This window comes from Talpa europaea (genome assembly GCF_964194135.1).
Source record: "Talpa europaea genome assembly, chromosome: 14".
Classification (NCBI taxonomy): domain Eukaryota; kingdom Metazoa; phylum Chordata; class Mammalia; order Eulipotyphla; family Talpidae; genus Talpa; species Talpa europaea.
In genome coordinates, this window is record NC_140082.1 from 87403407 (window position 1) to 87475495 (window position 72089).

Below are 72089 nucleotides of genomic sequence, written 5' to 3' on the forward strand. Positions count from 1 at the left end.
GCTCATTTAAACAAAAGATTTGTAAAATGTTTTTTTTTTTTTTTTTTACAAATCCTGATGGTTTGTCAATCTCTCCAAATTTTAGAAATGAACAAGCAGAAGGCTTGGGAGGTCCAGGCTCCATAGGCAATGCAGGCATCTACAGGCACCCCAGAAAGAAAACTACACAAGTGGTTATAGATTTACTTTCATGCCAGATGTCGTACAGCCTTCACCCCAGTTACACACCATTTTTCTGAAGACGTTCTCTTCTCCAGTCAGGGGTGCCCCTCCCATCTGATTAATGACTCCCAAACTGTCAGCCAAGAAAGGAATGTCAAACTAGTTCATCTAAAAATACAAATTGTTATTGAAAACAATATGCCTTAGATTTTGGATTTGTATATTACATACAGTTGTATGCCCTTTTATATATGAAGATAATTTTATACTTCATATCCTATATGATTATATTATGCATATATGTCCTTATCAGAGATAAAAACTATACAGGGCCTCCCTGGTGGTGCAAGGGGTTAAGCACAGCGCTATGAAGCTGTCCACAGCCACTGCAGCTTGAGTTCGATCCCCAGCCAGGGAGCAACCCACATGGTGCAGCAGACCTCTCCTGGCTCCCCACTGCACCCCTCAGCAGTGTATTTCAGTCAATCTGCCTGTTCTGTTCCCCATTCTGTCTCTGGTGAATCCGCTTACCCCCAGCACCTCTGGCCTGCACCCCAGTTCTTGTATGCATAAATAAATGCATACTAAAAAAGTATACAAATCCAAAATATAAATATACTTATGCCCTTTATATTGTACATCATATGTACTCAAATACATACATGTATAAACATATATGTAATTTATACGCAGGCGACTGTATACGTGTGTGTCCATACAAGCAGAGCTGAGGCTGGGCCGGGGTGCCCTCTGCCTGAGTTTGCTGTCCCTCCTGGAGTCTATTCGGAGGCAGGACCCCACTCCCCACTGTGCCCCAGGAGCCCCTCCCTGCACCTCTGTGAAAGTGTTCAGGTCTACCCTCCTGAGACTGCTGCAGGTCTGCATTGCCTGCTGTTTGTGCTCTTGCTCAAAATACTATTTTCTGCTGTTTTTGCCAAGAAACGGCAGTTTCTCTGATTTGAGGGAAAAAAAAAAAAGTAAAAAAGACTTTGCCCCAGATGATACCTTAAACAGGTATCTCCAGCATGGAAAGTTCTCACTTCCTTCATGTTTATGTGGGACATAGAGCACTCCCTTTGAAGGAAAAAAGAGAGAAATTGGAGTTGTTTAATAACCAAATATTGCTTAACTGATCTGTCACATTTTTATTTAAATGTCTTGTTTAAAGAATGACCCTGGAGCTCACTGGTCTCCCAAGGGTGCAGGGTCGCTCACATCGGGGCAGGCTGGCTCCCTGTGGGTAAGCCGCACACTCTGGGCAATGCCCAGGGTCTGGACCAGGGTAACCTAGAGTCGCTGCCCACCTGACAGTGCGGATGGGCACCCTCGGGTCAGCCTCTCCCCTCCAGCCGCAGGCGACTGTGCCTGTTAGGACTACATAGGCGGACACTCAGCAGTGGTCACACGGTCCTGCACATGTGCGGGTGACTTCCATGAATTTCAGAGGTAGGCGTGAGTCTACTTGCAGGTGTAAGCGCCGACTGCATCGAAAAGACCTTGAGACCTGAGGACACCCAGCAGCTTGGCCTGGCCTCTGGCAATGACCTCTCATGCCCCCCGCGCGCCGGCACACCGCTCTCCACATTGATTCACCAGCCTGATGGGCTGCGGTGCAGACAGACTTGAAGATGCATTAAAAATAATCATCAAAGAGGCCGATTTTTCAGGCAAATGCATAATGGAGCCTTTGACTGTCTCAAATGATTTGTCCCTGGGATTGATTATTCATCAAGGCTGGTGAATTTTTTTTGTTGTTGTAGAGCTGGATATTTTGGCAAAAGATGTAAGATCTGTGGTTTTTATAATTACTTAGAGAAAAATTCAACAGGGGAACTGGGGGTTGATGGTAGAGTAACTGAATTTCTTAAATTGTGCACAGTTGTTTATAAGGCCGTCTCTTCAGAGCCGCTTTCATAAACTGGATAATCAATCAAGTCCTTTTATCCTTTCTTTATTTTCTCTATTAATTGGACAGAGAGAAACTTTTCTTTGGCCTATGACTGAATGTTCCCACATGGAAAGCACCGGGAAGTTCTGTCAAACACCCTGACTCGGTGGCAATCTAATGCCTTGGTCTGGTTCCCGTGCTTTCTCAAAGCTATTTTGTGATCCTTTTAGAGCTACAGAAAAGCTGCACTTACTCCACATTATTCTCATATAACTTTTGCCCAGTTTTTCCTAAAGGGAGCATCGTACACCATCAATCCATCCGCATGTGTCAAAACAAAGAAACTCACATTGATCCAGCCCTTCTAACTAAACCAGACTATTCTGCCAGTTTTGCTACAAACGTCTATTTTTGTTCCAGGACCCAGTCCAGGCTAACACACCACATTTAATTGTTATGTTCCCATAGCTCCCACAATCTGGGAGCTCACTTAATTCTTTGCTTCTCAGGACCTTGACAATTTTGAAGAACGCCAGTAGAATATTTTGTGGGTGCCCCTCAGTTGGGGTTTGCTTGATGTTTTCTCATAGTAAGATGGGGGGGCAGGATATGTTGGGAAAACAGCAGCTCCCACTGCACCCTGTCTGGACTGCCGGAGGATGAGGCGACCCATTCCTGGCTTGGAAGCCAGGCCACTCCCTTTCCATCAGCCACTTTCCTCAACTCCAGCCTAACTCAGAAGGAGGGAGTTGAGCTCCACCTCTTCAGAGGGAGGATTTACCTATATTGTTTAGAATTCTTCTGTAAGAAAGACTTATCCCAGGGCCTCCTTGGTGGCACAAGGGGTTAAGCACTGCACTATGAAGCAATCTACAGCCACTGAAGCACAAGTTCGGTCCCCGGCCTAGGAGCAACCCACATGGCGAGGCAGACCTCTCCTGTCTCACCCACTGCTCCCCTCAGCAGTGTGTTTCGTCAGTCTGCCTGTTCTGCTCCCCACTCTCTCTGGTGAATCCTCTCACCCCCTGCATCTCTGGCCTGTACCCCAGCTCTTGTGTGCATAAATAAATAAATCTTTAAAAAAAAAGAGATTTATACTTTCCCTCCATATATTTATTTATTCAATCAATTACTTCTAACAGTCTGGCCTCGTGGCTATTTGTTTTATTCTTTGGGTTACCGTCATTGGCTTTATCGCTCCAATTTTTTCGACTCTGGCCACCGACAGCTTTCTTAGCTTGGTTCCTGTCCTTTCGCTTCCTGTCTCTCTCCCTCCCTTACTTTCTGGAGTATAAGATGTTTCTGAGTCATCCTGTATTTCCCCTCCCCAACTCTGGAATCAGTCATTTTTCTAAATACATATAATTTTTTTTTTAAACACAGTAATTTTTTAAATTCCTTTTGGCCAGAGTCTGGACTTTAGTCCAAGTCATGCCACAAGCTCGCTGACCCACCAGGGCAAGTTTCTTAAACCCCCAAGTCTCGGTGTCCGTAGCCAAAAAGGTAGATAATGACAGCGCCTTATCAAGGGCTTGCGATGTGGACTCATCAATGCTGAGAAGCAAATGCAGCCTCCTGAGAGCCAGTTCTCATCACTTTGCTTCCTTGCTGGAAGAGGGAGAAAACCCCCTGGATCCCCTGAATGGCAGGCCTGGCAGGGCTGGTGCGGGAGGAGGCAAGTCTGCACTCAGGATAGAAGCCTACGACTGTGGTGACGACAACTATGCTCGCAATGACCGAAGGGCCCTGGTCTACCCAGGGCAAAGTCCCACATCCCACCTTAATGCTGGTTTCTCCCAGGGAGAAGCTGGAGGCTCGGTAAAGGCTCTAGCAGGAGGAGACAGAGTACGGGCAGGTCCAGGCTTTTGAGCCCCGTCAGGGCCACTGTGTTCACGGGCTCCTCTGAGCAGACACTAGATGGGAGAGGCGCCAGGCTGATGCTTACAGGACACAGGGAACTCTGATCAGGGACAGCCGTGCCAGGACAGGTGCCCTCGGGGACAATCACCTGGATGCTAACATGCCCACACTGTGCTCCCAGTGGACTGGGGGTCCCCCAAAGGAACAGCGCCCTGTGGGCAGCCTCACTCCCAAGCCCTAGGCCCGTACAGTGATTCTCCTCCTGGGGTTACCCAGGACTTCCCTAATGCATCTCTGTCTAGCCCAGACACGTGGATTTCTATGGATTTGCTGGATCATAAGGGCTAAGGAGAGAACAGTTACTAGGGAACCAGAATTTGTGTGGATGGGGCAAAAAGAACACATAGCAAAGAGGCTGGCCTTACCCTACCTAAAGGAGCTCTCCCAGCCCTCACAGTCACTGTCAGACACCTAGTTTATTTCCATCACACCACTGTAATTATCAGACTACCTTACATATTTACTTGTTGATCACCTGTCTGCCCTTCTAGAATGTAAAATCCACAAGGGCAAATAATCTCTTTCATTCACTTACATGAAATAGAAGGCATGGAATAATGCATGGAATGTAGTAGATGATCTATAAATAATGGCTGAATCCATGATTCATCATAAGGTCTCTTCTAGCCCCAACACCCCACCTTTCCCGGTGTCCGTCAGCCTTCATCAGCCATGAGGAATTCTTATGATGGTATTTTTATTTGAACCCATCCATAGCCTGCATAGCCAAGAGGTTCTAGAAGGCCATATTTTCTGTCAGTCTAGGAGAGGGACAGCCAGCTGTGGGCAGAACAGCCATACTCTCTGGATCAGGCAGCACTTCTAAGCAACTGTCACCCAGCAAGGCCAGAGAGCATTTTGCGAATGTCCACCATGTATGTGCAAACACACCCACATGCCAGCATGGCATCTGAATTCCAGGCGGCACATGTACGCCGCCTTTGGCCCTCGTGAGAATGGGCCTTTGTAAGCAGGGAAGGACCTGGTCTCAGTCCAATGCATCACTGGTGGATTCCTCAGTTAAAGAACAAGAACAGGGGCGTATTGTTCTGTGAGCCCCTGTGTCTGGGTTATCTTAACTCCACAGTTCCCATGCCCACTTGACTCTACTCAGTGTCTCAGCCAATCTCCATCTGCTGGGCACACAGAGGTCCAGTCAACAGCAGACATTCCCAGTGTTCCATGTGGGTTAGCAGTGGAAGCCGCTGGGCTCAAGACTGGTGGGTCAAAGTGTCACTGCGGCCATTTTAAGGGGACAATTTTCAGAGTGTTTTTTAGCCATAAAATGACACTAATAAAGAAATTACAGGATTTGTACAGACAAGAGACTATTGCTATGGGCCTCCCCGGTGGTGCAAGGGGTTGAGCACCGCACTGTGAAGCAATCTGCAGCCTCTGCAGCATGAGTTTGATCCCTGGCCACGCAGGGAGCAACCCACATAGCGCAGCAGACCTCTCCTGACTTGCCCACTGTTCCCCTCAGCAGTGTACTGCCTGTTCTGTTCCCGAGTCTATCTCTGATGAATCGTCTCACCCCCCCTCCCCCACAACTCTGGTCTGTACCCCAGCTCTTATATGCATAAATAAATAAATCTTTTTTTTTTTTTTTTTTTTTAAAAAGAGAGACTATTGCTCTGTTTCTTTTCTTCCATGCTGGCTGGCACCAGATGCTGAGCTCCTGAGTTCCTTGACTGAACTATTCGGGCCAAGGGCAGATGGAGGCCAGGTGTGTGGGATGTGATGAAGACAGGGCTCGCTTGAAGACAACTCTCAAATCTACTACATGCTCAGAACCCTGCTTAGCAGAGAGGTGAGACCCTCCTATGCTCCCTCTGGGACCCGCCTCTATGGGCAACTCCATCAAAGTCATTCCCTGCTGACAACATGGTGATGGGCTGAAGTTCCCTCTCACCTGGGACTGGGAGTCATAGGGAGAAAAGCCCCCCAATCCCTTCCTACTCTATTCCCTCCATCTTCACAACACTAGCAAGCATAAAGATTTTTGCTGAACCAAAGGGGACATTTTCAGAAGGGAAATACAAAGTAAGAAAAGACAGCAACAGGTCAAGTTCTAGCTACTTTAAGACTCTTCTGCTCTGCCCAGGGGAGGACACATCAGGATGTGGGTGAAGGTGGGTGCCCTGGCAAGATGTACTTTCCAAGAAACTAACCAAGCCTTAGCCTCAGGGTCTGTCACTTGCATGGCCCCTTTGCAAAGCCCTGGGAGAGGACTAAAGACGTGCTGCATGCTTTGGGCTGTTGCACACTGGCAGAAGTGTGAGATTTTAACTGCAAGTGGTTAAGAACCACCTCTAACAGCCACGCGCTACTCCTCTCTGGAGGTGCTGTAGGTGCTCTGGACATTCTTGTTCAGTGTGAAGCATTTCTGTGGGTGCTGCCCCTGTCAGTGTGGAGGGTTACGAGAAACTCTTCTGTCCTGAAGGGCTTCTAGGACTCCGGTGAGCACTGCCTGGTGCTGACTCATGAGCATCCTCATACCAAGGAGCACGGTCCAGGAGGTAATGCAAAGAACAATAAATGCTCATTCAGTGAGCGTGAGCCCCGAGCATTGCCACCACACTTGAGGCGCCAGAGCTCCCAGCAGAAACATCCATCAGCCCCCTGCTCTTCACTGTTAAACAAAGACTTCTCCGTTAGAACTCAGGACACTCCAAGGCCAGATGCCCACAGCTCAGAAGCTACATTTCCTTGCCCTGTTTTGAGGACTTAGTTGCCTTTGAGAGGCTCTTCTTAAAGAAAACAAGATCATTTGCAAAAGTTGCAGAGACTGGCAAGGGCACATCATTGGGAATGGGCCAAGATTGCCCCTGGGACCTTGAAGAGGCTTATCTTGTTCCTTTCCAAAGTCAACGACAGTCATTCTTCCTGCCCACAAATCAAGGATATGTGCAGATAAAAATCCCTCTTAATATTGGTCAGTCTCGTTTTAATTTTCAAAGGGGAGCAGCATGGAGGGCGACGCTGCAGTTCCAAAACTAGCATGTGGAGATAACAGCAATGGCTTTGTTGGTGATATTCTTGATTAGAAGCCGCTCCTTCACGTAATGTGTGTAAAAAGTCTCTTTATCAGACAGCAAAAAAAAAAAAAAAAAAAAAAATGGGGTCTTCAGATAGGGTGGCAAGTGGTCCTCTTCTTTTTTTAAGATTTATTTATTTATACAAGAACTGGGGTACAGTCAGAGGTGCGGGAGGGTGAGAGAATTCATCAGAGACAGAGCGGGGAACAGAACAGGCAGACTGACGAAATACACGGCTGAGGGGAACAGCGGGCTTGGCAGGAGAGGTCTTCATGCCATGTGGGACCCTCGCCGGTGGCTGGGGATTGAACTGGCATTGTGGAGGCTGCGGACAGCTTCGCAGGGCAGCGCTTAACCCCCTGCACCACCGGGAAGGCCCTCTTCTCTTTCTTATTTCCAGGAATTTTCGTTGACAGCAATGGGTAACGTGGCTGGTGCCTAGAAGGCTTCTTTTGACCTTCCTTCCTGGTGGTAAATCATTGTCCTTTCAGCCTGGCCTTGGCGGGAAACAGCCTGAAGTCGCTTGGAATAGATCTGGTAGGAAATAGGGGGGGCAGTTGTGCATGAGGTGGTGAGGGTGGCTTCTCAGCTCCTGCTTCCTTTCATCCTGTGGGCTTGAGGGACGAGTCTGAAAAGCGCCCAGGACAGGCCAGCGCAGGAGGTGTCTAGACGGGGCACATGACTGAGAACCCACAAAATCCAGGCTCACTGGACAGAGATAAGATCCCGCCTGGAAAGAACACCTGCTTAGCATAGGCCAGCCTGGACTGAAATCTCGGCAATGCTGTGACCCTAGAGAAATCATTTAAACTCTCTGAATTTCAGGTTCTCCGTGTGTAAAATGGGGAGTTTTAATAAAACCTGTCTCGACAAGTATTGTGAATGTGGAAGTGAGATTGTATATTGAAGGGGCCTGGCTTAGGAGCCGCCAAAAGGCAGACTTTGTTTTTTGTTTTTTAAAGATTTATTTATTTGTTTATACAAGAACTGGGTTAGAGTCCAGAGGTGTGGGAGGGTGAGAGGTCACCAGAGACAGAGCGGGGAACAGAACAGGCAGATTGACGAAATACACTGCTGAGGGGAGCAGCGGGCGCGAGAAGAGAGGTCTGCCTTGCCATGAGGAACACTTGCCGGCCGACCAGGATCAAACTGGTGCTGCAGAGGCTGCGGACAGTTTTACAGGGCTGCACTCAACCACCTGCGCCACCAGGGGAGACCCCACAAGGCAGACTTGGACTCACAGCAGCAATGGCTACTCCTCAGCCTCCAAATCCCCATCAGTCATTCTGTCCTCTGCTGCGTCAGCGCCTCACCCTCGCTGCGACGCACTTACACAGAACTGATCACCCTTTGTCAGAATTTTCTGTGCATTTTTCAGTCTCCCTTCTCAGGTAGTGATATTCCCTGAGAGTAGTAACTTGGGTTTTTTTCCCACTTTTATCTCCTAGATCTAGCTGAGCACCGAGGTCACTGCTGATGATAGATGCTTGAATAAATGAAAGAATAAGTGAATGAAACACAGAGAACATAGTTAAGGGCCTAAGCTGAAGTAGGGGCCAAAGACTCAACCGCACAATAAGATAAAGAATGTGCATCTCTTGGGCCTCCCTAATGGTGCAGAGGTTGAGTGCTGGGTTGCGAAGCTGCCCGCAGCCTCTGCAGCACCGGTTCAATCCCTGGCCGCCGGGTGAGGGTCCCACGTGGTGCCAGACCTCTCCTGCCTCCCGCTGCTCCCCTCAGCAGTGTATCTCATCAATCTGCCTGTTCTGTTCCCCGCTCTGGCTCTGGTGAATTCTCTCATCCTCTTGCGCTTCTGGCTATACCTAGTGCTTGTATAAATAAATAAAATAATAAATAAATAAATAAATAAACAAATAAATAAATATTAAAAAAAAAAAAAAAGAATGTGCATCTCTCTCTCTTGTGCCTGCTTCAGGAGAGTGGACCACAATAGCAGGGCAGCTCTGCTCCACCTGGTCACTCAGCGAACAGGCCACTCCCTGCCATCGGGCAGTGCCACTGCCTGCTCGTCAACTAATTCCACATCCCCTCCCAGGCGTGGATGAGTGGAAAGTCCCAAGGGGGAGGCATGCCCACTAACCTAGGCCCAGCCATGGAAAGAGGACCCCTGGTTTCTGCTCCAGGCCTCAAAGGAGATAATTGAATCGTGTGCCCAGCTGACCACCCAGCTAGGAGATGCAGGCTAGTCTCATGCCAAGATGCCTGGCTCGTGCCACCCCCCAAGCTTCCTTGTGTCTTGCTTGGATGAAGTCTGCGCTGGTGGGAGGCTGGAGGGCAGGGTGATTTCCTTCTCATTCAGGCGTGTTTCCTCCGTTGATCTGCTTGCTGCCAGAGGTCCTGACTCTCCAAGACACAGCCAGCGAGCTTCTGGCTCCGGTCTCCTTCCTTTCTCCCTTTACCTCAGAGGTGAGGGCAGTTTTTGGATGCTCCTAATTTCTGGGTTACCTCACCTTCCCACTTGTCTTCTCAGCTCTTTCATTTCTCATGAACCAATCCCCTGTGTTAGAACACCTCTTTCGAAATACCTGGGAAGGGTATAGTTCCCTGATTGCAATGCACAAGATGAGGAGAATGGATTTGCATGAATAACACTCTGTCTCCAACACTGCCCAACTCTCTGACCCCCGACTTGCACTTGTGTTCTTTCCACACTGAACAGTCACAGCTCCCAAGGAAGACGATTCTAGGCACAACCCGGTTTCTGAATTAAGCTCCAAGGTATGAGCCTCGGGCCCGACTTAGGCCCTTCACAGCTCAGCAGCCTGTACACCAGAAGACAACATACCCACACCTGCCTGCCACACTGCACCCATGTGCAGAATGTAACCACGAGCAAGAACAGGGCAACCACAGTGGAAACTGAATGGAAAAAGGGGGGGTTGGGAAGCACCCCACAGGGAAATGGTGAAGACTCACCTCCTGGGCGGGAGCGGCCCCCTGCTTGGTCTCCACGTCTGTTCTTGCAGAGAAATCTTCCTATCCAGTTTCCTCTGCCTTTCCCTGCCCCTGCAGATTTTTCCTGGTGGCCTATTAGTTTCTGGACCCACATCTGGAGGCTTCCCAGGGAGTAAGGCCTCCCTGGTAGTGGCCTCACTTCACAGCCCATCCATCTCCACTTGTAAGAACTTGGGGGGTCGAAGTCGCTTTGAGATCAGTGCCAAACAAGTGAATCATCCCTTTGGCAACACAATTGCATTCGCCTCCCCTGAGTTTCATCTGCCAGACACCACGCCCAAGTTCTTTCCTAGATATTATCTTAAACCTGCCTTTTTTATTAGGACCGCCCTTCTTCCTCCGTCTGATGATAGCTGCACACCCTGAAGACTTCTGAAACAACAGGCTGGGGTAGAAGGAGACAGTTTTAATTTGATCCTTGGTCAGCACTGGATTCTTCCTTCAATTTACTGTTTGATGAAGAAGTCTTAACAAGCCTTTGGGGAAGGCTTTGAGCACTAGCCCACACTCGCCGTGTGGGCAGACATGGATGGCCCAAGATCTCTCGTCGCTGAGAAACACGTGGACAAGGATGCAGGACCTTGTCAAGGGCGGGCTTGAGAGACCAGGCCGATGGGCAGTTGTCTTTTCCAACCAGCAAAGACCTTGACCCCTGCACCCTGACCCCTCCCAGCTCTGCTTGCACTCTGACTGGTCCTTGCTGGAGCTCATTTTTTTCTTTTTTTCTTAAAAGATTTATTTATTTATACAAGAGCTGGGGTACAGGCCAGATGCACAGGAGGGATGAGAGGATTCACCAGAGACAGAATGGGAACAGAACAGGCAGACTGACAAAATACACTGCTGAGGGGAGCAGCGGGCGAGACAGGAGAGGTCTGCTGTGCCATGTGGGATTCTCGTCATCCTCCTGAGATGGCCCAAGCTTAGGCCTTGCATGGTCTGCTACATTCCACATTGCCCCCATTTCACAAGCAAGGGTGAGGAGCTGCTGCTCGGCTTTAAATTCCTGCACGGCAGTGGTGACCTGGCTTCCCTGCCGCTGCCACCGCCATGTACACGCAGCACAAGGCCACCAAGATGGAGCATCTGCTTGACATTGAAGCCACCTCGCTGGAGCCCAGCCGTCAGTGACCCCACCACCGAGGGATTACGGCCTCCCTTCCTTTCTGCTTTCAAATCTCTGGCAAGAACTTCTCAGAGGCAGAACCTGATTAACATCAAGAGCCCTCAAGGTGCAGAGTATGAGAAATAAACAAGGTGGTGTCAGTTAGGGCCCATCAAGGGGCAAACACCAAGATGGGGTTAGATGTGCAAGATATTAGTTGGGGGTATTGTCTCTGAACAGATAAGGGCGGGGGGATCCAATGTGGATCTGATACCTGGACACGGAGATGGGGTGGACACTGAGTAGGACAAGCCTGGGACTACAGATGTGAGAGCGCCTTAGCCAGGCCGAGGGGAGTCCGCCGGCAGCCGTCATCTGGTAAGGAGCCCCACACTGACCTGCTGTACTTCGTCACCAGCTGCCAACCTTACCAGGGAAGTGTGGTCTTGGTATACGTGTGGTGGGTGCGAATGGGGGCACCCGGAGCTATTCCTAAAGCAGGTTCTCCTGGAAACCTGAAGCCTCCACAGCTACCTCACGAGGGGGTTAAAGGTCAAAAACAAGTACTGAGCTCGATAATAGCTAGCACAGCTTCCTTTCCATCCTCCTTCTCCAGCTGTCCCTCTGAAATAACTTGTGTTACTTCAAAGAACCAGTTTGTCCTTGTGTTTGTCTTATCAGAAATTTTAGGGGGGAAATCCATCAAAAAGCATAATGTGAAAATAAAATAAAACCATTTTAATGAAAAGCGCTTTAATCTGGTTAAAGAAGGCACAAAAGATCGGCTTAGAGTAATACACCGGGTAACCTTTTATTCCTTGGGAAATTCTTGGAATACCGATACCAAGTGGAGCTGCCTTGTTTACTGAGTTGCGAGGCACTGCCATGCCCTTTGCAGAGCAGGAATTCTCATACACTCACCAAGTGCTTTACACATATTAGCTGAAATAGGTAGTACCACGGCCATCACCCTCATTTCACGGCGGGGAAAACCGCGAGAGGTTATGTCCCTCACCCAAGGCCACAAAGGAAATGGAATGGGATTCATACCCGGGGATTCTGGTGCCGAGTCTGGGGCCTAGTGCCCTGGTAACACTCACTGAGCCCTTCCACACGCTGGACTCTGTCACAGCTGTCCCTCAGCCCCACCCCTCACAGTGAGTTCTACTTGCAGCTCTACAATTCCTTATATGAGATGCCTCGAGGCCAGATGGTGTCCAGAATGCAGAAGATTTCAACTCCTAGGAAAGCAGTGCAATTCCTATACTCCATATGCACCCACACAGCACCCGAGGGGAGCACGCCACGATCGGGGAGACTATTTCTACCAGTGGGATAGACACAGATTGGAAACACTCTCCTGTCTGTGGGTGTCAATGGAGTAGGAAAAACTTTTTGTTTCTCTGAAGTTTTGGGTGTTGCAAATTGCGGACAGTGGGTCTGTGGACACACATGAGTCTCGCTTTATAGGTGGAGAAAATTGAGACATTTTATTTTGCCTTGTGGCCGATCCCACAGCAGGTAGGCAATGGCACCAGGATTTGAGTCCTGGTGTTGAGGTCCAGCGACTCGCCCCCTACTCAGGCTGCACTGCTCCCAGCAGCCCGGCTGACAGCCACCTGGTGCTGAGCTTACTCTGTCCTAGACCGCATCTCATAAACTCTCCTGACTGCTCGAGAGGTGGGAAGCTTCTCCATTTGAAGAAACTGAGACCCAGAGAAGACATCATTTCCCCACAGTCACCACGTGGCCAGGATGTGGCATAGCTGAATATGAATCAAGGCCTGGTGGATTCCAGCAGGCCAGGCCAACTGAGTTTGAAAAGCAGAAGCCCAGTATGTCAAGAAACTGACGCATGGGCCACGCATAAGTGGAGGCGCGTCCCACACAAATGCTTGGCCACACCAGTCATCCACCAAAGAATGGCTCAGCATCCCTGGCATCTAAGACAACGCCTTTGGCCACTCTTCCTTGATGGTCAAGTGCAACCTGAGGTCTGCCCTCGCCTTCCTGCCCTTGGCCTACACATCATCTGTGCTCATTCATCCGCATCAGCCCCAGAAGACACACTGAACACTGACACAGCATTGTACTGTCTCCATTTCTGTGCCTTTCCTGGGTGTCTGCTGATAGGTGGACGAGGGAAGGGACATAGGGACAGGGGGTTGTATTCCACGGTCCCTTGATTGAGGACCAGGAGACCCACTCCAGGGAAACGCCAGCATGGACGAGCCTTTATTTTTTCCATTTTGCACACAGGGAAATTGCATGGCCTGGGTTTTTAGCACAGTCCTATATATATCTCATGTGTACCTTATATATCTATTTCCTAGAAATTGGATATCATATACTAGACATTATGCTGGGCATATATAAAAATGACTTCACTCAATCTCTCTATAATATAGGTAGGTTTGTTACTAAGAATTACTAAAGAATTGTTACTAAAGAATTACTAACTCGGGCCTCCCTGGAGGCACAAGGGGTTAAGCACCACACTATGAAGCAATCCACAGCCTCTGTAGCACGAGTTCGATCCCCGGCCGGCCAGGGAGAAACTCACATGGTGCAGCAGACCTCTCCTGTCTCACCGCTGCTCCCCTCAGCAGTGTATTTCAGTCAATCTGCTTGTTCTGCTCCCCACTCTGTCTCTGGTGGCTCTTCTCACCCTCTGCATCTCTGGCCTGTGCCCCAGCTCTTGTATGCATAAATAAATAAATCTTAAAAAAAAAAAGAATTACTAACTCATTGTATAGATTAGGAAACAGAGGCCAAGAGGGACCAAATGCTATAGGAAAAGGGAGCGACAGAGGTAGGATCTAATCAATCTCTGATGCGTCTTACCCTAAAGCTCTTTCTGTTTGCCCCTGTGCCTCTGAGGGTCACCACTGGCACCCCAACAGTGCACTGCACTTGTGAAACCTTGTGCCCTGATTTGGGGTACTCTGTATGTTATGCAACTTCAGCTCTCTTGGTATTTTAACCTTCCCATGACTTCACCTAAAATTTAGTCTAATTACACTTAACATATCCCCAGACATGCCAGCCAGTCAAATCAAATGTACTGGTGGGTAGAAGAATGCTATATTCTACTGCCATGAACTTCTTTCATCTCAAATATGTGTAGGACCAAAATGGGTATCATCACCATCATCATCACATTGCAAATAGGGAAAATTACAGCAAAGAAAGGTTAAGAGTTATGTCTGCAAAGTTCCTGTATTCATTTACTCACTCTAGTGGATTCTAATGTGTCCCCCTCAAAAAACAAAAGATATAACCAGTACCTGTGAACATGACCTTATAAAGAGATAGGTCAGTAGGGTGGCCCTAACCCAATATGACAAGTGCCCTCTATAAAGAGGAAATTTGGAGACAGAGACTGATATACACAGAGGGAGACGATATGAAGACACCATGTGGCTGGAGTGATGCATCTAGAATGCCAGAGAATTTTCACACATCCCCAAAGCTAGAAGAGGCAAGGCTCTGCTGACACTTTGACCTCAGATTCTAGTTCCCAGGTTTGCGAGACAGATATCTGTTGTTTTCAGTCACCCAGGTTTTGGTACCTTTGTTAGGGCAGCCCTAGGTGATTAACACAGTTGCTACTGATGAATGGCTGTGTGTCAGGCGCCGTGCTAGACTAGATATAAAACAAATAACATAGAACTTACCGTGAGGTGCTGACAGCAGCTATTCAGCCAACAATCACACAACAAAATATTCATGGTTGAAATACACATAAGAGGCTGATATGACCTCTTCAGGGGGCTAAGAGAAGGTTCCATGAAAAAGGAGTTTTAAGGCTGAAACTAAAGTTATCAGGAGTGGGGTTTATGGGCATGAAGGACTATTCCAGGTAGAGGGAAAGCTTGTGAAGTCGTGACTATAATGGCAAAAAAGCAGAGGACAGGGGAAGAGGCTGAGGAAAGAGCCAGGGGTCTGGCTGTGGTAGTGGGTAGCAATCTTCTAGATCCGAGTTCTCTGTTCCCCCCCACCCCACCCCAGTGTTTGTCCCAGAGTCTGTGCCACCTTAGTCCATTCACATGCTTTTTGGGGTCAAGACTAAGCACGGGTGCCTAGTGCCTGGGCTGTTACAGAACTCTCTCCACTAACGAGAGCACTAACTGGTACCCCTCAACTGGGTTTGCATGTGGTCACTCGGAGGCCACCAGCACCCCGCCTGGTGTAGTGACCATCACAGGGGAGGACTAACCGCTGCTAGCTTTGGGCTTGGCTTCCACGTCCTCAGACTCGACATTCTCGAGAAGGTTTCCTTAGTTGCAGTTAAATGGTCTGCAACTTCAGAAGAGTCTTTGTTCACGTTCTTAGATTTCATGACTTGGAGTTCTGCTACCTGAGTAAATGTAGAAGGAAATGCCCATTCTCCCCACTGGCTAAGACTCAGAAGCCACCAGGGTCCTGGGCGAAGGCCCGGGTTGCATACACTTGGGGCCAAGGCTCAGCTCCTTCACTTTCACCCTGACCTTCACCTGGGGCTTTTCATGGGCAAGGTGGAGAGAAAAATAATAGTGTCTGCTTCAAATTATAGTCCTTGTGAGTATTAAATAATAGTTGCTTGACAGAGTGCCTGGTCCATAGTGAGAGCACCACCAATGTTAAAGAGTATTACTATTATTATTACTATTATTATTACTATTATTCATTAAAGCCTGCTACAGCAGGGACATACTTTCAGAATTGTTTTTTAAAGATTTATTTATTTTTATACAAGAACTGGGGAACAGGCCAGAGATGCGGGAGGGTGAGAGGATTCACCAGAGACAGAGTGGGGAGCAGAACAGGCAGACTGACTGAAATACACTGCTGAGGGGAGCAGCGGGTGGACAGGAGAGATCTTCCATGCCATGAGGGAATCTCCCTGGCCAGCAATCGAACTGAGGCTGCAGACAGCTTCACAGCGCTGCGCTCAACCTGCTGTGCCACCAGGGAGGCCCATACTTTCAGACTTTTAGGCGACTAAGGTAACTTCACATAGTCTTTGTAATCAAGACTAAGCACTGTAAGTGATTAGTGGCTGTGCTGTTAATTAACGCCAGTAAAGAGAGACTCGGGAGAACTTTGCACTTAAACAGCTGACTGCGCTATAGTAAGTTTCATTATGCAAAGGTTCTTGTTGGGGGCCCTTTGCCTTCTTTCCACTCAGAGAAAACAGAAGTTAGAGTGCAAAAACATCACCATGCCCTTCCCTTTTAGTTAGAAAGCACTAGAAGACATAAATGCATAGTAACGCCCTGTAGCAGTTAAGTGTGGTCCAGGCAGCAAGTGCCGGGGTGGGGGGGGGGGTGTTGCGTCTCGCCTGCACTCTTGGGCCTGGAGTGGTGCACTTACCAAGTAGCATGTTGGAGAGGGTCAATGTTGGGGTTCGAACCTCAGCTCAGAGGAGGAGGCCTATGGATGGAAACCGAGGCCCTTTGGAGGTGTCAACTGCCCATAACTGACATCTATGGGGATGGGGAGGGGGGTGCAATAAAGTACTTTCTACAAACATTGAAAACTGGATCCAACTACTGAGGTGATGCGGGTGGGCAGTAGCATGCTCCCAAGGCACAGGGAGCAAAGGGACAGCTGCTCCTTCCAGCTTCCTCCTGCAGCCTCACTCTCGCCCCAGCAGCACCTATTGACGGGTCAATTGAAAATGGGGTTCACAGAGAGCTCAGAGAACCTCATGCCTGGACATGGTGCCAGGCTGCCCTGGGCACGCAGCATGAAGGTCACTGGCAGGCGGGCTTGGCCCTCCTGCCAAATGTGAAAGTGAAAGCCGAGGTGGCCTCCAGCCACCTGCCAAAGCACGGCCCTGCTCCTCCTCCATCAACTCCGGAAGGAAAAGCATGCTCGGCGCTTTCAAGTGTTGAAAGCTTAAGGAGTGGTGTTTGGGAAATGAGACAGGATTCTTGGAAGAAGGAAAAAAAAAGACATTGGAGAGAGCGGGGTCTGAAGCCAAGTGAAGTCGTGATAAGCCACGTGCTGTTGGCATTGATTTAAGTGGCCCATTTAAAATAGGTTTCTGCTAAGCTATTTTGCATTAGACGAGAATTTAGTCATTTTATATGCTTGAGATTTTGGGGTATATTTTAAGTTTCAGGCTCTTCTCTTACACCCAGCTGACCGCCTTTCTAAAAAAAAAGGATTGAAAAATCCATGTTTGCTTTGGCATCCAGCAATTATCAACAAAACCCTAGGAGGTCAGCTTTGGGGATAACAATACAAGCGTTAGTAAGAAAAACTTTAGTCCTCTCAAAAAGTATCTTAGCAACTAAATCTTTTTTTTTTTATAATAAATTTTATTGTTATATTCCCCATACAATTGCAGCCCCCCCATTCTGACCCCAATCCCTCCCCTCCCGCCCCCGCCCCCCTAAAAGTGTCTCTGGTTCATAGTTTTTTGTTGATTTTGATTTTCACTTTCTTATAGTTATTCATTTTCCTGGTCCCTTATTTAAGTTTTCTAGATTCCTGCTATGAGTGAGACCATCCGGTATTTTTCTTTTTCTTTTTGGCTTATTTCGCTGAGCATGATCCCTTCCAGCGCCATCCATGTTGCTGCAAATTGCATGTGTTTATCTTTTTTGAATGCTGAGTAATATTCCATGGTGTATATGTACCACATCTTCTTGATCCAGTCATCTATTTTTGGGCATTTGGGTTGTTTCCAAAGCTTAGCTATTGTAAACAGTGCTGCTATAAACATAGGGGTGCAGGTGTTCTTTGGAATTGATGTTTCTGTGTCCTTTGGGTAAATACCTAGGAGTGGAATTGCTGGATCATATGGAAGCTCTATGTTTAGTAGGTCCAGAAATCTCCACACAGCTTTCCACAGTGGTTGGACCAGTTTGCACTCCCACTAACAGTGTAGAAGAGTTCCTTTTTCTCCACACCCTCGCCAGCATTTGTTGTTGCTAGTTTTTTTAATATGTGCCATTCTCACTGGTGTAAGATGGTATCTCATGGTAGTTTTGATTTGCATTTCCCTGATGGCAAGTGATGTTGAACATTTTTTCATGTGCCTGTTGGCCATTTGCATTTCCTCTTCAGAGAAGTTTCTTTTTAGCTCTTCTGCCCATTTTTTGACTGGATTCTTTTCTTTGTTGTTGTTGAGTCTCATCAGCTCTTTGCAGATTTTTGTGATCAGTCCTTTATCATTAGTGTTGGGTGCAAAAATGTTCTCCCAGTTGGTGGGGTTTCTCTTTGTTTTTGTTATTGTCTCTTTTGCTGTGCAGAAGCTCTTTAATTTGATGTAGGTAAAGGACCTATACAAAGAAAACTATAAAACACTGTTAAAAGAAATAGAAGAAGACACAAAGAAATAGAGAGACATCCCCTGCTCGTGGATTGGAAGAATAAACATTATTAGAAAACTATAAAACACTGTTAAAAGAAATAGAAGAAGACACAAAGAAATGGAGAGACATCCCCTGCTCGTGGATTGGAAGAATAAACATTATTAAAATGGCCATCCTTCCAAAAGCAATATACAGATTCAATGCTATTCCAATCAAAATTTCAATGTCATTCTTCAAGGAAATAGAACAATTATTGATGAAATTCATATGGAATCACAAAAAACCCCGAATAGCCAAAGCTCTCCTGAAAAAAAAAAGAAGGGAATGGAGGCATTACACTCCCAGACTTCAAACTATACTACAAAGCCATAATCATCAAAACTGCATGGTATTGGAACAAGAACAGACATACAGACCAATGGAATCGAATAGAAAATCCAGAAATAAACCCACAGATTTATGGTCAACTAATCTTTGACAAAGGAGCAAAGACTATGCATTGGAGCAAAGAAAGTTTGTTCAATAAATGGTGCTGGGAAAACTGGGTCGCTACATGCAAAAGAATGAAGCTTGACCACTACCTCACACCATACACAAAAATCAACTCAAAATGGATTAAAGAACTAGACATAAGACCTGAAACCATAAAATATATAGAAGGAAATATAGGCGAAACACTACGTGATTTGCACATCAAAGACATCTTTACAGACACATCACCCAAAGCAGTGATAGTGAAGGCAAAGATAAACAAATGGGACTACATCAAATTAAAGAGCAACTGAATCTTAATAGCTACAGCAGACTGCTAACCTCTCGGGGGCCAATGTCTGGGTTAAGCACTGATTTAATGGTGAGGGACCAGGCACTCTGTCAAAAGGATTTAGTGGTGAGGGAGACCCCACCCCAGAGGCCACAATTTAAGGGAAGAGGCAGCACCACAAGCAGGACTTGGAGGGGCAACCATCCTGCTTGGGGATAGGCAGGAGCTAGAGAATGGTGAGTCTGCAGAGAGGTGGAACATTTGTGGTAGCCTCTGAAGAGGAAGGCGCTTACTAGGTGGAGAAGCGAACATTCTCAGCAAAGAGAACCCTGTGGGAGAGCAGGAGTATCAGAATAGCAATGTGGCTAAGCTGGAACTACAGCTCAGAGCTGGGCGGCGCTCAAACGATATGGATTGTCACGGCCCGTGTGTGCCCTGGGCCGGCAGCCCTGCACATGTGTTTCTGCTACTCCCTGGCTTAGTAAGGCGAGTTTGGGCATGATTTTCTCACAGCCGTGGCAAAATAGCAAGAGGGCGAGTGAAAACCTGTGTGGCCTCTTTAGATCTAGCTGGAAAGTACTGCACTATCGCTGCCACGTGTATCCGACTGCCCAAGTCAAGAATCAGGAAAGCACAAGGCACTCATCGTGAGGACTAAAGGGGCCAGGAGCAGGCGGGGAGAGGAACGGAGGGGTGATGCATCTACCGCAGCTGCCTTGGCGACTGCATCCGCTGACTCTTCCTTTGGATGGACCCTAACTCAAATGGAAACTCAAATTTCAAAATGGGGCTCAGCGCTCGCGTTGGGCATGCTTTTGATAGTAAACCTGGAATGATGGCTTTGTGCAGTAGCAACTCGCCTATGTTGGAACTACATTTCCCAGATTTCCCTTCTCTATTCCAAGGTTGCTGGTTCAGGTAGGCCATGAATGCTGGCTTTCGAGGTCAGGTGGCATTCGCAGGCTGTTGTAGTTCATGGTCTTTGGCTTGTCTTGCTGGGAGGGAGCAGCAGCCAAGCCTGCAGCACCTTCAGCTGGTGTAGCCTTCTTCCATCTGCTGTTCCCAATCTTGGAGGTGCATACACATCAACATACAACTCCATGAAAAAAGGCACCTCCTCTGCTGAGGTTGGAGAGGTGTGCTCCAATTCATTCTCACGTGTTCCAGCATGTGCCTTGCTTCCCTCACAGTCCTTTCCTTCCCAGTGTGGGACCGCTGACTTCACCCCAAATGCCCAATGAAGAAGTGGTAGAGTTACACAGACCTGTTAGCCAGCTTTCGCAATTGTGGGAGGTCTAGTTTTTATAATACATCTCTCATTTTATATGATTTCCTGAGGTTCTGTTTTCCTGATCAAATAGTTGAAAGGTAAATTGAGTCCATTTATCTATTCCATCATTCATGTTTTCATTCATCTCTCTACACGTCTCTTTTCCACATGGTGATCTTGTTGTCTTGAATATAAAGAACTTTAATATAGATTCTATACCATAGAATTGCTGTCCTGGAGACACAATCTACTGACAACAATGCAATAAAGAAAAAATTATAAGACAATATGGTAAATGCTAAAAGAAGCATAAAGTGACCAAGATGTAGAGAAAGTTGGACCACATGCTGCTTGGGGAGGATTAAAGAAATATTTCCCTAAGAGATATCAGATGAGCTGGAACTTGATGGATGAGTAGGGGTTCCCTAGTTGAATGAGATGCAGAAAGCTTCAGGAACAGCTGATATGTCTATGGTGGGAAAACCACCACTGAGGAGCATATAAATATTTAAGTAATGGATGTAAAATGGCAGTGAGCATCTTCAAAAAAGGGCCTTATTCAAGTCATGACCTTTAATGATTTTGAAGAATATTTAAGAATTAGCACTGTAGTGCACATTTTCACATTCTAGTGTGAAAATCAGCTCCATACCCCCTGCATTCCCTATTCACCGATCTGCAGTGTCCAGTGGAAACAGAATTGTTTAGTAGTGAAATCCCAGTGGAGTGAGAATCACAGGTTCGGTCATTATGGATTAGAAAACCATAGAGGGATCCCTAACCCTGTCCCACGGGATTCCACTAGTGTCAAACTGATCAAAGGGCCATTTTATCTATGTGGCCCATGGACGTAAGGTAGTGTCACTTCATCAGAAAGCAGTACCGTCCCACAATGACTGCATACTCCCTGGAAGGAGGCCCTAAGCTTTGATCCACATACTGCTGGTCATGAGCCAAACTTTTTCATTCAGAGGTTCTTATCCCTGATGCATTTTCCTCTGGACTTACCCCCACCACCATGGTGGACACCATCGCCCACTCCAGGGCCTGCCTTCAACAACTCGTGCTATAAGATGGCTCGTGCCCACTGACAAAAGCAGACCAACCTCTTGCAGACACATCTGTGAATTTAATTTGACTTCTATGTTCTTCATTATGTTCCATCTCTTACAGCCATATAAGTTGGACAAGTTATTTAAAATGAATGTTTCAACATTCTCATATGTGAGGTTGTGATAACAATTGTGCCCACAGTTGTTGCGAGGATGAAAGGCGTTCAAGCTTATCTGGGGAAGCCTCTAGAAATATTAGTTGTTACTATTATCACTGTCATCATCATCACTCTCCATCCTCTGGCTGGCCTAGAACAATGGGTGACACTGAGCAAAGCTGCGAGAAAGGAAGATAAATATATGAAAGAAGACAAACTCCCGTGGTCAAATAAGTCTGTCTAGTGAGACAAAGGGCTAATGAGCACTTCAGAGAATAGATGGGAAGCCACTCAAGTGTCCCAAAGAAGCACCAACTGTGCTTTAAAATGTGGGCCTGTCTTATCTCGCTTGTCCTTTCCAAAATGTGCGGCACTCGCCGAGTTTCTTGGAGGCCATATGCTCCGTGATCATGAAATAGGACATCTACAATGGCTCTTCCCCCAGAAGAAACAAGCTATGTGGTATTATGTAAGAGCAGAGGCATAAAGGTAAGCACGAAAGGAGGCTATAAACTGTGTCAGAATAATGGGTTTAACCAAAGGGGAAGCCACATGATGAGAAAGATTATAGTGTTGCAGAAGTGGAATGTATAAAAAAAGAAAGTGTTTCACTGAAAATGAGGCAAAGGATTTGCTGGTGTTGGAGAAAAAAGCAGCCAAGAAAGCAGCAAGTGTTTAAGTGAGGACAGGCGTTTTCAAAGTCCTTTGGGGGTATGTGAAAGGAGAGAGACGCCATGGGTTTTCTAGAACTCACATAGGGGAACGAAGAACAGAGCTCAGGAAGAGAGAGAAAGGAGTAGATGGGACCAAATTAGAGGCAACATTCAACCCACAAGTGAGGTTTAAAGGTGAGGGGTCAGGGGGGTGGGGGCGAGGAAACTGACAGAGAAAGCTAGCCCTGAAAAGTCAAGGATGAGGCATACTGGAGAGGAAGGAAGGCACCTTTAAGAGCTCATGAAAGGAAACCCTGTGTGGTGGAAGGAATCTCCTAAAGGGATGGCTTGAAAAGAACTGCTTGGGAGGTAATGGTTCCATTCAATAATATTTGTTGAGTGCCTGAGATGGGTGCAAAGCTGATCAGTCAGGTGAGTGCTGAAGTTGGGGAAATTAAAAGAACCGTGGCACCAAACACCATCATCATAATTATTATCCTCAAAAATGTGTCACTGCTGGGGCTGCACAGCAGAAAGTAGCTACTTTTCAATTGGTTTTCCAAGATATTTTATTCAATTCTCCCCAAGAGCCCGCTGGGGTAGAGAGGGCAGATATTATTATTTTAATTTCACACACCAGAGAGTGTAAGCCCAGGGCAATGAGGAGAATGGCCCATTTGGCACCGGGGCCAGATGCACAGCAGCAAGAACTAGACCAGATGCCGACTCCCGGCCCTGCACACCACCGGATACATGGTCCCCATTTGTGTTGGTAAAACCAGGGCATTTCCTGTGATACTTGTCAATCTATATTTCGGCTTTTCATTTCCAGAACAATTACTGTCCTAAGACGCCGGAGGTATTTTACATATTTTAAATTCTGATGTGTTCAGTCCTTCTCAGGAGATACAGAATGACACATGATTCCCAAGTGGTAGGTGCTTAAATGAAAAAAATAGAAATGCAGCAATTTACATTTCTTGTAAAAATAAAATTTCTGACCTCCTGGTAAATCTAAATAAGTAATAAAATAAAGTTAGGACTAATAATGAAGTTGGAACACAACGACAGAGACCCAGGGGGACTAGAATATTTGTATTCCAAGCTGAGACTGAGAATTCAGAAGTGGGTCTGACCTCCAGTGCAGAGGAAGTTCAAGCTTGGACGTCATCCTGGAAAATCTGTCTTCACAACATGCCCAGTTTTCTTCTTCTTTTTGTGGTTCCAGTTTTCACACCATGGGGTACAAATTAATTGATTTGGTTTGTCAGAAGCTCCTATTTTCTGGAGTCTCTGGTTGTGATTTGTCTTCCCAATAGATGTGTTTGTTTTCACAGTTTTGGCCTGTACATTCTAAGAAATAGATCATTTTCAAAAAAGGAAGAAACATGAATGTGAATATAAAATTCCTTCTCTCTAAGAAGTCCTACCTGTGACTGAGTCATTCTTTTTTGTTTTAAATCTGTATAACAGTTTTTTTTTTATTTTATTTTTATATTCCCTATACAATTGCAACCCCCTTATTTTGACCCCAATTCCTCCTCCCCCCCACCCCATAGTGTGTCTCTGGTTCATAGTTGTTTGTCAATTTTGATTTTTTCTTTCTTGTAGTTATTCTTTTTCCTGGTCCCTTATTTAGGTTTTCTAGATTCCTGCTGTGAGTGAGACCATCCGGTATTTTTCTTTTTCTTTCTGGCTTATTTCTCTGAGCATGATCCCTTCCAGCTCCATCCATGTTGCTGCAAATTGCATGTGTTTATCTTTTTGATTGCTGAGTAATATTCCACTGTGTATATGTACCACATCTTCTTGATCCAGTCATCTATTTTTGCCCAAATCCATCACCCAAAGCAGTGATAGTGAAGGCAAAAATAAACAGCTGGGACTACATCAAATTAAAGAGCTTCTGCACAGCAAAAGAGACAATAACCAAAACAAGGAGAAACCCCACCAACTGGGAGAACATTTTTGCACACAACCCTAATGATAAAGGACTGATCACAAAAATCTACAAAGAGCTGATGAGACTCACCAAAAACAAAGAAAACAATCCAGTCAAAAAATGGGCAGAAGAGCTAAAAAGAAACTTCTCCAAAGAGGAAATACAAATGGCCAACAGGCATATGAAAAATTGTTCAACATCACTTGCAATCAGGGAAATGCAAATCAAAACTACAATGAAGTCATTCTTATAATCAGCAGCGCCTGGAGCACCCCCTCCTTCCTGCCTCCAGGGAAGCCCTCCCTCCTGGCCCCCTCCCCTCTGTGGGTGGAGGAAGGTGCATTCTCCACATTTACATGAGGGAGAGCTTCAGAACATGCCTCTGACCCTGCTCTCTCCTTCTGTAAAGCACCTCGCTGTCTCTGCCCAGGCTTCAGGAGAAGGCTCAGGCCTCTGAACTTGGCTGACGTGGTCCTTAGTTTCTTATCCTGACTTTATCACTGGTCCCATTTTTAAAAATTCTAATTCCTTTACACTCTTGATGTAGGAGGATTGTCTGCATCTCTGTGGCTTTGCATATGTCAGGTGGTCTGCCTGGGACACTCTTCTCTCTTCTCTGCTTTCTTGGGTCTGTGAGCTCCTATGCATCCCTGTTGGGAATACCCCACCTGCTTGTCCCTTTCATCTCTATCTCACTCATACTACAAAAAGTTTAATTTATTTCCTTATCTATTTTTTCTTCTATAGCACTATCCAAACTACATGTGCCACATGTGTCATTTAAAAATATTTAGTAGCCACATTTTAAAAAGTAAAAATTAAAGGGCCTCCCCGGTGGTGCAGCGGTTGAGCACTGGGTTGCGAGGCTGCCTGCGGCTGCTGCAGCACCAGTTCAATCCCCAGCTGCTGGCTGACGGTCCCACATGACACGCAGACCTCTCCTGCTGCCCGCTGCTCCCCTCAGCAGTGTGCTTCGTCAGTCTGCCTGCTCTGCTCCCTGCTCTGGCTCTGGTGGATTCTCTCACCCTCCCATGCTTCTGACTGTACCCAGTGCTTGTATAAATAAATAAATAAATCTTTTTTAAAAAAAAAAGTAAAAATAAAATCCTAGGTTTTTTTTTTAATCTTAAGAACATGTTTTAATTTAACATATCCCCAAGCATTATCATTTCAATATGTAATAAATTTATACACAATTAACAGGACATTTTATGTTCTTTTCATAGTGTCTTAGAAATCCAGTACTTCATGCTTAGAGCACATCTCAACTTGGCCTCTTAATGTCCATCAGCAATACTCAATCTTTACTTACACTTCATAGTAGCTAGTGTTCAACAGGAAACTCATATTCCCAAGTTGTTCTAAGTATATTGATACTTATACATTTCCAGTAATGGAATCGTTAGTTTTTAAAGTGAATTGAAATTTTGTTACAAATTCAGTTACCCAGTTATAATTCAAGTGCCCAGTACCCATAGGCTGAGCACTGACTGGACAGTGCAGGTTTAGGAAGCACGATCCCTGAGGGCCAGGGTCCTTCTGTCCGCACAACTGCAGGGGGCAGTGTTTCCTTCCAGCACTGAAGTGAGCTCCAGATGAAGTTGCTGGCTTGAGCTGGGCTCCATGGCGTCCTGGCCTCTGATGCAGAGGCCTTGGGCATGTACAGTGTGTCTCTCGTGTCTGCAGAACCCGCCGAGAGCCCCGCACACAGCAGGAGCTCAATGTGTGTCTGCAGCAAGGGCTGGGGGAGGATGTGGGTTGATGGTGAGAGAAAGGGAATGAATTCAAGCTGCATGGTCTTCAATTTTCAGTGAAGATGTCAGAACATAAAGAAGCACCCAGATTCACCTTCTGAGTGACAAGAGCCTTCCTATAGTGAGATTTTTTAGAACAAAAATCCTTTAGAGTTTGCCCAATTTTTAAGTGCCTCTGTGATGCTGGATCCCATCCAGACCCCAAAATGGCACTGTCAGGCTGCAAAAACATGAGATTTCAGTGGCAGGCTGGTCCTACAGGGAGAGGCGTTCCAGAAATGTGATGGGGGTTTACAGCGTCTTTGAGAGACTGCAGGGACTTTGAGCAATTCTGTGACTGAGCTTAAAAAGGAAGGATATGATCGTCGAGCGGACTTTGGCCTAGGAAGAGGCTGTGTCTGAAAGATACCACATAGGCAGGTGGCAAAGTCACACCGGCTTCCCATCCTGGCATGGCGGGTGGCACTGGTGCAGTGGGCGTCACCCCATAGCACTGCTACAAAGGGGCAGAAAGATGGGGTGGGGGTGAGCCCGGCAGTGCCTTGGAAGTGCAGCGTTCACCTGAAGGGCTGCGGCCACACTGCCAGACCGTGGGGAACAGAGTGCAAATGACCGCCCTCTGCCTGGCACTGCAACCGGAAGGCTGCAGGGAGAGCCTGCCACTCTGATGAGTCACCTCAACCTGCCTCGGGAGCACCTGGGGTCCTGAAAGCGACCGGGCAGCAGGTCTGTCCCTTCCACAGCGACAGCAGTCACACTCAGCATGGCTTCAGGTAAAATCACGGTGATGACTTGAAGCTCTGGGAGCCTCCTGCCAGTCACTCCTGCCCTTCAGCTGAGGACAAACAGCTCCTTTGAAAACATGAGCAGAGCTCCAAGGGACGGGAGCTCTGACCCACAGCTCTGCCTGGCACACAGCCCCTGGCACTCTTCTGCATCCCCATCTCTGCTCCGAAGGGCAAAGCAGTCCACATGCCAGATCATCATGATATGCTGACGTCTTTCCTTGAGGGACGTGACTCTTCCCCTGGCCTCACTCACCAGTCAGTGCCTGCTGAAGATGGGAAAGGGTGGGGATACAGCTTGGAAACTTTTCACTTCATCTCCTCAGGTCCCACCTTTGGGACCAAGAACTCAGTTTCTCCAAGTATTTGCGTTGAAAGGTCACAGCCGAATTTCTCCTAGGAGTTGCACTCAGCCTAAGGTTCATCTAAGGTTACCTCCATGAATCCGAAGGCTGCTGTGCATGGGAAGGCCCAACGCCATTCCTGAGTCCAGGACAAATCCAGGGGGCCCTCCCTGCTAAGCACTCCTGGTGGGTTGGATGAGGCCTTGGTTAAGTCTGCACTGTGGCTTCGCACCCCCATCTCTAGGGTTCCCCCCAGCTCTGATGCTGAGCACTAGATGAACTAGTTGGTTTGAGTTGGGGTCCCTGATATAAGAAAAACCTCCAAAGGGTCAGGAAAAAAACAAAACTTGGAAGCTGACCACAGATCTTTGGCATGAGTTTGATCCCCAGCTAGGGAGCTACCCACATGGTACAGCAGACCTCTCAATATCTCACCTGCTGCTCCCCTCAACAGTGTATTTCAGTAGATCTGCCTATTCCGCTCCCCACTCTGGTGAATCCTCTCACCCCCACACCTCTGGCCTGCACCCCAGTTCTTCTATGCATAAATTAAAAAAAAAATCTTCAGAAAAACAAATCTTTTTTTTTTTTTTTTAAGTACTAAGCCTCCCCGGTGGCACAGTGGGTTGAGCGCAGTGCTGTGAAGCTGTCTGCAGCCTCTGCAGCGCGGGTTCAATTCCCAGCCGCCAGAGAGATACCCACATGGCACAGCAGACCTCTCCTGTCTTGCCCACTGCTCCCCTCAACAGCGTATTTCGGTCCTTCTGCCTGTTCTGCTCCCTGCTCTGTCTCTGGTGGTTTCTCTCACCCTCCTGCGCCTCTGACCTGTACCCAGCTCTTGTATAAATAAATAAATCTTTAAAACAAAATTCTTTAAAAAAAATGAACTAATACCAGTTTTACAAGGAAAGACCTTGTAAGAACCCAGTGGGAATGAGGATACAGAATATTTAGAACTTCCTAGTCATGCTGAGTTCTGTGGTCTGGCACAGGGACAGCCCCCTCTCTGTGAGTTCATCATTACTAACATTTATGCGCATGCACATGTCGCCCTTACTGGCCTGAGAGCTCCTGGAGGGAGGAACTCGTCCAGCAACTGAATCCAAATGCACCCTTGTGCCCTGTCTGTGCGTGAACATCGTCGACCTTCCAACAGCCTGCCCTCGGCCACTGGCCTAAGCCTGGTCCACTCTCCCTGTCCCTGCAGTGACCGCCATTCCTTCACTATCACTTTTTATTTCCTTGCAAAGTGATTCTTTATTTGTCTGGTTTAAACTTTCTATCGAGGGGCTGTTGATTTACACCATTGTCAGTGCTGTGGAAGTCCAGGCTCCCCGCCGCCAGATTAAGGTCAAACTTAACCATTCACTCTTGAGAGCTGACTGGAGAACCGAGGAAGGCACTCTCTGACGTGACAGCTGCTTTCTAGGCATCTCCTCCATGCCAGGAGCTTTCGATAACAATATGCCCAAGACTAATCCAGTCTCTGTGGTCAGGGATGTTACATTCTTGAAGCCACCACAGTAAAGCGCTAGACACAGGGATATGCGGTGAGGGCCGTGGTGATACTAAATGCACGTGTGCCCGTGAGGAGGGCTCCGAGGAGGGAGGCCCAAGCCTTTGGGATGTGACGCTTCAGAGAAGTCCAAGGGTGAAGGTGAGGGAGGTCAGTCTGGAGCAAGGGCAGAGGGTGGAGTGCTCCAGGCCTTGTCTGCATGCTGGGGACCTGGGTGTGCAGCTGAGGCTGGGAAATGCAGAGGGGGTGTCTCCAGACTGCGCAGGGGAGAGGAGAGACCCACCGTGCGGAGCCAGCTTCAGGGTTTAGGATTTCAATTCAAGGCGGAGTTGAGGCATTAAAAGGTGCCAAGCAGCCGTCACATGATCACATTTCTGTTTTTAAAAACATGCTCTGGTCCATGGGGTGAAGAGGGCATCTGGGAGATGAAGCGTGGCTTCTACAAGGCCCCAGGACAGAGATGATGGCTTGGAAGAGGGTGACCTTAAGAAATACTCAGAGGTGGGCCTCCCTGGTGGCGCAAGGGGTTAAGCACCGCACTATGAAGAAATCTGCAGCCTCTGCAGCACTGAGTTCCATCCCCAGCCAGCCAGGGAGCAACCCACATGGCGCAGCAGACCTCTCCTGACTCGCCCACTGCTCCCCTCAGCAGTGTATTTCAGTAGATCTGCCTGTTCTGTTCCCCGCTCTGTCTCTGGTGGATCCTCCTACTCCCTGCATCTCTGACCTGTACCCCAGCTCTTATATGCATAAATAAATAAAGCTAAAAAAAAAAAGAAATACTCAGAGGTGCATTGGGGTGATGTGCCGCTCTAGCACTGCAGAGAGTCTGAAGACAGACACTTAGCATGGCCACACATCTGGGGCCCTTTTCCCCCAAGCTACTGTGAACTTCCACGTCAGACCTTCTCAAGGTTGTGGATGTGACGTGACTCATCACCACAGTGACAAGGACACATTCTTGCACACTGAGTATACTCTGAAGTCAGGTAAACTCAGCCTTGGGAGAACAGGGTGTTTACAAAGCCTAAATGATCACAGGGATGATCAGAATAAGTACTTCTGTCTTCACTGGCTGAGGTTCTCGCTGGCCAGGAAGTGGAGGCTACGTCACTCCGTTTTGCTCAGTGAGGGAGAAAGTGACCTAGTAGAGCTGGTTTAACTCATACAAGTCAGCCGGAGCACGGCGAGCTTTTGGTCCCAATATTTCATTTAAGAAATGAATCCACTCATGGGGCCTCCCTGGTGGCTCAAGGGGTTAAGATGCAACCTATGAAGCTATCTGCAGCCACTGCAGCATGAGTTCGACCCCCACCAAGGGAGGTACCCACATGGCACAGCAGACCTCTCCTGTCTCGCCCACTGCTCCCCTCAGCAGTGGATTTCAGTCAATCTGCCTGTTCTGTTCCCCACTCTGTCTCTGGTGAATCCTCTCACCCCCCACACCTCTGGCCTGTACCCCAGCTCTTGTATGCATAAATAAATCAATCATTAAAAAAATAAATGCTTCAGCTCTTGTCTACCTTCAACAGCACTTGCAATGATGACAGTTGAGAGAAGAGAAAGATGGAAATTCTACTGTGTGTCACTGGAAAGCATGATCTTTACCTCCTAGCCCAGAAAGCACTAGGCAGGTTCCAACAGTTGTCACCCCCTTACTCTGTAACTATAGCGAGATGAGTCATCGTGGACAAGATAAATATGAACAGACTGATAGTTTCTTTTTTTTTTTTTTTAAGATTTTTTTTTTATAGAGGCATGTTTTTATTTATTTATTTGTTTGTTTGTTTGTTTGTTTTGTTTATACATGCACTGGGTACAGTCAGAAGCACGGGAGGGTGAGAGAATTCACCAGAGCCAGAGCGGGGAGCAGAGCAGGCAGAAGGACCGAAGTACACTGCTGAGGGGAGCAGCGGGCGGCAGGAGAGGTCTGCACGCCATGTGGGACCCTCCTCCGGTGGCCGGGAAGCAGCCGGGGATCGAACCGGCGCCGCAGAGGCCGCGGGCAGCTTCGCAACCCAGCGCTCAACCGCTGCGCCACCGGGGAGGCCCTTGATAGTTTCTTATCCAAAACGGTTTGTACTGATGTCTCCAATCATGAAATAGATCAACTCAATGTGTGTGCACTGAACAAATTGTATGCACATGAAGGTTTACGGGACGATGCACAGCATGTATGAGTTAAGCTTCTAAAGGAATAATCAAAAGAATGACACTAGAAGCTCAGTCAGTGCCGCCCAGAAAAATGAGAATGAGAGAGACCATAGTAGCCGCTGGATCCTTTGTCAAAGAGGGTGACGGCGTGGGAAGAGCTCCAGAGGGAATGCAGGCAACGCCACTGCAAGGCCTTGGGTAGCTCAGTTTCTGCCTCTGAAAACTGCTCACCACAAGCGAGTTGCTGAGCCCCTATGAAATCCCTTGTGATTCTGGGATTGTGTCAGTTTTACTGTGAGGTGTGTCTTGCTCTCATAAACACATTGCAGGGAATCCACCTCACTGAAAGGCTCACTTAACCCTACCCCACCTCCCAGCCCCAAAGTGAAATATCCAGCAAGGAATTCACATGAAATCACATCACTCAAATAGGAAACCACACTCTTCAAGGTCAAGAAATAGTGTATTGCTTCTTTCTGTTTTAAACAAACACAATTCCATTGACCTATTGCTTAGAAACAATGATTTAAACATTAGGCCTTCCAAACAATCTGCTCTGAGAATGCACAAGATAAAAAGGACGTCAGTGCAGACACCAACAAATTCCGCCACTCCTTTGAAAGGCACTGCTGACACACCAGAGGGAACCCTGGGGGCACCCAGTGATCTCCCATCAAGCATGAAAAACGAAACTCTTCATGGACAATGAAGAACGCCCAGCCCCTCCCGGCTGACACAGCTTGGAGAGAAGATTGGTGCAGCCTCCCTTCCCTGTGAGGTGAGGACACGGCCTGAGGAAATCACTTCTGGGATGAGGGCTCCCTGGAGAAACGCTTTGGCATGATTATCTCTTACAGGCAGTTTCCAAAATGAGTCAAAGGAAGCAGTCCCAGGAGTCCATTCACAGCACCACTGTCCACTCCTCAGCCGTATTTTGAATCGACTTTTCCTCATTTGCTCCAGATGGCCACACCCCAAGAATGACTCTTATGACCTCCTGCTACATGGGGTGCAACCTCTCATTGGAGGCAGCCACGATCTATGATTCAAAGATTGGGGAGGAAAAGAAAAATCAAAACAAAATCTAGCTTTTCGGGGCTCTATGTAGGCCAGGACTTAGCTTCACTAAACGTCCATCTGCCTCCAGGACTGAATCTTATCTGATCATTTCCATGGCAACAGCTGTGGGATTAGAATAGGATGAAGGTTTAGGAAGAGTTGCTGGAATTCAGTCCTAGACGTGTGAGGATTATTTAACGACACTTGTGTTGCCATGGAAACGCACATTTACAAATCAGGCAGGATTTTTGTAGCACAGTATTATATTCTTAGGATGGTTCCAAATCCCCCAATTCCATCGCCTCTCCTGGTGGGGGGAGGGTGTGTGGAATATCCCACCAGATACAATTTAATCATTTCCCAGATACTATCTATTTTAATTTTTAAAGCAGAAATAGACTGGCCAGGACAAAAATAATTAATCTTATAAGGCTTTACTGTTTCATATTTTAAAGCAAAATTCAGCTGATTCCACAGAAGAATATCAAGCATATGATGGTGAATACACAGGAATCACTTCAGCACGATATTAAGTCCAAATCAATGTTAGAATGAATAAATATTACTCTTTATTTCTTGTAGGCCCATCAGCCCTGGACTTGGCCTTCATTTTACACCACGTGACCACTGTTTTAGAACTGATATTCTCACCCATCTGTCTTTCCCCAAATCACCCTTCTTCTTGGGAAGACCCACAGTTGATCACGGTAGTATGTGTATGTATAGGGGGGTGACAGCAGATCTTGAACACCACCCCAAATTGCCGCAGCAGAGGGCAGAGGAGCAGGGCTGCACGCAAAGCATCCTGGGGGCAAGCGGGTGGGGCAGAACCCACCTTGCAGGCAGGAGAGTGGGAGCCAGGCCTAGCAGCAAGGTCCCACGGAAGCAGGGGCCTGCATGGGCAGCGACAGAAGGTGAGGGGTTCTGACAGGGTTTCCCTCCATCCAGAATCTGCAGGCTGCACAGCCAGAGTCACACAGGTCGAGAGGAGGTCGGGAGGAGCTCAGGGAGGAGGTGGAGTTAGACGCCAAGATGCAGCTCAGGCAGGAGAGACACGCGAGAGTGCTGAGACCCTGACTGGGTTCAAAGTGGATGGGACCCGTCAAGGGAAGGGGGTGGCAGGAGCCGGGGGTGTGTCCCAGGAGAGTGGCCTGGCCCATGCTAGAGAGAGGACTTGAAGAGGCCGGGCTGAGGGGCAGCACCCAGCCCTACAGTCCTCCAGCTAGAGGCCGCCAGACACAGCTGAGACCTGGGCCTGGCTCGCTGCTTGCTAGCAGGGTTGCCGGGCCAGTGACACCATTTCTCCTCTCAAATGGGAATAATTACAGGCCCGACATCACTGGGTTGCTCCGAGAAGTGAATCAGCTAGTTCTTATGAAGTCCCTCCCTGGCAGAATGTGTCAGCCTAGTGAACATTTAGTACAGGTGTAGCCTCCGCTGTCATGTGTCCCATGCTTGACATGGCGCACAACAGTGGTGTCAGAGCTGGGACAGGACACAACACACGTTCCTACATGCAATCCTGTTGCTTTGTCTGGGCTCCAAGCGCTTTGACAGTTTGTAATTAGTTGTCAACATTTACAAATTGGAAGGTGTGGCAACACCCACCAATCCCTCAATCATGCACAATGGTAAGAGTAACTGGGGAGCTAGGACGGGTCTGAGGGTCCCCGAAAGCTCAGTCTCCCTGACCTGCTGCACACGTGCAAGTACATGCCCGGTCCCTACATGCATCTGAGGCTGTGACCCTGAACCAACACCTTAATTTTATCAGTAAGGAAATGCATGCCCAGAAATCTTAGCTGGTATGCCTCCGGGGTTTCTGCTATGCCTCCATTCCCTGCCCACCCCTCCTCAATCAGTGTCAGCACTGAGAATCAAACCAGCTTACTGAGAATAGAGGTAGAAACTTGAGCTGGTCAAATATGGACGAAGTATTTTCTCTTCATCTGATGTCACTTCTGAGTACTTAGATTAACAAAGTATCAAAACTCTATTCTTGCAGGAGCTGGAAATTTGACCCTGGAAGTCCTCAAAATGATGAAGGAAATCAGAGTCACTTCCAATTGCCTAAGAGTATAAAACTGGGCTTGATTCTAACGGCCTAAGTGTGTTGGTCATAAGCAGATATGTTCATTGAGATATGCCCATGTAGATATGTCCGTTTCTACTCAATCCTTTCTTAATAGTGACAACCCTACATCCCAGCTGAAAACACATATGACTGGGTTGTATCAGAATATTAACAAGATTCATAATATGTTCATAGTATTATTCTAGTCATATTTTATTGGTTTCCTGCAAACTCACACAGCTACTGAGTAGTATGCCCACTCCATGCCCCTCTGCAAACCTTCCCCCCTAAATACTCAAAGTCCCACCCACTGGTAACACTATCCTTCCCACTCTCTTCCCCATTAGATCCTTAAGTGAGGCAGCAGAGAAGCTATCAGCGTTAAGTGACTTTCCTCAAGGTAAAGCAGGAATATGAAGGGGGCAAGGCCCATCAGCCAGGGAATCACAAAGTCAGAACATGAGCTGACGTGGTCCTTTCTTGGAAAGGGCAGTGATAGGCCATTTACATATTAATTCTGTTTTTGGTACAAATCCTAGAAGCTCAGCTGTGGAGAAGCAAGACCATGGAGAACAGAACAGAGAGAGCCCTGAAGAGGGAGGCGTGCCAAGGAAACAGCACATCATTAGAGCCTTGGTATAGGACGTCCCCCTGGGCTGTGCTTGGCGTGGTCAGAGCTGTGGGCTGAGGGAGGGTGCAACTTGTCCAAAGCTAAGAGATGCCTGCTGGTCTCTCACGCCAGGGCACAGGATTGGGGGGATGGGCACGATTTTGCAGGATAACTTGATCACATTTGTTCAACTCCAAAGGCACATGGTCCTTAGTTCTTAAACACTTCCTCGTAATTAACCTATACCAACACTCAAAGATCTTTATTGTAGTATAGTTTCAATAGCAAAATACATAAAATAAAAACCACCCACATCTGGGGACAACCTAAATATCTCTTAATGGAGAATTGATTATGTAAATATGGCATAAATAGTTAACGAACACCATACAGCTGTTAAGTAGCTGTGACTGGTCTATAGATGCAAACAGGAAAAGATCCTAAAATATAGGTGGCACAAAGCGTTAAGTCTCAGCACTAAGAATCTATCCGCAGCCACTGCAGCATGAGTTCAATCCCCCACCAGGGAGCTACCCACATGACGCAGCAGACCTCTCAGGTCTTGCCCGCTGCTCCCCTCAGCAGTGGATTTCAGTAGATCCACCTGTTCTGCTCCCCACTCTGTCTCTGGTGAATCTTCTCCCCCTGCTCTCCGCCCCTCTGGCCTGCACCCCATATCTTTTATGCATAAATAAATAAATCTTAAAAAAAAGAATGGGGCACAAGTTATGTAAAAGTACAGACATCATGTGGACAGGGGCTATGAAAATATGAACAACTGCTGAAGGGGCCAGTAAAAACCACAGCCAGCACTTCCGTTCGTGAAGGGAGCAGTGGTTCCAGAAAGAAATGGAAGCAGTTATTTCTTCTTTTACAGTTTTCAGTGCTGACTGTCATGCTTAAGCTATGCACACAGATTTCTTATTAGTAAAAGAAAATAATGGAAGAAATTGAATGGGTACAGCAGATCTACAGAAAGTTGGGAGGTAAAAGAGAGAAAGGAAGAAAAGGCAAGAGAAATAAAGAGGGGGCCTCCCCAGTGGCGCAGCGGTTGAGCGTTGGGTTGCGAAGCTGCCCGCAGCCTCTGCAGCGCCGGTTTGATCCCCAGCTGCTCCCCGGTCACCGGAGGAGGGTCCCACATGGCACCCAGACCTCTCCTGCCACCCGCTGCTCCCCTCAGCAGTGTCCTTCGGTCCTTCTGCCTGCTCTGCTCCCCGCTCTGGCTCTGGTGAATTCTCTCACCCTCCTGCGCTTCTGACTGTACCCAGTGCTTGTATAAACAAACAAATAAACAACAAATAAATAAATAAATAAATAAATAAATAAATAAATAAATAAATAAAAATACATGCTTCTTTTAAAAAAAAGTATAATAAAAAAAAGAGAGAGAGAGAAATAAAGAGCCACTTTAACTGGCAGGAGCGAAATTATCTGTATAGGATCTTGGTTTAAAAAAATCCTTACTAGCATTTTGATATATAATTTACACATCATAAAATTCCAAAGCACTCAAAGCGTAGAATTCCACGGTATGGGGCCATATTTATAGGATTATGCAATCACAGCCATAACTTAGTTCTAGACTGTGTCAGCCTCTTGCTCACTCGCAGTCATTTCTCGCCCCTCCCCCTTCATCACTCCTTCGCCTTCTGCCTCTACAGACTTGTCTACTTGGACATCCCATGTAAACGGAAGCACACAGGTGTGGTCTCGGGTGGCTAGCTCTTTCCACTTAGCATAATATTTCCAAACATGACATCTGATTTCTGATTATTCCAAAGTTGGCACTTGGTTCTCCTAACCCCACGAAATAGTCCCCTGAAAATGAAGACAGTGATTCCTTGATCAAATCACTGTGGGAAACATGGGAACCTACATTGCTCATCGTATCCAGGATCTGGGTCAGGAAGAAGAGCCCTTCTGTGTGCTGGGGGCAAAGAGATGACCCAGCCAGGAGATTCACAGCTTTCTGTAGACACTGCAATTTGGAAAGGGGAGCGGGGTCATATGTGTCACAGGGAAGATTCCATAACTCTCCGTAACTGTCCAGTAAAAGTTGAACCTTAAAGACCCTTGGGTAGACTGTCTTCTGGTGTTCCAAAACAGCTGTCCCTCCCATGGACAAACTCACTTTCGCCTCCCTGTATAGTCCACAGAGCTTCAACCCACACCCAGAGTTCTAGCATCATCTTCACAGAGATGGTTCTAGACACGTGCTGGGATGCTTTTGGATCCCAAGCCATGCCTTCACGTTGCTCGTCTGGTTAAACTAACTGGGTGGGGGGTTTTGGTGATCCTGTTACTGAGAAATCCATTAAGGTGCCATTTGGTTTGTCTCTTGGCTGCCATGTTCCAAGGTGGTGTGTCTGAGGGCCAGGGAATAATTTTAGGTCTAGAACTAAAAGAACTAAAGCTTTGAGTTTTCAGCATTTCCTACCTTGAGTCAAAGGATTTTCTTTCCTTACATGCACTGCACCACCACCTGCAAGAGATTTATACCTCCCTTTGGATGTGATTCTGCTTAACGGACTGTGACAGACGGTGAGCCTGCTCAAAAATGGTCAACTCAAAGGCTGCAAAGATGAAGTTTAAGAACATCCAGTGGAGAGCCAATGGAGGCCGAGAACTTTAGGCATGTTGTAAGTAAGCTTCCCAACTCCATGACTACTCTTGCTATGACATCCCACTCAGTTCTTTTGGTTTGGGCCTAATTCTTTAGCATTCTTGCTCTCAGAGTTACATTAGGTGCTGTGCACTGTGGCGATGGCTGCTGGACAGTCCCTCACAGGCTTACAGCTTAATGCAGCGGGGAAAACACTGACTGTCCACTGTCTTTCATACAGGTAAGTACAGGCTATCTGGGTGCAGAGTGGAGAACAGGTGACTAAGACATTGAAGGTCTAGGAAGGCTTCTTAGGGGAAGTGACAATATACCCAGAAGAGTCTTTAAGGACAAACAGGAGTTGCCAAGGCCAAACACATCTTAGGACTGAGGGAAGCATCTTGGGACAATGGAGAGACTATGTGGCATCTGTTTGGAGGGCTGCAGCAGCAGGCCAAGGTAGCTGTGGTGGGTGAGCAAGCTGGCTGTTTCCTCAAAGCAAGTGAGCCTTGTCTGCTCACAGTGCTGTTATGTACTTAACCCAACATACAAGAAATTCTCTTTAGGGCCTCCCCTGGTGGCACAGCAGTTGAGCACTGGGCTGCGAAGCTGCCTGCAGCCTCTGCAGTGCCGGATCTATCCCCAGCCCTCAGCGAGTGTCCCACATGGCGCGCAGACCTCCTGCCACGCCTGCTGCTCCCCTCAGCAGTGTATTTCATCAGTCTGCCTGTTCTGTTCCCCACTCTGGCTCCGGTGAATTCTCTCACCTCCCACGTTTCTGACTGTACCCAGTGCTTGTATAACTAAATAAATAAATCTAAAAAAAAGAAAGAAATTCTCTTTAGGCATCTGGCATATGCTAGAGTCTTAATTATACTATGTATTTTAGGAAGTAGAACTTTTGCACCTGTCTACCTTGATACCTTTTTTTAAAATTTTTAACAAAACAATTCATTCTATAAAATTAATTCATTCTACATAAAATGTTTTTTATTTTCTTCTTTTGAAAGAACAGAGTCAACATTTAATCAGAATTTCCCTTCTGCCAAACCAATCTGTCTGTCTATCTATCTATCTATCTATCTATCTATCTGCCATCCATCTATCACCTTTCTATCCAGGCATAGGGACACCTGGATAAAGCATCTCTGGTTGGCTATTTGATGCCTGCACTTACACCACACTGCCTGTCTTTATCAAAAGAAGAGGAGAAATCAGGATAACATAAGTGTGTCAACCAACACCATCACTGTCCTCTAATGGGGTTGGTGGGGTGAAGCCGGGGCTGTGGAGGCAGGTAGACCCAAGTTCAAGTCCCAGGTGCTATGAGGTGCTGTGAAAGCTTGCATGACTCACTGGGATACATCTCCTTGTTCTCACTGACAAAACAGTTTCAATTTCATTAACCCAGAATTCAGTAAGATCACACATCTAAAGCACCTACCACTTGTCTGGCACTGAGTGAGCCTGAAACAAATAAGAGCTATTATTAATCAGTATTATTATTCAACCAATCTGTTGAAAGGCAGTAAGCCACAGCAGACTCTGGAGTCTAATCCCCTCTAAGACTGACTTTGGGGAGACAGCGGCAAAGTGGAGGAGGAGGGAGTGGCAGCCCTCAGGGGCTGTCAGCAGCTGGTTTAGGAGTGTCTGTCCATGAGCACTCACCCGCCACCCGCTCCACGCCAGGCCCCTCTCTGAATACTGTGGATGTAGCAACAAGCAAATAGGCGAAACCCACAGTTCTCATAAAGCTTACAATCTGGTGGAGCAGGAAAGACATTAAACCTGACGAAGTAGCCACGCAAGCTGCCAGCTGGTGACCAGTGCACTGCTGGAGGAGGCCCTAGCGGAGCAGGCACGCTGGAGTCTGGAGGAGCGCCTGGGATTGAAGCTGGGCACTCAGTGCCAAGGAGCGCCTCGAGGAGGGGACTTGGGATTTGCATCCACTCGCAGAATATTCTGCTTGGGTTGCAAAATGGTACCTACAACTCTGAGCAGAAATTAGGAGCCAGAGGTGGGTGTGGGTGACCCCCTCAGGCTGTTTCCCTCTAAACCTTAGCCCAGTGGATGGTTCCCACTGGAGATTTTTGTTGTGCCCAGTGGGCCAGTTCCCTTGCAACAGGACTGTCATGCCCCAGCCACGAGTGCCACCCACACCTGCTGGAGGCACTGGAGGTGACTGCTGCCCTCTGGAACACCTGGAAAGGAGCTCCAAGTGGCTATGCCAGGGCCACGCCGGAGGAAGCTGCCAGGTGCCACCCACTGGGATGAGACCTGCCCTCTGCGGGCATCGCCACAGTCTTATTCCCCGAAATTCCTGGGGAGCACGAAATAGTATTCAGTGATGCCCGCTCACAGGGGGACTCGAGATGGACAGACGCATCTATGTGTGGATTCCCATTGGACTGTACCCGTAGATGGGGGTCAGTACTTGGGGTGCCCACAAGGAAGGTTGTGGCACCTCGCCTCTGGGCACACATACAGAAGCCACTTCATCCAGTGTAGAAACATCTTTACTTCTTTCAAAATGGTCTCTGCAAGCCCAAGGTTTTAGACATAAAATGTTACTCAAAGCTGTGATCTTCACAGGGAGAACATCATTTGGCAGAGATCGCTTCTCCAGAAATGGGTTAAACAAACAGACGACCCAATTTTTCCCCTGACTTTATCAAAGGAAACTATTGAATATCACTTGGCCTCCTACTGGGCGCCAGGTATAAACTTGACACAGATATCAGTCAGAAATTCCTCTAGTGGCAAGCGGCAGAATGCTCAACAGTTGCCAGAGTAACTGGTGTCTAATTATCTAAGGATACAATCCCAGCTGCTCCTGCACACAGCAAAATTACCGAGAACCCGCCCCTTGTCTATTTCTGCCCTGTCATCCTTAGGCTGTTGAACTCCATGTTCAGACTTTTTGCCTCCCGGTCACAGGTCAATCAGCCCTCACAGCAGGAGAGAGGACAACTGCATCCCCAGACCTATCTGTCCCTTTTATCAGAAAAGCAAACGTTTTCCTACAAGGACCCCAAGTGGACTTCCTCTCATGCTTCATATACCAAAGCTGACAGCACGTCATCCCCAGCTGGAAGGAAGGTTCAAACTTGGTCTCAAGTAGAGGTTTGCAAAATTGCGTGAGCACCGGAATCTCTGGGACACAGAAGGTTGGCCTGTACCCTAGGCGTTCTGATTGGTAGGTCTGGCTGGCGCTCCAGGGACTTACCTGGGGAACCATTAGGTTAAAGGAAGCCTTTTATATTTTGATTGACACTCTCCTAAGCAGAGCTTTATTTTCACAGAAATTCCTTCCTTAAATGTCAGACGTCCCTGCCATATTTACATTCCTAATTGCAGTTCTGATCAGATTATCTCTACTCAAAAATTGTCAGACATCCCCATCACTTACTATTCTCTGGAATCTAAGACCTTTCATGATTGATTACCAGTGAGCAAGGTTTTCAACCAGTCACTGTCCATAATTTATGCTCCATTCATAAAAGGACCTTGTAATGACTCTGTTTTATCAGACCAAAACCTTGCTGAGAACAATTATAAAATATGGTTAAAATAAAAATAAATAAACCCCTGGAACCAGAGCTATAGATTATCTCAAGAAGTTTTATCTAGCTCTCTTTTCTGAAAAAATCAGAAGCAGGGGAAAAAAGTACCATCACGAGCGCGCGCGCGCACGTGCACACACGCACGCACACACACACACTACTTTCCAAAGCAATCTGTCCTAATTATTCACATTCTTTCTGTCAGAATGTTTACTTATAGTTATCTTTGCATTGTCATTTAAGCCCATTTCTAAATGCTGCCTGATGGAAATTGAATAAATTTGTTGAATTTTAAAATGAAAATAGTTGTGTGACAGAATCACAAAGTAGCCAAGACAACTTGGACTTTAAAGTTCAAATTCCAAGGGCCTCCCCAATGGTGCAGCAGTTGAGCGCTGGGCTGCGAAGCTGCCTGCAGCTTCTGCAGGGCCAGTTCGATCCCCGGCCACTGGCGAGGGTCCCACATGGCCCACAGACCTCTCCTGCCATGCCCGCTGCTCCCCTCAGCAGTGTACTTTGTCAGTCTGCCTGTTCTGCTCCCCGCTCCGGCTCTGGTGAATTCTCTCATCCTCCTGCACTTTCTGACTGTACCCAGTGCTTGTATAAATAATCAATAAATCAATAAATCTTTAAAAAAAAGTTCAAATTCCAAGAAAAAAGAGAAATGTATGGATAAATCCTCCCAAACATTTAAGGAATAAAGAACCCAAATACTATATAAAATCAGAGAATAGAAAAAGAGGGAGAATTTTACAACATGTTATAAAACTGCATTATCAAGCATAACTTTGATACCAAACCTAATGGGGATATGAGAGAGGTAAGTTATTTGCCGGTATTGCTCATGACCACACATGTAAAATTCTAAGCCAAGTAAGAGTGAACTGAATCTACCAATACATAAAAAAGTAATATACTGCAACCAATCTGGGAATGCAAGCAATTCAGGAATGCAAGGTTAGTTTTAACAGTAACAAAAAAAGGTGAAAATCAAGTGATCACCTTAAAAGATGTATAATCAAAAAAAAAAGATGTATAATCATTTTATTAAATTCTACCCTTGATCATGAAAACAACAACAACAACAACTTTTAATAAATTAGGGGCCGAGGAACAGAAGGAATCTTCCTTCATTTGATTAAGTATGTCTGCACAAACTCCCTGAACATTTACTTCAAGAAAAACAAAATAGGACAAAAGAAAATAAACAAACAAAACTCTAGCATGTTCATGACATTCTCTCTTGCCATGTATGAACTTCTCTCTTTTTGCATGTTTACACCTACTCAACCCTTGAGGCCCCACTCAGAAACCTGCTTCCAATCTTCAAGCCAGAATTAGCTCAGACAGCAATCTCTTTTGTAATCCCCAGAACTTTGATGTGACCTACTATGTAGCTCTTCCATCTCATATAACAGTCCTGTGTGTCTTTTCTTCCCTGCACATTATTATTTACATACTCAAGATCTTTCCTCTCCTACTTGATGGTAAAGCCCAGGGTAGCAGAGATAGAAGCACTTTTGTTCATTTATACATTCCCAATTTGTTATTTTTGCTTTAATTCTAAATAAATTAAAAAATGAAAAAGTATTTTATATTTGCATACATATTTATCATTTCTGAGTATCTCGTTCTTGTCTTTAATCCAAGTCTCCATCTGCTGTGATTGTCTTGCAGCATGGAGAACTTCCTGCAGTTCTGCCAGTAAAGAATTCTACTTTTTTTTCTTTTTTGAAAATGTCTTTATTTCACCTTCATTTGTAGAGGCTATTTTATGCTTGATATATAATTCCAGGTTGATTTTTTTCTTTAGCACTTTAAAGATGTCATTTCATTGTCTTCAAGTTAATATAATTTCTCATTAAGGGCTGTAATTTCCCTATCTTTATTTTGTGTAATGTGTCAATTTTCTCCCTGTTTATTTTAAATATTTTCTTTATCACTAGATTTCAGTAATATGACTTGGTGTAATTTTTCTTTTTATTTGGCATTCACTGGAGTACTTAGATCTTTGGATTGATCTATTTTTAATCAAATTTGGAAAACTTTCAACTGTTGCTCATATATTTCCCCCCAATACCTTTCTTTTCTTCTTATAGGTACACATGGTAGAGGACTCGGCATTGTTTAAGACGAGGTTATTGAAGTTTTGCTCATTTTTTAAAGGTATTTTCTCTGCTTTTCTGCTTGGATAATTTCATTGATGTCTTAAGATTTATTAGTTAATCTTTTCATCTGTAATAACCTACTGTCAGTCCCAGGTGTTATGAAACTATATTGTATAGTATGTGAATGTTGATGTTTTACTCTCATGGCAAGTAATTACTTGTGAAGCAGCCCTTTGCTTTTAGGGTTTGTTTTTAAGTTACAGGAAGAATCTAGCATACCTTTAATTGTAGGGCTAGATTAGCCCTCCTTGTGAAGCATGTTTTCTTGTGATCTCTGCTGACTGCTGGAAGTGTTCACCAAAGCTCCTCACTCTACTGCTTTGGAAGCAATATCTCTAGCCCTTGTGCGAGTTCCAGAAGAGGTTCATTTCATGGCAGCTCGTTCATTGTCCCTTTGTCCCTTGGAATTTCACCCTGCATATGCAGTTTATTTGGCAAAAGGCTCAGGGAGAGAGTTATGTGGCACAAGTCCCTTATCTTCAGCACCCTGCTCTGCAAATTCGAGCTCAGTGCCCTGATTCTGATCTCCGTCTCCTCGGTAATGAGATTACTGGATTGTCTTTGGAACTTCTCAGAGCTTCACATGGAAAGTATGTCCAGGCAGAAAGCCAGGACGATTGGGGGACTTTGCTCATTTATTTCTTTTTGCTCAGAGATTAGTGCCCTGTGCGTCCTATTGTTTAATGTCTTAAAGAGTTATTTTGTTTAGTTGTTTTGTTCCTAGCTGTTTATGGCAGGAGAGCTAATCTGGCACCAGACAATCACTACCAAAAATAGAAGTTATGTCCTTACATATTTAAAAGGTCACTCTGGCTGCTATGTGAAAAATGAAGTGCAGACGGGGAGAGAGCAGGCAGCATGACTAGGCAGGAGGCTCCTGCAGAATTCCAGGTAAACAATGATGGCCATGTGGCCGGAGAATAGAATCTTAATGGGCAGCTTATGGAAGGAGACCTGGCCATCAACATTCTTACTCTCTCTACTCATCTGATTGACTTTTTTCTCAAACTTTTAATATTTAGAAATTGGCCGATAGTTTAAAATTCCAAATTTGAGAGCAAATACAGTGTTGACTTTTGTCTACATGCACAACTTCTGTATCAGAAGGTTTTTACGTGGACGCGCAGGTAAAAATTTTTACTATCATGAAATTTTTGGACAGTGAATGGCATTTTAAAAACTGATTACATCAACACCAATTTTAACTATCTCTCTGTCCAAAACCACCTTAATCATGCCACTGTGCAAGAGGAATGATTATCAATTATTTCACATAGTGCATCCAACAAGGAACTTACCTTCCTTCAGGCCTCATGGAGAGTACACAATAATTAAGTCCATTTTTATTAAATGTCCACTGCGTGCATGACCCTTTACTAGACATTGTGGGAAGGTATGAATTGTTTCTGACCTGGAACAACTATATCATAATAATAGAGACAGTCTGGGTCCAAGTTAACTGGCAGAAAATGCAGGGTCCACACTGCCAAGGGCACTGGGCTCAGGAAGACTGGACTTAATTTCAGATTCTGCTGCCTTTGAAAATGGAGTTTCTGATTTATGGCTTTCTCATGTATAAACTACATTCTGTTCTCCTATCCTACAATCTCACCACCAGTAATTGGACATTAGGGGATTTTTAGAGCTTTCTTCCCCAGGGGCGACTAGTTTACACCCAAGGCTGAGAACCACTGGGCCATGCAAACAGAAGGAACAGAAGACTGAACAGCAGAAACAGGAGACTGAACCGCAGGAACAGGAGACTGAACAGCACACAGCGAGACAGAGTGCAGGAGCCCAGCACCTGGGATTTCTTGAGAACTGGAGAGTCAGGAATTTCCCTGGGACTGAGGAGCCTGTATTGGGGCAGAGGCCAGTCACCTAAGGACAGGCTTAGTATTGGCCATGGTCCCTGCAAATTTTTTAAGTTCACTGAGTTGAGAACTGAAAACTTCAAGGGACGATGAGGTGTCTGACGCCAGTGAAGGGTGGTCTTCTAACCATCCAGACCTGAGGGAGGGCGAGCAGCTCCTCAGACAGAGGACTCTGTTACCAGGTGGCCTGGCAGGGGCTGCTGCTTTGGCCGAGGGTAACCCTAAGGAGGGGGCTGGGGAAAGAAAGACCCTGGTCCAGCTCTCCCTCCTCTTCTCACCGCACGTACTGTGTGTGCTCCCTCTTGGTCAAGCCGTCTCAGTAGCCCGAGGGGAGGAGCGTATTTGTGCAGCACATGCAGTGCAGCACACACAGTACAGCTGGTGCGGCATGGACTGGAGGGACAAGCACCAACTTGCTCACCCACAATGCCCACCTGCTGCCAGAACAAAGAGTTTTGCAAAGCCAGGAACAACGGCCACCCCACCAGGAATGGTCTGGGGTATGAAGGTGTTCAAATGGAGACGAAGCTGAGTAGACATAATTAGGCTCCAAACCCAGCATGGCAGTCCTAGCAGAGAGGATTCAGAGAGAAGCCTGGTGTAGCCATGCAGCCCTGTGCCCAGGAGTTTGAGCAGGACAAAGAGCCTGCAAGTTTAAAGAGTTGGGTGAAACAAGGAACATATCACAGACTTGCATCAAAAGGCGCAATGCCAAGCATTTGGCTCTGTGGACTCCTTGGAGTCTCAATGGTGAGAGGAAAGGCTTTTCTTTATTTCAGGAAAATGCAGCAAGAGCAGAAGCAGCAGTCTGGACGACTGGACGGCAGCAGTGTGTGCAGAAACAAGGGCCGCCCCAAGGGAAGCGGTGGGTCAGACCTGCTAGAGCTCAGACCTGCTGAGCCTTCTGTCCCTAGAGCCCAACGTTGCCACTCTTGTGCTTGCAAGTAGAGGGAATCCTATCAGGATGCAATGATTCACAAGGGAGATTTTCCAAATACAAGGCCAGCACGTGGTTCAGGGAAGCTGAGGCGCGAGTGGCACCAGGGCAGGTGCGGCTTTACCGGATCGGCCAGGATGGGCGAATTTCCCTGGCAAAATCTGGGTCAGAGCTAATCAGCAAAGCGAAGTTTCTCCGAGGTGGTCCCAGATCAGCAGCATCAGCACCAGCTGGGGTATAGGTGTAAATGCAGATTCTCAGGATCTACCTCAGTGTGACTGAATCAGAAGTTCAAGAGCGGGGTCCGGGATCTGTTATCACCACTCCTGGTGATTCTGACGCCCCTCAAATTCAAAATCCTTGCAGCCATGGCAGAGGCAGCAGAGTGGGGTGGGTGGCAGGGCTCTACTGCACATCCTTGACTCCAGTGGCACATTTCTTTTTTTTTTAAGATTTATTTACTTATGCATACAAGAACTGGGGTGTAAGCCAGAGGTGTGTGTGGGGTGGGGAGGATGAGAGAATTCATCAGAGACAGAGCGGGGAGCAGAACAGGAAGACTGACTGAAACACACTGCTGAGGGGAGCAGCGGGCGAGCAGGAGAGGTCTGCTGCGCCATGTGGGTTGCTCCCTGGCCGGGGCTTGAACTCGTACTGCAGAGACTGGTGATAGCTTGATAGCGCCGTCTTTAACCCCTGCACCACCAGGGAGGCCCATTCTGTGGGCAGGAGGGGCTCTGATATCTCTGGGAGAAAGAACGTGGGGATGGGGGAAACCCCTGCTGCCTACTCCTCCTCCCTTGCTGCATCCTAAGAGACTCTAACAATACCCCCAGGGACAGCATCAGAGACCTCGTATTTACTTTGTTACTCTTCCTATGAAACCATATATTCCAGTGGTGCTGTGGGCCAGGGCAGCAAAGATCACAAACGAGAGCTTGCTAGAGTTATAGAGAGCCCAGGGTGTGGATAAGCTGCTCGGCCAGTGCTCGTCAACTTTGGCTGCATTTTTGGAATGACCTAAATCACCCAGGGAGATTTGAAAAAATACCGACACCTCGGTCCCTCTTCCCAGCAATTCAGATTTAGTCGATTTGGGGTGCAGCCTGGGCATCGGGATTGTCAAGGCTCTCCAGGTGCTTCCCGTGTGCACCTGAGCTTGAGAGGTGCCGGGCTAGAAATTTATCATGGAAGTTACAAGCTTTTACATATTTTTTGAAGGCGACAAGGTATATGATTTGCTCGAGGGGAGCTTATCAAGCAGAGGGAGTGGTGGGTGGGATTTAGCTTAGAGCCATTATGCATTTGCTTCTTGTGAAGCAGAGTCAGGCTGCCTCTGTTTACAGGAAACGATGAGGTTCAGTTCAGTTTGGCTCCACAAACTGAGCTTCCTGCCAGGTGGGAGGGATCCAGTGCCAAACAAAAGTTTTGGTGTCGCTCCCTCTCAAAGGTGGGAATCAGGTATAGTGTGACCTGGGGTCTTGTGCCGTTTACACATCGGCGGTTCTCAATTTTGTTCCCCACCCCACGTGTTGGTGAGATCCAGCAGTTGTTCATGTGTCCTAAGTCATGTGCTATGGCCACAGCTAAAGTACCAAAGTGTGCAAAAAACTTACTGTAGATAAATAAATTATGGTGTATTTACAGCTATTCCAAAAATAATGTCACCCGCACACTTAAACTCTAGCATATAATGAGAATTAGAAACAGAGTTATGGCTGGGATTGGTTCATAACCCACACAGGATGATTTATACCATCTTAATTCTCGATGGAAGATCCAGTTACAGCTGTTGTTTCACCAATTTTCAGCATATTCAGTCAAAATGGTGAATTGATTTGTCTCAGGCACAGCTGTAATATACGTGAAGGGTTATCTGCAAAGTATGGGCAGACAGAATCGAAGCTGGTGACCCTCATGGTTTAGCAGCGCCTGAAAGATCTGTGGAAGCAGATCCGACCTCTGCCCTGGCAGAGCAGCACAGGAGGCCCCCTCTCGCACACAGCAGGTGAAAACCCACTATTTAAATACCGGCTTGACTGGCAGGTTTAGGCCGGGGCACTAGTGGCTGAAACTGGACAGACAACTCAGAGGTGCCCTTAGGACGTTATCTGCATCTCCACGATCTGCTGTCCACTGTGGTCCTCCCAGTTCTGCTCTCCAATGGGCTACCAGCTGCTCTGGGCTTACATACCAGCCCGGTGGGAAGAGAGTTTCTGTAGGTGACAGATACCGCCTGGAGGCACAGATCCAGATTGACCTGTTTGGGTCACTTGCCCAAAGCAGTTGTTTCATGACCAAATCATAAAATCAACTCATGAAGTGTGAGGTGGGCTCTGACCAATTGACTGGGAGCAGGGGGTGCTGGTTCCCCCAAAGGAAAACAGGGTTGTTATTTCCAACTCTATACGTAGGTCTTATTTGAAATAAACATCATCTGAAGTAGGTATTACCTGACACAACTGACGTTCAGAAAACGAAGTGCTTTGTTTAAAATCACTAGGTGGTAAGTGACAGAGACCAACTTGACCTCAGTCTGCCTGACTCACGCACCTGGTCTCAAATGGAGTGCCTGGAAGTTAAGGAACAAGCTGCAGGGCCCTCACACACTTGGAAAGACCCGTCATTCAGTAAAACAGATCAGCATCCCTTTTCGCAGAGTTTTAGAATAATTGCATAAGCTTTCTGTCCCCCCCAAACTTGAATTTGATTCCTGCTACTCTTTCTTCTCATTCCTGAATACCTCTTCTGCTTGTTCTAACAGCCTGCTTTGGGGACACCAATAGTTTTGCCACTTTTGAATTCAAACTCCCCCAACTCCCTAGTGGAGTGTGCTTACTCCTTGTCCACAGACCCCCAGGACGCTTGTCTCTGGCTTCCTGGTGTGGTGTCCTCTGTGCATGTGGGGGGATCTTATAGTACCTACTAAAATGTATGTCACTTTCAAGGTGACATTACTTTCTTAGTCTCCATTGCGGGAAGCTTCCTGCAGCTTATGTACCCAGGATGCATATCGGGTAGATGGGTAGTGGATGAATGCACGCCAGGAGCTCTTGGTGAACTCCTCCTGGCGTGTTTTTGTTTTTGTATATCTGGGCAACTCTTTAACTTATTTTTCCAAACATAGAAAATTAATTGTTCTATGTAGGTGAATGTCCAGGACTTTCAAAGCAGGGGCTCTGAAAGACAAAGGTGTAAAATATACTGCAGACCAGATATCCTTGTAGTTTTCCAGGGGGCCATAACGGATGCATTAAGGGAGTTGCCAGAAATGCTGTCGCTTATAATTTCTCTGTGCTTCTCCCCTCTGGGACACTTTCACCACTTACCCAAGCGCTTAAGAGGTGGCTGGGTTGTTGCCAAGTCTTTACCTGTAAATATTTAATCAGCAAAAGCCTTCTCCAAGTCTCTCTAATGGTGCATGTCCCAAATAATATAAGAAATAGTCGACTTCTCTTAAATGTCTTCTAGGCTACCCATAGGAAATGCATGAATCTTCTTCAGAATGAAGAGGGCAATTTTCTGCCTATGGTATCCTGATTATTCTGTTAAATAAATCTAAAAGCACTGCATTTTTCCTAATTACTTTTAAATGCAATTAATTTCCTTTTACCTATTGAAAATGTAATATACAGGATACTTCCCTGCCCCCATGCCACCTGCCCCTCCCTTTCCAGAAAAACAACTTCCTGCCCTCTCTCTGCCAAAAAGGAGAAGAAAATGTAATACACACTGAGGAAAACAAAACAAGCACCAGGGAAAATATATGCATAACTTATTTTATAAAATTCTAAAATGTTTTAATCATCTGTAAATTTCTAAAATGTTTTAAGCAAGGTTTTTAGTGCACTGGTAGAGAAGTGTTAATTTTCCTTCCCAGCAGGTCTCTGGGTGTGCCCCCACTGAGACCTTAACATGCTATTTTAGAACAATTGGAGAGGAAACGTCACTTCACCAACCAGCAGAAACAGCCTCACCAGTCTGTTAATGAATATGATTAAATGGAGCAAGTGGGTCAGAGGAATAGGTGTACATACGTCAAGAATATGAATCAGAGCCTCCGAGGGCCACGAGTGCAGACTAATATTGTTTGCATTCAGACTCTAGTTAAATTTCAATCTCAATGAGCAGAAAACATCTATTGTTAAACTTTTGACATGTTCATTATTGTTGCTAGTTGTCTTCAGTGAAGTTGTTTTCAGAAAACTCCTAATTTCTTACGCCTTCAGTGTGACGAAAGGGGAGTGTGCATGGCTCCAGGTGCAAGGAGAAGCCAGTTGTGAGGTAATTGGAGCCTGGACCTGCTCCCAGGAGGCTGGGGACCAGTAGGATCTTCCAAAGGGATCTCTTTCCTCTGAGCATTTAGCTCTCAGAGCTCTCTGCCATCTTACGACTGTCCCCACAGCCCACAAGGATACTGCATGCATCTCCAGCCTCAACTCAACAGGGGGCATACAATCTGTAGGTGATCTAGAAACTCCTTTCAAATACAGAATTAATTGCCTGCAGATACACCACCAGAAACTTCCATTTAATAAAGAAGTGGTTCTTCAAAAAAACTGGGGTGAATAATATGGAGGGAGCAATGCTGGACTAACACCAACATCTACCAACCTGTAGCTGTATGCCCAAGCAGCTCACACACGCTTCTCTTCAACCCAGGACTCTCCCTAAGCAACAGACACATCGATCCACCTGCCGACTTGACGTGTCCACTTTACATGACTCAAAGGTATCTCCAATTCCACTCATAATCTCGCTCCCCCTGTCTGACCCCTCAGTGAGCTCTAACTTGGCGGTGGTCACATTCCTCTCTTTCCTTCTTCCACTCCAACTCATTCCGAAAATGACTTATTTTAGCTCCTAAAATAGTATCTCCTTGCTTCTTGATTAGCAGGTCATCATCTGAGCTCATCTCAACCATCATCCATCACCCCTCTGGCCTCCCTACCTCCACCCTGACCAACCACAGCTGTAGTCTGCAATGTTGCCTAATTTCTCCTTATTAAGTCTAGTTTACCTGCCTGCATTAGTGTCCAGCCAGGAGGCAGATCACATGGTGACCTGAATAGGAAGATTAAAAATAAAGAATTGGTAACCACATAAAGGCAGCCAGTTACTAAGAGAGAATAAACAGAAAAGAGGACTCTAGGCTACAGGGGAGTTCCCAATTGGGCGAGTCTTCTGCCCAAGGCCATGGGTCCATCTTCAGTGGGGAGGATGTGGATAGCAAAGAAGTCCCCATGGTGGCCTTGACCAGAGCTAGTCCGCAGTCAACACAGGCAGAGGTTGGCAGGCGGAGAGCGATAATGGGGTTTAGCAAGCTGAAAGTCTCCTTTTAGGGGCCTGACAGACAGAGGCTGCAGAGGCTGAGGGCAGCAAGCAATCTTCTGGTATGCAAGAAAGACTTCTAGACATCAGTTTACTGGAAAGTCACCAGGAAGACATGTGCAGAGGATGCTGGGTACACACTGGGACACTGGCTGATGCATCCTTAGAACTTGCTACAAGGGGACCTCCCTGGTGGCACAAGGTGTTAGATGCAGCACTATGAAGCTATCTGCAGACACCAGCATGAGTTTGATCCCCAGCCAGAGAGGTGACCCACATGGCGTGGCAGACCTCTCCTGTTGGGCTGCTGCTCCCCTCAGCAGCGTATTTCAGTAGATCTGCTTGTTCTGCTCCCCACACTGTCTCTGGTGAATCCTCACCCCCCACACCTCTGGCCTGCACCCCAGCTCTTGTATGCATAAATAAATCAAACATTTAAGAAAAAAAAAGGGGCCTCCCTGGTGGCGCAGGCTGCTGAGCGCAGCGCTGTGAAGCTGTCCACAGCCTCTGCAGTGCCGGTTTGATCCCCGCTAGCCGCAGAGCAACCCCCATGGTGCGGCAGACCTCTCCTGTCTCGCCCTCTGCTCCCCTCAGCAGTGTATTTTGTCAGTCTGCCTGTTCTGTTCCCCGCTCTGTCTCTGGTGAGTCCTCTCACCCTCCCATGCCTCTGGCCTGTACCCCGGTTCTTGTGTAAATAAATCTTAAAAAAAATGTGCTACAAGGCTGCCTTAGAGGGCGCCTCCGAAACTTCTGAGTAAGAACCCCACTGACAGCTGTCGTGGTGGAATGCATACTGCAGGGTCAAGCTGGGGGAGTCACGCCAGAACCAGGAAGAAGCCCTTCACTTCTGCAACCTGTCCACACCACTGCTAGCTAAGGAGAAATGCTTGCGAAATGCACTTCCAGTATCCCAGAAAAATGAAGGGTAGGTGAGGAGCCGAGAGGCAAGAAATTGATAACTTCCACAACACCCATGCTTAAAACTCTTCAGAGTCCCCTTTTTATTGTTCCCAGTTTAGCCTGCAGTGTTCTACACATGTTCCTACTCCAAGGGTGAGCAATAGAGGTGCAGACAAAGCAACACTTGGACACTTGCATTATGGGGTGGTTGTCGTTAGTACTCTTCACTGAATGTTCCTATGGGCCTACAAGGCTATGGGAGTCGAGTTCTTGATCTGGTTGTGTCTGGGCTGAGCTACGTGTATAGCTCTGGCCGATGAGTTATGAGTGAAAATGAAATGCGTGCAGAGGTGTGTTGGTAGATGCTCAACAGCTGGCTCTCTGTTGGGGGCAGGGGGGGTATTTCTGTGCTGGGCAGTTTCTGTGGTGGATTCTCTTGCCTGGGCTGATTTCAAGCTACCACCTCAACGTTGGAGAGGAGAGGCTGGGAGGCTATGCACTCCCATGAGCCTGCTCAAGCTGCACCCACCCTCCCCTCTGAGTCACTTCTGGGCCAAAGATTCAACTGTTGGTGGGAGACCCTCCAGAGCTTTCTTTGTCTTAGCAGCCACAGGAGGGAGAGGGTCCTGTGTGAGCACGAAGAGCCCCCTGCCTCCTGGCAATGCACAGGCCTGTGCATGAGGAATAAACACTTCGCTGTTTCTGTCTTAAGTTACAGGGTTGGGGGTGGCGTGTCCCTAGCATTTCTAGCCTAACCTGTCGCTAGTCTCCAAACTCACCGGCACAGAGTGCTTTGTTCTCCTGCCAGTGATGCCTTTGGAGTGCTGCCAAGTTACGTTCTGTAACCATGATTTTTGTTGGTTTTTTTTTTTTTTGGTATTTCATCTCTTATTAAAATACTTAGTGGCCCCACTTTGTCCCCTGTCAAAAATATAAAGTCCTAACTTTTGATCAAGACTCCAATGATCTCCACATACGTCCTCACGCTGCATTTCCCGCCTCACTATTGCTCACCGACCTCTGTGCCAACTCGCCATTCTGCAGAAATTTCTTTTGCTTTTCCCATGCGCCAGTTTCGCCCACCTGATACTTATCACAGTGTCTTGAACATGAAATGTTTGTTGAATGTTCTTTCTGCTTATCTCTACTTATCTCAATCAAACAATTCTGATTTCAAATGTAATATTAAATACATAATTATACAGGCATCTGGAGAGAATGTTTTCTGGTTACCTTCAAGTAAGTGTAGAGTCTGAAGGTGTTTGCTAAGCACAAGAAATTCTCTGCTTATGAGTCACGACTGTATCTTAAACACACACACATAAACTGTACTGCCCGGGACAGAGAGGAGCAGCAAATAGAGAGCTGGACAGAGAGAAAGAAGCAAAGAAGAAAGAGACAAGACAGAGGAGGAAAATGAGTGACAGAAAACGCAAACCAAGATGACTAGGAACAGCAATGGGGGCCAAGAAGCAAATTCACCAAGATTTACTAACAAACACCCACAACAGGTCGGCGCAGTTCACAGATGAGGGCAGAAGCAGCATCGACGGGGGGGGGGGGGGGGGGGGGGGTACAGACTGAGCTAAAGGAAACCGAGCTGTGAGCATTTCTATGCAGAAGGCCACTGTTTCTAACTCTTACACTTGTCTGAGGGGCAGGTATTATTTCTGTTTTTCAGATTTAGAAATGAAGACTTGAAGAGGTTAAGCAATGTTCCCAAGATCTCACAGCTGCCGGGCGAGGCTTCCTTCCTTACCCACCACCCTCCCTTCCTTTGGTCGCCCCCATTCAGCTTACCCTCCTCCCTGGTGCCCTGGCTTTATCCCGGGGGATGAATCATGATTGGTCTAAACCAATCCTATTATTCTCTCCTTTTCCCTCCCCACGCCCTGCCAGGGACTGGTTAAAGGGTGCACAGGGGACCCAATTCTAAATGAGAAGACATGGGAGAAGACTGTGCAGAGGCTTCTGGGCAAGCGTTTGTTTCTTTCTAAAAGCGCCCGAAATAAGAGCCAACCTCTCCTTGCACTGCAGGATGCTGTGGTTGACTGTGACATTAGCAAAAGCCACAGCATCCAGCTGTTCTGACGACAGATCCAGAACTGTAGGGACAGTGATAAAAGAATCTGGGTCTGTGATGTCTCCCTGAAACAAAAAATGAACTGATCCTGCAACCACCCCATCTTCCATCTCCTCGGTGTGAAATAATTTGTTTACCTTGTAAGGGGCATGAATCGGAGTTTTAAGTTGCTGCACCCAGAGCTTGCTGGATTAGATTTGGCCCGGTGGACGGTGATGGAGGACCACAGGTGCACCGGTGGTAATGCACATCTAGAAAGGTTGACCCTGCACCTCTGCGTCATAATAGCATGTTGTAAACCAATGTTACCTCAACAAAACAATATATTTAAAAAATAATTTAAATTTAGTATTTTTGGGTCCAAAGTCCATGCCCTTTTGAAGGCACACACCGGGCCTGTGTGGGTGTTACTGGATGTTCACAACCATCACTCTAGGGTGATAAATTGTGGAGACTAGGGTAAATCATGTCACACATGCCCCCTATTTTCATAACAAATTGAAGGTTATCCTTCTTTAGCAAAGGAATATGTCAGATATTTTGGAATAGGATTAAAAAGAAAATAACTCATAAAGGATAACTTGAACTGCTTAGGATTCACTCATTCCAAACAGACCCCTCACCCTCAGGACACTGTGGAGGGGCTACTAGGGTTACACCCAAAGGCAGCCTCCTTTGGTTTGCACCTATAGGGTGTTAGTGAATCTTAGGTGTTTAATAAATACCATCACACACGCCAGCAACTTGGAAGATAAATAGGATGTGAGGTCAAAGTAGTCGTATTCATCAAATTAAATAACCTATTTTAATGGCTTGTAATGATGATGATTTATTTTCGCTGCTCTCCAGTTACCCTCTGCCTCTGATAATTCAGATGCTGGAAATCGTGTGGCTGATGTAACGTACACATCCATGTGGTGGTCTGATGTGTCTCCTAAGGGCCGAGGCATCCGTGAAGAAAGGGTGCTGGATGTAAAGAGTAGTAAGAATCTGAATATATCACTGTAAGGAGACTTGGAAACAGATGGGCGGTTAAACCAAAAACCCCTTAGAGTTCAAATTTTAAAAGATCACTTTATCTATGGACCCTCTCTTGGTCAAAAATGTGGAGATACTGAGGAAAAGACCCAGCAATGTTTTTCTCAACAGAGACATACAGTAAGTTTATGCAGGATGCACGCATTAAAGACCTGGGTCCTGAAAACTAGCTAGTGACCTATGGGCAGCGCTACAAATGATTTGGCAGGAAGTGAGGGGCTAGTCCATCCTTCATAAATCATGATTTGTGGGCATTCTCCAGCTGGCTTGAAGTGATAAGATTGTTGAAATGATCTTGGAAGGAAGGGGTTCATAAAGTGAACCATGTTTGTAGTGGGAGAAATGGCATGTGTAGACATAAGAAGAAATAACGCCTAACTTGAATATCAATAGCCTTTGAGTTAAGTTGTATTGAAGGCATTATTTGGGGGCACAAAGAGGAAGGACATTGGCGAGATGTTCTGAGAATCCAACAATACGTCACTCAAGTTAGAGTGGTCCACACCTTCCACCTGGGAGCTATTAGTCTGTTAGTAAAAAAAATAAAACTGGAGTTAGAACCTGATTACCTGAGGTTAATTAACTTCTAGGTCTACTGATTATTCGACCAGAACCTCCTCGATTACAAAATAATTTGCTAGTGTTGCACTGTCATCAGGCAAATTAAGTGGGGTTAAGGTAATGTTTAGTAGTTGACACCCCGAGTTTTCCATCTTCCCAGAATTGACATGCACAACCTCCAGGTGCTTCCTTCTAATTTATTTCTTGTTACTATCAAGAACCCACTAGAAAAACAGCCTATTATTAATGGATCCATGTGGATTTATTGTGTAGCCAGAAAGCATGTCAAGTCTCAGATCTTGAATACCTTTATTCTTACAGTAGTTGACTGTTGAGGTGAATAAATTTCTCCGCCTACCCCAAGGCAGTCCCTGCAGCAAGGAAGTCCACTTCCCCACCAATGCCAAGTCTCTGGCAGGCCTCCCTCCGCTATGGCCTTAGCAGTCGACAGGTGGCACTGTGCTCGACGCTCTATAAATGGGTTTCCTGTGGAAAGACTCTTTTCCACAAACTCTCAACTGAGCAGTCAGCAGCACTGTAATCAAGCTGACATCACCATTTATCTTCTTCCCAACACTGTAATTCCTGTCTTGGCCCACAGAGTGTTGTGGCCCAGTTGCTTCCAAAGATCTTCTCAGGAAATGCTCTGTGAGCAAATTAAAGGGCAGACAGGAATAACTGGTAATTATCTATGCACCAAACAGCACACTGCCAAGTTCTCCTGTGGCCACCAAGAGGAAGCACTGGGAAGGGTTGAGGGCACTGAGGTGCATGCCCCACAGCCCTGGGGGCAGCAGCAGTGGAGAGAGGCACTGGGTGGTGAGAATCAAGGAAGCACAGACATCAGAGGACCATGAAACATTAACACTCAGACTAGAAAGCAAAGCTCTCAATCTCAATTTCCCCATCTATGAAATCAGGGTGATTACTCACCCTGCCTTTCTCAAAGGGAGAGAGAATTCTGACAGGCAAGTTTTATAGTTTAGAACAACGCTGTCTAGTACAATTTTCGGCAAAGTTGGAAACATGCCACGTATCTGCACCATCCAACATGGTAGCCACTGGCCATCCATGGCTACTGAGCACATGAAAGGTGGGCAGTGTGACATGGAACTGAATTAGTAACTTTAACTTAAATGAAACAGCCACCTGTGGAGAGTGGCTATTGCATTCAATAGCACTGAGAAGTTACCCAGTCCACGCTACACTCCCTAGTCCACACTTGGTCTACAAGCATTCGCACCTGCATCTGGGTGCCGCCAACTGTGAGAAAATCAAGGTCTCCCAGGGGGACCCCTCCAGGTCAAGCCCTGCTAAGAGGAAGATGAACTTGCTGTCAACTCCAAGTCAGACTTTGAGCACCTTCTGCCCTGGGTCCCAGCACTTTCTTCTGGGAGACTGACAGATGTAATTCCTCAGCTTAGCTGGGAACTCTTGAGAGCTTGAAAACATGTAATACGCCACAGGCTAGTCCACATATTCCAAGCAAAGCATGGTCAGAAGACTAGGCACTGCTTCCGAGCACAACTTCTGGAATCAGACTGCCTGGTTCTAACTCTCATCCACCATTTAGCAAATACACACAGAGCACAAATTACCAATCATAATTCCAGCTGTGATTTTCCTCATTCTAAGAGCGTAAGGCAGTTGAAAGAACTAACTAGGATTGAACATGTAAGACCTGAGCAGAGAGCAAGGCCCACCGTAAACAGCTCAGAAGCATGAGTGCCTCTTACTGCTATGGTCTCCTGGGGATGCACTCCCTCTTACACTGCAGAACCCAGAATGTGAGGATGCGTGCACACCCTCTTCTTCTTCCCTACTTTAATTGTTGTGGTGTTTTGAGGTTCTGCTTTATCCTAAAGATGGGAGAATCTTAGGACATTTTATGGGTTCCGGTCTGACAAAGAGAGACGCTCTCACAAACACTCATATATCAAAACCGTGCCATGTTCCCACGCTCTGTTTATGAGCCACTCCCTTCCATCAAGTCCTGTGCCAGGAAGAGGTGGAGAGAAGCTGGGGAGGGGGCAGCCATGAGTTTCTCTTCATGTGGTAGAATTTATAGCCACTCCTGCAAGAAGCACTTCACATACATGTCACAGATCAGCGGGGCGGGGAAATAATCATGGGCATCCAGACAGCAGTGTGTAAGCGCGTGATCCCCGAGGCCTCGCCATCAGGAGGTGATGTGGAGAGCAGAGCGGCAATGTGTGCCAGAGCTGCCCAGGAGCACTGAGGGAGCTGACTCCTAAACCTCCAGGAATCTGGCAAACTGGTTGACTTCACAGTGGCAGTAGCTTGAAATCAGGCAAGGTGGGAGTATTTCTAGGATGGAAATCAGCCAATGCTCTACCCCTACCCTCATCTCCGAGAGCCCTTCTTGCTCACTCCTGTGCCCCCGGCTCAGGTCTAGTCTCATTTCTGCCTTGAAGGCGCAAGTAAAGGCACCTACCTATTAAGTTTATAATGATATTTCAAAGCTTTCATATCACCAGATCATCTTAGGCAAGTTGAAATAATAGATTATCTGAGAAAGAAGTTTTTAGATATCGTGTTGGAATTATCTTTGCTCGCATTACCTTGTGGGTCAAGATTTTCTTGCATTGGATATGAGCGCCAGACTAGCAATCAGAAATGGAATTCTCGTGCAGCCTCTATTACACGATTCAAGGAGGGATTCCTGGAGATTGAGCGGCCTTGGATGAGCTGCCTGGACATGGGGAATCTGCTGAGTTATCTCCGATGTAGATTGTGGAGAGGTTAGCTGGAGAACAGGGAATAGGTTATAGCAGGAAATATACAAATGTCACAAAAGTCTTCTTGATGCCATCTTCACTAGGAGACCGGCCATGTGGACTCTACCATGAAAGGCAAGTGCAGTGTGGGAAGCCGCAGCCAATTTTAGCTTAAGAGAACCAAGAATTGCTGTCAGTTATGGGGGGAGTAAGAGGCCAGAGGCAGTGGCTAGAGTAATATTGCTCAGGTCTATGACGGGCCCACCAGTCTAACCCCCCCAGGTATGCATAGAAATTGTTGACCATGGGGCCTCCCTAGTGGCACAAGGGATTGAGACGCAACCTATGAGGCAATCTGCAGCTTCTGCAGCATGAGTTCAATCCCCAGCCAGGGAGCAACCCACATGGTGCGGCAGACCTCTCCTGTCTCACCAGCTGCTCCCCTCAGCAGTGTATTTCCATCAATCTGCCTGTTCTGCTCCCCACTCTGTCTCTGGTGAATCCTCTCACCCCCTGCACCTCTGGCCTGTGCCCGAGTTCTTGTATACATAAATAAATAAATCTTTAAAAAAAAAAAAAAGAAAGAAATTGTTGACCAAAAAGGAAAGAATTCAAGGAAGTTCTGAACAGCTACAATAAAGGGTGGGTTGATGTGGTTACCTCCAGGGAAGTTCTAGATGTGATATAGAATCATGGAACTAAGCATCGTTCCAACCACAAAGACAGTAAGGCAGAAATTGAACCCAGCGAGAGGCTGGCATCTCACACCTGACTGTGTTGGGCCAGTCAGGTGTGGCTCGTCTGTTGTCCTGCCCCCAGGAGACACGAGACCCGCGCCTAAGTTCACGCTCACTCTGACATACAGTGCTGTCCCTGCGCCACATCCAAGGCCCTCAAACTATGTTGCCTACCAGATGGAGGTGTTCTTTGTTGTGCTCACACCTCACCTCCTACTTCGGGGGAAGCTCATCTCTGGTTTAGCAATTCTATCTCCCCTGCTACAGGAGGGTTCACTTTGCCCCAGGCAGGAAGTCCCTATTAGACCTTGCATTGTGAGACGCTTCTCTCATTTTTGCCAACACTTCTTTCTTGTTGAAAGAAGGTCAGACTCAGGTTTATTCTATGCCTCTAAATCATGTAATCAATATTACCTCAAAAAAAAAAAAAAGTTGACCCAGGTTTTACTTCTGTAAACCCATGTAAACTCAGTAAAACTTAAAAAAAAATGAGTATCAAGGTACCAGGACACAGAAAAGCAGCAGAGGGCTAGGGTGCCTGGCCCCATAGGGGCCAAGGTCCCACTTTCTGAGTGCCAGGTCAGCACGGACCTGGGCTGGATAACTGGGGGCAGGTGGCCGAGCCAAAGGAATTAAGAATCATTGAAGGGTTATTTCATTTTTACAAGTACATTAAAATATACTTTTATGCTGAATACTTGATCCTGGGAATCCTGAATAGAATCATATTTGACAACACTTCGCAGGAGCTACATTGCTAGTGGGACTCTGGAAGCCAGTAATTTCAGAGTGATTGTGGTGTTATACAGAATGAGAGTCAGTGCAACCCTTTATTCCACCTTCTAACACTCTCTCCTGTCTGTCTGGATAAGGCAGCAATCAGATTCCCTTCGTATCCTGCGAGTTCTGGCTTGTTATTCTGTGAGCTGTTAGACAGAACCTCGTGTTTGCAGGCCCCTTTGTAATCAATTATTCATCTCTTGCAGGATCTTCTTCGGTTATGTCAATTCTTTCTGCTCTTTCTGTTATTCACATAAAAGCTGTACAGCAGTAATTTTATAAAATAAAAACCATCCATAATGCATCCTAACACTTTTCTTATTTGCATATGCTTTCCTAGCTTTGCCTTTCTGAATATTTGTTAGAATACCAGAACTGTATATGAATTTAATATATTTTAGTTAGCATTGTGATGTGAAGATGATTTTCTCCCTCTCTAACTTTGAAATATAAATTTAGTAGTTTGCTGGATGTGTGCAAGTCAATGTGTACAGCATGTTAAATAGCTCCCTGTTGTTGAACAATAAGGTCACTGCCAGGCTTCCCCATGAAAATGAGGGTTGAAGTGGAGACGTGCCGAACAAATTCCTCGTTCATCTTTATCTCCTTGGATACTAGATCAGAATATGGTGGGTAAAAGGCACAAATATACACCTGAACAGTTATATAATGAATGATACTTTTGTTTCCTCTGATGAATTTCTTTTGGATGAGCTTGTAAGAGTAACAGAGATTTCTGGAGCAAAGGACATATTTGGAAGGTCTTACATCAATTCTTCAAAGCATGTTCACAGCTAGTTTTTTCCACTTTTGGCTTCGCCATCACAATGGTGCCCTATGTTGTTTTAATTGCACAATGAAATGTGCATAGTGGCATCATGTGATTGGCTGTAGCATACCCATTTTCTCCTCTGGAGATTATTTTGCTCACCTTTGAAGTCCAGATGCCCAGCACAGGGCTTGTTATGGTGATATCTCTTTTTTTTTTTAAAAAAAAAAACTGAATGTAGAGTAGTATTTCTCTTATCCATGTTGAGTTTAATATGGTTTTGAGTTGTGAATAGTAATACTTTGATGAAAGAGTCTCTTTATTCTGATACAAATTCTTTGTTTTGGCCATGCTTTTTCTGCATGCTCTAATTGAAAAATCAGGTTTTGATGATAGATTTTCTTAGGCATATTTGCAATCACCTAACATTTATTGAACACCACCTATGTACCAGACCTTGTGCCAGGAGCTTTATTTGCCCTGAAAATTGCTGATGAATTCTGCAGATGCTACACCTGAGAGCCCAGCAGGCCAGCGGCAGGTCCCAGTGGTCATACAGCAGTCCCAGGTGGAGCCAGGATTCCTTTCTGATATCCAGAGCAAAAGCCTTTTCCTTTCACTGGAAGCAGCTGCCTCCAGCTCATAGACATGAGCACAGTGAAAGGGGTGGTTTAAAACTTTCTGAGCCAACATTAAAAAAATGTGGAAAATTTGCATAGCCATCCAAAATGTGTTCGCCTCTTTAGCAGTTGGTAGATGTTCTGCATGGTCATCTGTGGCCAGAGAGCCACGCCCCACAGGAGAAGGGTCTGCCCTGGCCTCTGCAGATGCTGCTACATGCTACTCTGTGAGGCTGGGTCATTAACATTGTCCACTGGCCACCTGCTTACACTGGAGTTTTCTTCATAGAGGAGAAGCATTTCTCTGCAAGTATGTCCTGATGAAAATAAGAGGTAGACAGAGGGATGATGGGAGAGACCATATATCTTTTTTGGAGGGAAAGTATATGCCAATATATCTAGTGTGAAAGCCACCAGCCTGACCCTCTGCTGGATTAAGAGATATGGCAGGATTTGAACAGCCTCTTCATTCTATCCAGAACCAAATTCTATTTGTACTATAGTTGTTTATAAATGTTCATGTTGCTAAAACTTGAATTGTAAAGGCTCTTGATTCAACAGGGATAAAGAGGCTTTGTCCTCTGAGCCACCTGCCTGGCAATAACATTTTTTTTTTCCTTCAGGAGTATTAGAAAAGAGATTTTAATAGCTAAGGAACAGCTATAAAAACTAGACATCAGTAAATGACCCAGTTTTGATCAAATGATGAAACACACAGAGGCAACTTTGCCTTAAATATTCCTCCTGTCACTACTATGGGCGCAGAGGCTCACCCGATCTTCCTGCCTTCACTGTCTGATGAACAGAGCCAAAGCCACCCAGACAATCTCCTCATCCCTGCCTTCTGGCCCGCCCCTCGCCAGAGTGCTGCTTCCAAACACTGACCAACAGTGTAGTACAGCTCCCAGCAAATTAAGTCACTCTCCCCAGCCAATCAACTGAGTTATTGACAAGGGATGGAATCACCAATATACACAAGCAGTGCATGTTTTCAAAAGATGTCTCAGTGTCCTCCAAAGAGATGATTTTTTTTTGTGTGTGTGTTTTTATTTTTTTTAAATAAATTTTATTGTTATATTCCCCATACAATTGCAATCCCCCCATTCTGACCCCAATCCCTCCCCTCCCGCCCCCGCCCCCCTAAAAGTGTCTCTGGTTCATAGTTTTTTGTTGATTTTGATTTTCACTTTCTTATAGTTATTCATTTTCCTGGTCCCTTATTTAAGTTTTCTAGATTCCTGCTATGAGTGAGACCATCTGGTATTTTTCTTTTTCTTTCTGGCTTATTTCGCTGAGCATGATCCCTTCCAGCGCCATCCATGTTGCTGCAAATTGCATGTGTTTATCTTTTTTGAAGGCTGAGTAATATTCCATGGTGTATATGTACCACATCTTCTTGATCCAGTCATCTATTTTGGGGCATTTGGGTTGTTTCCAAAGCTTAGCTATTGTAAACAGTGCTGCTATAAACATAGGGGTGCAGGTGCTCTTTGGAATTGATGTTTCTGTGTCCTTTGGGTAAATACCTAGGAGTGGAATTGCTGGATCCTATGGAAGCTCTATGTTTAGTAGATTTCTGGACCTACTAAACAAAGAGATGATTTTGATGGATGAAGGGAGAAGAGTGAGAGAGGGAGACTCAGGGAGGGAAAGACAGATGGAAGGAGGGTCCCTTTGTTAGTTTTCAAGGGCTTCCTTTACAAAGAACCAAAGACTTGGAAACTTAAACGCAACAACATGTTTTCTCAAAGTTCTGGAGGCTGAAGTCCAAGATCAAGGTGTTAACAGTGCTGGTTCTTTTTGAGAACCATGAAGGAAGAATCTGTTCCAGATCTCCCCTTGGCTTGGACATGGTCCCACACCCCATGTCTTCACATGGTCTTTCCTCTGTCTGTGTCCTAATGTTCTCTTCTTATAAGGGAAATATACTGAATTAAAACCCACCCTGATTTAATCACCGCTTTAAAGATCCTATCCCCAAATACTGTTACATTTTAAGGAAGGTACTAGGGGTCAGGAATTCAACTTATGAGTGGGGGGTGGGAATAATTTATATCATAACAGTCTTCCCTTAATCCTGTCTCAACTCATAGTGAGAATTAGGAAATCACTGAGAAGTAAAACGAAATGACTCAAATCCAGAGTGAACCATTTTTTCCTTCCTGGTTTCATTTTATGTGATATGTAACTTTGGTTTTCTCATATGATTGGAATGATACTGTATACACAATTATGATTTGTTTTTATCAATTAATATTATAAAATGAGCAGTTTGCAGATATTACACATTTTAAATTTTATGTTATTTTCTCTAAGTTTGGGGAAACATTGAGATTTGCCTTATAAAAATAGCTATCAGCTGGTCCTATTTTTGTTATTATTTTGTTTATATAACAAGAGATTATTTATTCATTAAACACCCAAAACAATTTTAGGATGAGAGTCTGACTTTTTTCCCAACTGTTAGACTGTCTTTGTCAAATTTGGGGCTTCAGTTATCCATCAGTTTAGACTTCTTATTTCCCACTAATGATAAAGGACTGATCACAAAAATCTGCAAAGAGCTGATGAGACTCAACAACAACAAAGAAAATAATCCAGTCAAAAAATGGGCAGAAGAGCTAAAAAGAAACTTCTCTGAAGAGGAAATGCAAATGGCCAACAGGCATATGAAAAAATGTTCAACATCACTTGTAATCAGGGAAATGCAAATCAAAACTACCATGAGATACCATCTCACACCAGTGAGAATGGCACATATTAAAAAAACTAGCAACAACAAATGTTGGCAAGGATGTGGAGAGAAAGGAACTCTCCTGCACTGCTGGTGGGAGTGCAAACTGGTCCAACTGTTGTAGAGCAACCCCGATACAAAACGGGGTGCCTGACTATGGGTCCTCACCCGCGCGCTTCAAAGGACTTATCAATGCTCTACTGCAGGCACACGTGAAAGGTTAATAAAAGTTTTATTTACAAGGGAAGGGAAAATGAGGAAATGTACAGCTCAGGGAGAAAAGTGGGAGACAAAGGTTTAAATGAGTCCTACCCGATCCGCCGATCAGGAATCCCAAAATGGCGCTCTCAGAGTTGGCCGCCAGCCAGGAGCGGTGAAGCCAGGAGGTGAGCGATCGCGAGCCAGAGCGAGCCCAAGGCCCACGTGTTTGGTTTTTATATCCAAACTGGCTACCCAACTCCACCCTCAGGTCCCAGCCACCCTCCCTTGGTGGTGATGGGATTTGTCTTTCCCAATGTCTTGATGGCTTTAGTCTGGAGTGGGGGTGGGGTCCACAAAGCCTGTATGGGATTAACTCAGGACATCCTTTCCCCCTAACAATTCCCCCCTTTCACTTTTTGCCACCATTTCCATGGTGATGAAGATCAAACATATGGATGCTGGGATACAGTCTCAGATGAAAACTGTCCAGGGTTCCAGTCTGAAAGAAAATGAATCCCTCCAGGTAGTGTCCATTGTGGAAAGCGAAAGTCCTCCGGTCCTGGAAAAACAGTTCATCAGTCCCAGCCGAAAGAAAACATCTGGAGGCATTAGCCAGAACAAGACAGCAGATATGTCAAAAATCACAGGAAAAAAAATCTTAAAATGGTTCAACTTATGTAAAAACAAATTCTCTCAACCTTGATCTCAAATTTTTTTAACAGCATAGCAAAAGTTTGCAAACTAAATCTACTTTTAAACCATATTGCCTATTTTTGCATAAAATCACAGGGCAGAATAACTAAGCAGCAATTTTTAGCTGGCTTCGTTGGAATACTCCATATAGGATTCAGAGCGAACTGTTGACATCCGGTCCGTGTAGGCTTCTGAAACAAGTTGGTCTCATCAGACTCCACCTGGGCTTTCCTCTTCTCGAGGGTACCAGGGACTTTTCATTGGCCGGGTTGTCCAGTCCTGCCAATGGAGGCAAGCTTCCTCACCTTCTTTGGAGGTCTCTGGAACCCTACGAACAAAGCAAACAGGTTCTCCTCTTCTTGGTTCAGCTCTGTTTCAACTTTCTGGAAGAACTCCACACAAAGTCACACAATGAAACTTATGTCCAATTTTTTTCAGTTTAAACAAAATCCCTATGGAAGTTATGCAAAAACAGACTCAGATAAGTAGTAAAAGATTACTACCACTAATTTTATGCTGGGTTGGTATCAAGGGGAGAGAAAATGCAAACACAAGTTAGCTTTGTTGGAAAAAAAAAATTACAACCTTGCTACAGATCCTGGTCACCAAAACAAGAAAACTTTGTGGATTTAGAACAAAATGCAAAAAAATCATGAGTATTATGTCAAGGAAAACTTAGTAAATATGAGGTGTATTTCCAAGTCTATTCAGTCCTTAGTAGAAAAGTTTTACTCTCAACAGTTCCATCAATAGGAATCTGTTGAGACCTTTTCTCCCTATATTTTCAGAAACAATTCCTGTAGATATTAAACAACTGAAGTATACAATATTACAAGGTGACAATCATCATTGACAATTTACATCCATATCAGGTCAAGGTGTTATTACCCGTTTTCCCAAGTGACAATGCTTCCCTTCTAGTTTTACTCTACTAGGTGAGCCAAATAGAACAAATTCATCTAATGCCTTTCCCAGGAGGAAAGGGAGAAACTTTGTGGAGTGTCTCAGGAGCTCTACTGAGGTTCCACAAAATTTCCTTGCAGCAGCCAAATGACAGGCTACCAAATTTGTACTTGAATTTAGATTTCTGGGAAGCTTTGCCATAAATATCAGAAAAATAACAGAAACAACAATGTTCAATCTCTATGAAGGCACCGGCTTAGTTCAGTAGCACAATGTTGACAATGAAACCATAACCTTTAGTTTTTCTCATAACTGGAGACTCTTTTTTCCAACGTCTATGGGCACCATGTATACCAATTTGTCAATCACTGGAGGTCAAGACAAGGACACAAGGAAAGGACATACAGACATACAACATATAGACACAAAGAGCTCTTTAGTTACCATGTATCACGCGTGGGATATCTCATACAACTGCAGTTTCACTGATAGGCCAAAGTAACAACAAAACAAGCAGAGAAAAAAAAAATCTCAAAGTTAAAAACAAAAGTTAAAAAGAAATACCAAAATCAAGATTGAACGCCTTTCTGTGTAAAAAAAAATACTGGCAGCATATGCATGACCCTAGATGTTATTTCACGTCTCCTAAACTTTGAAAGGAAGAAGATTGGTTAGAGCATGTTAGTTTTCTCAGGGTTTCTTCAGAAAAAGTGAGTCCTTGGGTATCCTGCAACAATAACTGGAAAAGAAGTCAGTAACAATCAAGTTTTTGTCTGTTTCTTAAACAAATATCTCAAGTCCTCAATGGGTTCACAAGACCAATGGGACTTCGTCTCTGGGTCAGTTCCTCCTGGGGCTTTCTTAACTCTGGAATGATGTACCCAGGGTTTTATGCCTGCAAGTTTCAGAGAAGTATGTGTGCTCAACAAGACATCATAGGGACCAGTCCATTTTTCTGACAGCTGGTTTTGAGCATCCCCGCTCTGCCAAGTCTTCAGTAAGACCTGATCTCCAGGTTTGAAGGGATGCAATGGTTGATCAGGAGGCATAGAGATCCTTGAGGTTGCAAAGTTATGAATCACTGCCAGAACCTCCTGGATGTGTTTCACATATTGCGTGATCCGGCAATCTTGTGTTATTTCCGGACTGGCTTTCAGAACTGAGGCCTGAAAAGGTCTTCCAAACACAATCTCAAAGGGGCTTCATTGTAGCCCACTTCTAGGTGCCACTCTTATGCGGAGGAGGGCAAGGGATAGTACCTGGTCCCAACGAAGTTGTGTTTCTTGGCACAGTTTTGCCAAGGTTTTCTTCAAGGTGTGGTTCATCTTTTCTGTTTGCCCGGAAGACTGCGGTCTCCAAGCAGCGTGCAATTTCCAGTTGATCTGTAACGCACTGCTCACTGCATGGGTGACGTCAGAGACACATGCCGGCCCATTATCACTCTGGATAGAGTCCGGCAACCCAAAGCGAGGGATTATCTCTTTCAGTAGCTGTTTGGCAACCTCGGAAGCTTTTTCCGTCTTTGTGGGAAATGCTTCCACCCATCCCGAGAACGTGTCGACAAAAACCAAGAGATATTTGAAATTGCCTGTTGTTCTAGGCATTTGTGTGAAGTCCACCTGCCAGTCCTCAAAAGGACACTTGCCCGATATTGAACCCCAATGGCTTTAGGGTGGGAGTCAGTCTTGGGGTTATTCCTGGCACATAATTCACAACCTCGGGTGATCCGTTGTGCTATTTTGTGTAAATACGGGCCCTTCAAATATGGGCACACTGTTTCTAATAAAGCATCTCTCCCATAGTGAGATCCTTCGTGAAGATGTTTTAGCACCGGATATACCAGGGCCTCCGGGAGGAGTATCATCCCATGGGAGTTTACTCTCCAAGTGGAGCTGGGGTCAAACTCAGTAAATCCCCACGCACGAGCTCTCTCCTCATCCCGCTCGGTGTATTCAGGAGCATCCCGAGTCAGGTCCAAAAGAGGGATGAGTGCACCCTGGAGGGCAGAATGGGCAGAACGGGCAGCGGCCTTAGCCACCCGATCGGCTTCCCTGTTGCCCTTTGCCATGTCAGACCCACCCTTTTGGTGGCCAGGACAGTGCATCACAGCGACAGCTGATGGTAAAGCTACTGCCTTTAACAGGGCCAGGATTTCTAATGGATGTTTGACGTCCTTGTTACTGGCAGTAAGAAGTCCCCGCTCCTTCCAAATGGCCCCATGCATATGGAGAATCATAAAAGAGTACTTGGAGTCAGTAAATATATTGACTCTTTCACCTTTCGAGAGTTCCAATGCATGGGTCAGGGCTATTAATTCAGCTTTTTGCGCTGATGTACCTGCCGGAAGAGCCTTGGCCTCCACGGTGTTCTGGAGCGTCACCACTGCATATCCAGCACATCGACGGCCTTGGTCCATGAAGCTGCTGCCATCTGTAAATAGCTCCCACTCTGGGTCTGGCAGAGGCTGGTCAGTTAGATCTGGTCGGCTGGCATACACTGTGTCTATGGTTTCTAAACAGTTGTGGATTAAAGTGTCATCCTCAGGTCCATCTGCATTTCTTGAAAGCAGTGTGGCGGGATTCAGGGAGTTAGAAACCTGCAGCTTCACATTAGGATTGTCCAACAGAGCTGCTTGATATTTTCCCATTCTCCCGGCAGTCAACCAAAGTCCACCCTTCTGCTCCAGCAATGTCAAGACCTGATGTGGCACACACACAGTGATGGGCTGACCCAATGTAAACTTCTCCACCTCGTGTAGGAGACAAGTGGCAGCTACAGCACGCAAACATGGAGGCCATCCCTTAGTGGTGTGGTCCAATTGTTTGGACAGATATGCAACGGGCTGCATTTCTGGTCCCAACAATTGGATTAGTACTCCAAGGCCAACACCCTGTCTCTCATGTACATAAAGTTTGAATGGCTTCCTAAGATCTGGAAGCCCTAATGCTGGTGCTGAAATCAACTTAACCTTTATTTCTTCAAAGGCCTTTTGACATTCTGACGTCCAAGACAAAGGTTCAGAGTCCAGGCCTTTGAGAGCATCATACAAGGGTTTTGCTATTAATCCAAAGTTAGGAATCCAAATCCTGCAAAACCCAGCCATACCCAAAAATCCACGCAACTGTCACCGGTTGCTGGGGACTTTAAGGGCTGAAATTACTTGTTTCCTTTCTGTCATCAAGCTCCGTCTGCCTTTCCTAATTTCAAACCCCAAATACGTCACCGTTTGTTTACAGATCTGTGCCTTTTGGGGTGACACCTTATAGCCACATTCTGCCAGGTGGTTCAGTACCACTATGGTATTTTCCAGACAAGATTCGTAGTCTGGACTTGCAATCAATAAATCATCTACGTATTGCAACAAGACACCCTGGTGTAATTGAACCTTCCTGAGATCCCTGGCCAGTATTTCCCCAAAAATAGTTGGGGAGTTCTTAAACCCCTGTGGAAGCACAGTCCAGCAATACTGGAGAGTGCTCTTGGACTTAGGGTCTTGCCACTCGAAGGCAAAAAGCGGTTGGTCCTGGACATCTATTGGGATACAGAAAAAGGCATCCTTCGGGTCTAATACCGAAAACCACCCAACGTCACCAGGTATGGCAGTTAATAAGGTGTAGGGATTAGGCACAGTGGGATGTAAATCCCGAACAATGTCATTCATGGCCCTTAAATCTTGGACAAAACGGTACTCGCCTGTATGGGGTTTCTTCACTGGCAGAATCGGAGTATTATACGGTGAGCGACAGGGCCGAATGAGTCCAGATTGAAGGAACCTCTTCAATACTGGCTCAATTCCCCTCAAGGCCTCCTCCTTTAAAGGGTATTGCTTCCTCCTCGGGCTTCTGCTCCCCTCTATCACTTCTATTTTTACAGGCTCAGCATTTTTCGCACGTCCTGGGGTTCCATCAGCCCATACCCATTTACTTACTCTTTCAACAATTTCTGGAGGTAAAATTTCACCTTTCGGTGGAACATCTTGAGTAAGCAACATCTGGAATCGCAGAGCATGCTCTGGAGGCACCTGTAGGTGAAGCCGCTGATGTTTTGGTGAGAATATAATTCGTGCGTTGAGCTTACTTAAAAGGTCGTGACCAAGTAGAGGGATTGGACACTCTTCCATGTATAGGAAGCTGTGCTGGAGCTGTGTGGTGCCCGGCCGGCACTTCAAAGGTTGCAGGAAGGCTTTTTGTTTTGGCCTTCCTGTAATCCCAGTGACTGCTGCAGTCTCTTTGCTCATTTTAGTTAATTTTGAATTCAAAACTGAGTATGTCGCTCCAGTGTCCACCAAGAAATCAATGAGACGATCCCCCACAGCGAGTGTTACCGGGGCTCTGAGGGGGCTATTCTAATGGGCTTCTCTAGATCTAGTGGAGCCCCCGGGCACCCCTATTCTGCATCTGAACTTTCTCCATGAACTATCATTTGTCTCCTTTCCTCTGCACTCGACTCTAGATTCCTTCTACTCTGTCTGTATTCCCTCCTATCTTCACCTGAGGCTCTACCCTGTGCTGTCATTTGTCTCCTGTCCTCTGTGCTGGGCTCTCGATTCCTTCTCTGTCTGTATTCCCTGTCATCATCTGAGCCTCCACTCTGTGCTAACATTTGTCTTCTTTCCTCTCTCCTTGGTTCCTTGTTCTGTGTACTCCTTCTATATTCCCTCCTGTAACCCCTACGTGAATCATCATATCTTGGGGTTCTCTGTCTTCTATCCTGCCTTCTATAATCATTGCGTCTGCCACTTCCCTGTAACCTGGGACAACTGTACTTCCAATGTCCCTCTTCCCTACAGAAAGCACACTGATTTCTTCCTAGGGGTTCACGTCTCTGTCCATTATTGTTTCCCTGAACCCCTGTTCTGTGTTCTCTTTGTAAAAAAACAGTCGCAGGTTTCGGTCTCCTGTGCTCTCTATTATTATAAACCCTGAATGCCAGGTCCACTACCTGGGACGGACTCATCTCAGTGACGCCGTCCACCTTAGCTAACTTTTTCTTTATGTCTGGGGCACTATGGGTAATGAAAGCCATAGTGATCAGACGAGCATTTTCTGGGGCATCTGGGTTTATGTCCGTGTGGTTAGTGTAAGTTTGAATAATCCTCTCAAGGAACTCTGACGGATCCTCATTAGCTCCTTGCTCAAGTTGCAATATTTTGTTAAAGTTTTTGTTTGGGGATCCCCTGCTTCAGTTCTACCAATAAACATTTTTTATACAGATCCAACATCGCCGTTCCTCCATTGTTAGGGTCCCATCCAGGATCTCTCTCTGGGACAACAACCTCCGGCTCTGGGGACTACCTATCCTGTTGGTGGAGATGGTCAGCCTCCTCCCTGGCTTTCCTGAATACCATCCTCTGCTCATCCAGCGTTAATAAAGTATGCAGCATGGACTGTATATCTGCCCAGTTAGGGCGGTGGGAGACAAAGATAGAGGCAAACAAGTTCACCATCCTCTTGGGAGCCTGCCGGTACGAGGGATCAGAGCTCCTCCAATTTAGGAGGTCCGCAGTACTGAACGGATGGTGCGACCAAAAGTACCCAGCAGGTCTCCCATGTTCATTTAAGCCACCCATTGGCATCTGGCGAAGGGGAAACTGTCCTGCCTCAGGGTGATCCTTCCTGCCAAAGTGGGTGCCCAGTCTAGTGTGGGGAGGAGACGCCATTTTAGTTTCCACCCCAGAGGGCAGTGGAGGCTGTGCAGCCTCAGGGGTCTGCACGGGAGGGGCCTTGTCACGTGGAAGAGGATTTTGTCCTGATGTATTTAAAGTATTTAAAATATGATGCTCCTCCTCTTCTAACTCTGCTCGCTGGCAGTCCTCATGGAAAGGGGAAGGTCTATCCTTTCTCTGTGCCATAAGCCGAGCCTCCGCCGTATCCAATTTATGGAGGGCGGCCTCTATCCTGTCCTGCATACGTTTAAAGGCTTGATCTTGTATGCTTTTATAAACTGACTCAAAGATGTTACGGTTCTCATCCCTCATGCACTTAATAGTTAAATCAAAGGCCTGATTTTGTTGTTGTATGGCCACGTTAAAAGCCTGATTTTGTTGTTGTATGGCCACGTTAAAAGCCTGAATTTGTTGTTGCATGGCTACGTTAAGAGCCTGAATGTGTTGTTGCACATTCTCAGTATGTGAAGTAGAACATCTACCTCTCACAGAAACAAGAATGTAGCAAACTGTGCTTACACATATTACCAAAAAACCACCCAGAAGCACGGACTGTAAAGGGATGGCTTGTAAACCACCCATGTATGTATACAATAGTAAAATCACGTGCCATACACCAGGCTTCATCAAATTATTTATATTAATGAAACTGGTGGTGATAT